At 42.8% G+C, this 59,180-nt stretch overlaps 1 protein-coding gene across 1 annotated transcript; it reads right to left on the reverse strand.

The window, feature by feature from the left end:
* Window positions 1-2,717: 2,717 nt before the first annotated feature.
* On the reverse strand, window positions 2,718-35,569 carry IGBP1 (immunoglobulin binding protein 1). Its single transcript, XM_047092526.1, has 6 exons — window positions 35,221-35,569; window positions 34,544-34,837; window positions 25,957-26,152; window positions 18,563-18,642; window positions 17,776-17,888; window positions 2,718-3,211 (listed from the first exon to the last, which is right to left on the reverse strand). Exons 1-6 carry the CDS (start codon window positions 35,409-35,411, stop codon window positions 3,066-3,068), a joined length of 1,020 nt encoding a protein of 339 aa, XP_046948482.1. The 5' UTR covers window positions 35,412-35,569; the 3' UTR covers window positions 2,718-3,065.
* Window positions 35,570-59,180: the final 23,611 nt, after the last annotated feature.

Consider the following 59,180-nt stretch of genomic DNA (forward strand, 5'->3'; position numbering starts at 1 on the left):
CTCCCTCTCTCTCTCTGCCCCTCCCCCGCACCTGCTCTCTCTCAAAAAATAAACATTAAAAAAAATAAAAACAAATGTTTGCTTCCCAAATTCTTGGGGAACTTAATCTGTGCTCTCCCAGTTTCAGGAGCTTATGTTGTGAGGGTGAGGTCAGTCCTTTATTAAACAGTATACAAATGGGGCACCTGGGTGGGTGGTTCAGGTCGTCAGTCGGTTAAGCGTTTGACTCTTGATTTCAGCTCAGGTCTTGATCTCGTGGTTTGTGAGTTCAAGTGCCACATCAGGCTCTATGCTGGCAGTTCCAGCCTGCTTGGGATTCTCTCTCTCTGCCCCTCCCCTGCCTTAACTCTCAAAATAAATAAACTTTAAAAAACATATTTAAAAAACAGTATACAAATATATTATTGGTAGTCTTCTGTCTGCTCCCACTAAACACAAACCTATTTCTCGTCTGACAGCCCTCCACTTACCACTCCATAAATAAGAGGGACGTGAGTCTCCTGTTCAAACCCTTCTCCTAAGTTAGATGGCAGAAGCTAGAATAGGAAGGCCGAGTCATCTCCCTCTTGAAAGAAAACCTAAGTGTACCTAAGCCACATAGAACAAAAGTATGTTTTCTATACAGATCATGTCTCGACACATGGCTGCTTTTTTTTCCTGTATTAACCCAAGAGCTGAGGACTTCCACAACAGAAAGTAGGTACCCTTCCATGTCATCTGAGCCATTGTCCTTCCTCCACACCCACTTACTGACATGGCTGCAGGCACCTCACCAACAGCACAGTGACTGCCATGGCACATTTACCATGGCAGACTGTGCCAGCACAGCATCGCACAGCACAGACAAGGAGAGCCCAAATGGTCTTTTTCTTTCAAGTCTTTATTTAAATTCCAGTTAACACACAGTGTAATATTAGTTCCAGGAGAATTTAGTGATTCATCAATTACATATAACACCCAGTGCTCATCGCAACAAGTGCCCTCCTTAATACCCATCACCCATCTAGCCCAAACCCCACCTGCCTCCCTCCATCAACCCTTGGTGTGTTCTCTTAACTGTAGTTAAGCATCTGTTTTATGGTTTGCCTCCCCCCCCCACCGCCCATGCTTGTTTCATTTCTTAAATTCCACATATGAGTGAAATCATATGGCATTTGTCTTTAACTGGCTTATTTCACTTAGCATAATAGTCTCTAACTCTATCCATGTCATTGCAAATGGCAAGCTTTTTTTCTTGTGGCTAAGTAATGTTCCATTATACTACATCTTCTTTATCCATTCATCATTCGACGGAAATTTGGGGTCTTTCTATAATTTTGCTATTATTGGTAATGCTTCTATAAATGCTGGGGTACATGTATCCCTTTTTTAAATTTTTATTTAGTTTTTAATTTACATCCAAGTTAGTTAGCATATAGTGCAATAATGGTTCAAAGAGTAGATTCCAGTGTTTCATCCCCTATGTATAACACCCAGTCTCATCCCAACAAGTGTCTTCCTTAATGCCCCTTACCCACTAAATGGTCTTCTTGATGAGGTTCTGGAGTGGTGGGGGTTCAGAGCTGATGGCCAAGAAAGAATTCTCCAGAAGTCTTTGGTGCAAAAATGTGATTTTATTAAAGCACTGGGACAGGGCCCGTGAGCAGAAAAAGCTGCACTGGGGTTGTGAAGAGTGACTGGCTGTATACAATGGAGTTGGGGAGGTAAAGGCAAAAGGAGGCCTCCAGAAGGACTTTGATCTGCTAAAGAAGACTCCTTAGAGGCCCTGCTGTTGTCAAGCTAAGGTTGTTTTTCCTCTAGTAAGGCATTAATGTTAGGACAGTAGGGGGTTCTTGGAGACATGTTACACTCTGTATTTGCCTCAAGTATTTGTCAATGGGCAGCAGGTGATAAAGAAATTTAATTTTACCTGCCATTTCCTTGCCTTGTTTCCCCACATCACTACGGAGGGGAAGGCGATATTACGGGATCCAGGAAATTGAGTGTAGAAGTTTCTGGAGATTAGGCTATTTGTAAGATTGCCTTTTTCTTGTAATTTACTAAGGTATTTGTAAACTGATGGAGATTCATGTCCTGCATGACTGTGATCTCTATCAGTTAACCATTTGTTTCCTTTCCTCTCCTTTGTTCTTGGGCAGCCAGGAGTGACTGAGGAATATCACACATATCCCACCTGGGGGGGGGTGCGGTATGCTAGCTTGTACTTTGCCCTCAGTTTGCGTTATGCTCCCTCATCATTAAGACAGCCCACTTAAGAGCTGGGCTACAGCCTGAGCTGCTCTTTACCCTAAGGGTTCCGGCAAATAGTTCCAGGAGAGTAAAGGCCCCGGCGCCAGCCGTGTACACAAGGATGACTCTCACAGCACCTTATCTGCTTCCCTCATTTCTACCAGTCAAGGCAAGGAAGACTAGGTAGACAGGACTGTTATGGTCCATTCATTTACAGCTCTAATAATTCCTGAACACAGTGCTGTGTCTCAGGCAGGGAAAGTCCCAGCTTTCACACCTGCCCCTTGTCAAGCCATGTTGGGTTATTTCACAGTGCTACGGTAGGAAGGAGAAAGCAAGTGCCAGCTCATCTGGGTGGTTTTGATGCTGGGAAAGTCACTGCCCACGTCAAAGATGACCAGGATCCCCTTCAGAAGCCCGGGGACCCACAGTTGACTCTCTCCCCCTCAAAAAAAAAAAAAAACAAAAAAAAAAACCTGATACCTCAATTTCTGCACAGGCTCCTGTAATAGAAGGGACTTTATTATTTTTTTAAAGATAATTCATACAGCCATTGATTATACAGAGCAATTTCTCAGTACTTTTGTCTTTCTACTTAAGAAATTGGAAATACACCATGATGAGGATGATAATGCCAAAACAAGATTGCTGGCTCATCACCTAAAGTACAAATACATACTTAAATTGGCTGACACTTTATTGAACACAAAGCAAGATTAAGCATCTTTTCCTTCATTGAACACAGCTGAAGCAGGAGTCCAGGGAGAGGAAGACAGCACGGCTTTCCTTGTTGCAGAAGGTGTGAGCCCCTGTAGTCCCGTGTTGTTGTGGGAAGACTAACCCATGTTCTGTCGGTTGCCATACCCTCTGGGATGGGTGTCCTTCCAGTCATCCCACTCCCGAGCTCTGTGGAGTGTGTGTTCATCATCTTCTTCCTCCTTTTGTTCCTGATCTTCATGTTCCTGAGCAGTTCTTTTGAGCTCTGCCAGAGTGGAAAAATGGGAAAGCAGGGGTGAGGAACTGAGGGAATGTCAGGAGCCTCGGCTCCACTCTGAACACAGCTGCCCAAAATGAGAACAAGGACTAGTACCTAGCTGCCTACCCCAGGGCCAGCAGAGTCTCGGAGGATACTTCTATTACTTAATCAGTGACATGTTAAATGATAGATAAGAAACGATGCACTGAGTGGTTTTCACAAGAAGGCAAAAACATAACAGTTGAATTCTCAAAATCAGTTCTATATTGGGAAAGAATTCTTGCTGAAAAGGCCAAACACCACCCCTTACACACACACACACACACACACACACACACACAAACACACACTCCAAAAACACCAACTGCCCAACAGAACCCCAGCAAGCCAAAAACACTAAAGTAAAAAATATTTATGATTTACTGATTTATGGTATGTCTGGAAGGAGGGACTGCAGGTGACTTTTTCTCCTCCATCCAGTTTATTACAGTTCTACAGTTCTGTGTGTGTGCGTGTGTGTGTGCGTGTGTGTGTGCGTGTGTGTGTCAAGTTGTAAATCACAGGGCAGTTGAACCTACCAGAAACGAGTATCTGTGCTATTTGACACTTGTTTCGAACAGGGTCTGAAATCCAAAAGGCACACCCAAAAGAAATTAAACCAACTGCTACATCTCTCTTTTGCATTAATTGTGTTTTCTCTTTGCGAGGTAAAGGAGCGTTTCTTGGCTACCCTGACTTTGCCCATGAGAAAGATGCTCATTACTATGATAACAAATGAAATACATGGGAATCTAATCTCTTCCAATCTGATCTATGTTTTTTTTTAACACTTTTTATTGTAAAATAAAAGATACTGGAAATCACACAAAAATATATATAACTTTAACTTTTTATAGGGAGGCTATACCTTTGTAGCCTCCACTTGGGCCAAGAAATAGAGCTTCTGGGGGCACCTGGGTGGCTCAGTCGATTAAGCATCCGACTTCAGCTCAGGTCATGATCTCACAGTTCGTGAGTTGAAGCCCCGCACTGGGCTCTGTGCTGACAGCTCAGAGCCTGGAGCCTGCTTCAGATTCTGTCTCCCTCTCTCTCTGCCCCTCCCCTGCTCATGCTCTCTCTCTCTCAAAAATAAAAACATTTAAAAAAGAAAAGAAATAGAGCTTCTGTACTTATCCCAAAAGCTTCTTCAGGAGCATCTTCCAAATAGGAATGCCCCCTTTCTCCTCCCAAAAGGTAACCACTAAACCAACTTTTATAGTAATAACTTCCTGGAGTTTATTATAGCTTTACTACCCAAGTGTGCATCCCTAGACAACAGAGTTGTCCACTTGTACATTTTTGTGCTCAATGATCTTTAGTACAGAGTTGTGAAACTATCAGCGAGAAGTGATTTCCTTTACCTCAAAAAGATCCCTTGTGCCCACGTTCTGTTGATTCCCTTTCCTTCCCTCCCCATAGCCCCTGGCCGCCAGCAATCTACTTTCTGTCTCTATAGATGTGCCTATTTTGGAAATTTCACATAAACGGAATCAAACACTATACGGTGTTTGTGTCTGCCTTCTTTCGCTTAAGCGTAATGTTTTTAAGGTTAGTCTTACTCATTTAAACATGTTTTCCGATCAGGGCACCTGGGTGGCTCAGTTAGTTAAGCATCCAACTTTGGCTTGGGTCATGATCTCACAGCTCGTGAGTTCGAGCCCCTCGTCGGGTTCTGTGTTGACAGCTCAGAGCCTGGAGGCTGCTTTGGATTCTGTGTCTCCCTCTCTCTCTGCTCCTCTCCCACTCACACTCTTTCTTTCAAGAATAAAAAATAAAAACATTAAAAAAATATGCAGTCAAAAAAATAAAAATGTTTTGTGATCTTCTTAATCTACAGGCACCAATTCCATCCTTTTCTTTCCTTACAAGTTATCTATTGAAGAAACTGGGGCATCTGACTTGTATAGTTTCCCCAAATCTGGATTTTGCTGTGTACTTGTGCTGCAGTCCAACAGGGTCTTCTGTATTTCTGCACATTGGCAAGTGGATACAGAGGCTTGATCAGACTCAGGGTTGAGCCCTTCCACATGACTCCAGCTGGTGCTGTATTCCCTCATCAGGTGGCACATAACATCTATATCTCATGTGTGGTGATGTTAGCAATTGACACTTGATGCCTGGACTCACTGACTTTCTGGAGGTTTCAAAAAGTTGATATTCCTCATTTTAACATTTCTTTTTTATTAACTAGAATGCTTTTATGAAGACAGGCTTCCCCTCATCTCCTATGTAGTTACTCAAGAAAAAAAGACAATGTAAATGCTTCTTTCACTTTGTTTACCACTTGCGAAGGTAATCAATTGGTTCCTTATCATCTTCTGAAATTGAACAATTTCTACTTTAAAATATAATTATGACTCATGGATTTAAATATATATATATATTAAGTAGGCTTCATGCCCAGTGCAGAGCCCAATGTGGGGTCTGAACTCACGACCCTGAGATCATGACCTGAGCTGAGATCAAGAGTTGAATGCTTAACCGACTGAGCCACCCAGGCGCCCCAACATATTTGATGGGTTTTAACCCACTGCAATGATTTCTTACAAAATAAGTAAATAAGCTTTTAATAGAATAGTTTTATATTTACAGAAAAATTTAGAAGATAGTATGGAATTCCTATACATCTGTACCCAATTTCCCCTATGATTAGCATCTTACACTACTTTTTCCCTGAGGTTTTATCTAGTGTCCTTTTTTGGCCCCAGGATCCCATCCAGAGCGCCACATTACATTTAGTCCTCTGTCTCTTTAGTCTCATCTTGGCTGTGACAATTTCTCAGATATTCCTTGTTTTTGAGGACCTGAGCAGTTTTGGTGAGTGCTGATCAGATATTTTGCAGAATGTCCCTCAATTTAGGGGTACCTGATGTTTTTCTCCTAATTAGACTGAGGTTATGGGTTTTGGAAGAGAATATCATAAAGGCTGAAGCACCCTTCTCATCACATCAAATCTAGGCTACACAACCATCAACATGACTTCTCACTGTTGATATTAATTAACCTGGATCATCTGAATAAGACAGCATTTGTAAGGTTCCTAACTGTGAAGTCTCTCAGTCCCCTTCCACACTGTAGTCTTTGGAAGTCACTAAACAGCCCATACTTAAAGGGGAGAGGGAGTTGTGCTCCATGTCTTTGAGACAGGAGTATATACACAGATTATGTAGCACTTTCCTGTCTCTTCTCTATTTATTTATGTCATCATTTATTTCTATTGCTATAGACTTAAGGATATTTATATATTTTTTTGGTAATCCAATACTGTTATTTTCCCGCTCAAATTCTTCCAGTTTTGGCCAGCAAGCTGGCCCTTGTGTCCATTAACATACTTTAACATACTTAAATTGTTTTGTTTTTTGAGTCCTTCTTCATTTTCTAGTACTAAAAGATTCTTCAGGGTCATCTTGTTTATTCTCTGCCTCAGCCTAGAAGCAGCCATTTCTCTAATGGGCTCTGGTTTTAAAAATTTTTTTTTAACGTTTATTTATTTTTGAGAGACAGAGCATGAACAGGGGAGGGGCAGAGAGAGAGGGAGACACAGAATCTGAAATAGGCTCCAGGCTCTGAACTGTCAGCACAGAGCCCGACGCGGGGCTCGAACTCACTGACTGTGAGATCATGACCTGAGCCGAAGTCGGACGCCTAACTGACTGAGCCACCCAGGCGCCCCGGGCTCCAGTTTTTTAAAATTAGAGAATGATATTAGAAACCCAAATTTGTGCCCTGGATGTGCTTGTTGCTACTGACAATTACCCTTTTTGAAGCCAAACTGTCTCTGGCTAGTGGAAACTTTCAAATTGGCTTCTGAGTCCTTTTGATAGGAGCCTAGTTGTCTTTCAAAATGTCTTCCCTGTCTTTTTTTTAAGGATGTATGTATGTATGTATGTATGCATGCATGTGTGTATGTATTTAGAGGCAGTAGGGAGAAAAGGCAGAGAGGGAGAGAGAGAAATTCCCAAGCAGGCTCCCCACCATCGGCACAGAGCCTGAACTCACGAACTGTGAGATCGCAACTGGAGCCGAAATTAAGAGTCAGATACTTAACCGACTGAGCCACCCAGGCGCCCCTCTTCCCTATCTTTCTAACAAGATGTTTCCAGCTCATCTTGTACATTTCCTGCCCCAGACTTGGAATTAGCTATTTCTCTAAGACATCATGGTTTCTTTTAATGGGAATGGTATTTCAAGACCACAAGCTGTATGCATGTATTTACTTATAAATAAAATTTCTCATGAGCTCCTATTCAGCACTTTATTTCTAACTTAAACTTTTTTGAATTTCATCTGTGTTCTTCCACACTAAAAGTCTTACTTTTCAAAGACAGAAGATGATAGAATTAGACTATCTCATAATTACTCACATTATTTCACACACAGTCTTAGAATAACACTAACGTTGTCACCAATGTAATTGCTGAGAACAGTTCATTATTTTTTGCATATGCTTTCCCCAATTCTCCATTTAAAAAAATAGTTGTACTGTACCTACATTATCTGAGCACTGAACATATAAACATTACATACTCTACTGTCTCCCTGTTAACCCCTATTTAGTCTTGGTTCTACAAGTAACTAGTGCTCACCACCAGTACTTAGTTGAGGTCTTTCTCATCATTTTGGCTATCTGAAGCTCATTCTCTAGTAAATTCCTTAGGAAGGGATCCTGGGAACAGTAAGTATTTCCTGAGCTCCTCTATGTTGATAAATGTCTGTACCCTTTATACCTAACAGTTTTACCTGATATAGTGTCCTTGGCTCATATTCTTCCCCTTGAGTATGTTAAACATGTTACTCCATTTTATTCTGGCATAAAAGCGCTGGTGTCACAAGAGTTTAAAATCACAGGCTATTTTTGCTGAAATGTCTAAGGCATTTTTTCCTCTTCTTTAAAGTCTAGTAATTTTATTATAACATGTCTTCTTGTCAGTCTCAGGTACACGGTGTGCTTTATCAAATTGTATTTTTTTTTTTTACCACCAGGAAAGTTTCCTTAACATTAGTTTTTGGCATTTATTCTTTCTCCTTGCTTTGGTTTTCTTCTGTAGATAATCCTATTACTCATAAGCCAGGTCTTCTCTGCTATCTTTAACACTGGCCACTTTCCCCCAACCCCCAGTCCTGTTTATCTTTCTTTTTTACGTAAAACATTTTCTTTTTTACCTTAGTAAGGCATTTTCTGGTTTGTTCACCCATTCTTGCTTGTTTCCGGTCTAGCTTTTACTTCTGAAATAATTCTTACGTCTCCCAAGTTGTCACCGCATTTCTGTGTTTTATGAATCCTGATTTGTATGGTTCTCCTATGTCTTATACAGTTTTCCTAATGCCTTCCAACTAATTTTCAAACAGTATATATTTTTTAGCAGTAAAAATATATTAAATGTTTAAAAACAGCATATATTTTAGATTTGTTGTTTTTTTGAGTCTGTCTTTCTGGAATGCTTTTGATCCCCCCCCCACCTTTATAATAATTTTGTGTGGGATCTGACCTTGATAATTTTGTGTTCAAATTTTTTACAGCTTTATTGAGATAGATTTCACATACCATAAACCTCAGCCATTTAAAGTGTACAGTTCAGTGGTTTGAGGATATTTAGAGCTGTGCAACCATCACCACCATCTGTTGTTCATTCTTACGTGTAATAAGCTTTCCTGAACTTTCAGAAAGTATGGTTCAGGGTAGCTTTTCTCACTTCACGGAGGCTCCCTTTCTGCTATTTGTATGTACGTTAAAGAGATAAGACGACTCTTGCTTCATTGGAGTTCTTGGCTCCAGTCCTCTCTCCCACTTTCATCTTACCCTTCTCTTTCCTTTTTAAAATAATTTTTTTTAATGCTTATTTTTGAGAGACAGAGTGTGAGTGGGGGAGGGGAGGGCAGGCAGACAGAGACACAGACACACACACACACACACACACACACACACACACACACACAGAATCTGAAGCAGGCTCCAGGCCCTGAGCTATCAGCACAGAGCCCGACACAGGGCTCAAACTCACAAGCCGTGAGATCATGACCTGAGCTGAAGTTGGATGCTTAACCGACTGAGCCACCCAGGTGCCCCTCTCTTTCCTTCTTTATGGTCCCTGTTCTACTCAGTTTCAATGTTACTGTCAGCAATTTCTCCTTAGTGTGGGACCTTGTCTTGGAAGCAAGATCTGCTGGGTCATTTTCAAGAGTTCATGGAAGATTAGACTTCTCCATATCTTTTGGACCCTCTGGTCCTTTGTATTTACCCAGTTTTTGTTGGAGTGAAAAACCCCTCCCATTTCAACTGCTGTCCTTAAACTGGACTGCCACATGCTTAGTGAGTACTTGTTTGCTGTTTGGGGATTCTGCTGTTTGTCAGCTCTTTCAGATGATCTGTCAATGCTTCCTGCTTTCTCCTACACAGATGCCAATCACATGCTCATCTTGTGGTTATGAGTGACTTGCCCTTACTGTTTTTCTTGTGAAGTTCATGGGGATGTGCTGTCGCCTGGTTTATTGAAAATGTTGCTCATGAGGTTTTTTTGGTGTGAAATTATTGAAACATACATGTACACATAGACACAAACATAGCATTGCCCAAAAAATTTTCACATCTGAACACATCCATGTAATCGGTACTCAGATTAGATGCAAACACTAACTCCACAGAAGTCCCCCTTAGGTCCAATTCCACTCATGATCCCCCACTAAGGGTAAACATTATGCTGGCCTTTGACCAGCAGATACAAGTTTCACCTGCCTGTGTACTTTACATGAATGGAATCCTATAGTATATCCTGTTTTGTGTCCGGCTTGTCTCACTCATAATTACATTTGCAAAATTCTGCCATATTTGCCACTGATACCTCAAAAACTAGAGTTAGTTTAACTTTTGCTAAACAATATTTTGTTATGTGAACACACCAGAATTTCTTTATCCATTCTATTATGTAAAGGCATTTGAGAAGTATCCAGCTTGGGGTATCACAAATAATGCTGCTATGAACATTCTTGCATAAGCCTTTTGTGGACATACAGTCTCATTACTCTCAGGTATGTACCTATGAGCAAAACCGCCAGGCCATGAGGGTACACATACGGGCGACCTTTGTGCATCACCACCACCACCTCTAGATTCTCCACGTCTTTATTTTTTCTTTTCTTCTATTTACTTTGGGTTTATTTTGTTCTTGTTTTTCCCAATTTCTTAATGTAGAACCATAAGTGATTAATTTTATCTTTCTCTTTTTCCTAACATAAGCACTAAAAGTCCTACATTTCCCAGTCAGCACTGCTTTAGTCGTATGCCACAAATTGTAATGTATTTTCATTGTTACTCAGTTAAAAATATTTTCTCACTTTCTTTGTGATTTCTTTTTTGACCCATGAGTTATGTAGAGGCATGCTTTTCAATTTAAAAATATTTGGAGGGGTAGGGGCACCTGGGTGGTCTCAGTCAGCTGAGCTTCTGACTTCGGCTCAGGTCATGATCTCAGTTTGTGAGTTCGAGCTCCACTTTGGGCTCTGTGCTGACAGCTCAGAGCCTGGAGCCTGCATCACATTCTGTGTCTCCCTCTCTCTCTGCCTCTCCCCCACTCATGCTCTGTTTCTCTCTCTCTCAAAAATAAACATTAAAAAAAATTAAAAAAAAGTATTTGGAGGGGCGCCAGGGTGACTCAGTCGGTTAAGCATCCAACTTCAGCTCAGATCATGATCTCACACACAGTTTGTGAGTTTGAGCCCCGTGTTGGGCTCTGTGCTGACAGCTCAGAGCCTGGAACCTACTTTGGATTCTGTGTCTCCCTGTCTCTCTCTGCCCCTCCCCTGCTCATGCTGTCTGTCTGTCTGTCTCTCTCTCAAAAATGAATAAATATTAAAAAAAAATATTTGGAGGGTGCCTGGGTGGCTCAGTCCGTTAAGTGTCTGACTTGGGCTCGGGTCATGATCTCGTGGTTTGTGGGTTTGAGCCCCACACCAGGCTCTCTGCTGTCAGCACAGAGTCCACTTTGGATCCTCTGTCCTCCCTCTCTGCCCCTCCCATATCATGTTCACTTTCTCAAAAATAAGCATTAAAAAAAAAACCCTATATTCTTGGGAATGCAAATTGGTGCAGCCACTCTGGAAAACAGTATGGAGGTTCCTCAAAAAATTAAAAACAGAACTACCCCACGACCCAGCAATTGCACTACTAGGTATTTATCCAAGGGATACAGGTGTGTGGATTCAAAGGGGCACATGCACCCCGATGTTTATAGCAGTGCTATTGACAATAGCCAAAATATGGAATGAGCCCAAATGTCCATCGATGGATGAATGGATAAAGATGTGGTATATATAATATAATATAATGGAATACTACTCAGCAATCAAAAAGAATGAAATCTTGCCATTTGCAACTACGTGGATGGAACTAGAGAGTATTATACTAAGTGAAATTAGTCATAGAAAGACAAATATATGACTTCACTCATATGAGGAATTTAAGATACAAAACAGATGAACATAAGGGAAGCAAAAATAATATAAAAACATTACTTTTTGCTTATATATATACAAATATATATAAGATATATATAAGATCTTAAGATATATATACACATTAAATATAGATTTATATTTTATAATTTATATATATTAAATATAAAGAAACAGAGAGTTGCTGAAGGAGTTGTGGGAGGGGGGATGGGCTAAATGGGTAAGGGGCATTAAGGAATCCACTCCTGAAATCATTGTTGCACTATATGCTAACTAACTTGGATGTAAATTAAGAAAAAAAAAACAACTATAGTCTAAAAATATTTGAAGACTTCCTAGGTATATTGTTATTGATAATTCCATTGTGTCAGAGAACATATTTAGTGTGATTTCAATCCTTAAAACATATTGAGACTTATTTGATGGCCCAGAATATCATCTCTTGGTGAATGTACCATGTGCATTTGAAAAATGGTGTATTTTGCAATTGTTGGATTTATTGTTCTGTAAATATAAAACAGGTTAAGGTGGCTGCTAGTGTTGTCCAGATCATCTACATCCTTACTGATTTTCTGTCTAGTAATTCTTTCAATTAGTTACAGAGAAGTATTAAAATCTCCAACTGTGAGTGTAGATTTGTCTATTTCTCCATTTTGGTCTGACAGGTTTTAATTCTTGTAATTTAAAGCCTGTTATTAGACATGAAGATGTTTATTACTGCTAGATCTTCCTGATAAATTTCGCCTTTTATTGGTATGAAATGTTCTTGTTTACATCCAGTAACACCTTTTGTCTTGAAGTCTACTTTATCTGACTTTACTGTAGCTACTACAGCTTTCTTATGCTTACTGTCAGCATGGTATATTCTTTTTCATCTTTTCACTTTTAACCAATCTGTGCCTTTACATTTAAAATGCATCTCTTGAGGTGCCTGGGTGGCTCAGTTGGTTGATTGTCTGACTCTTGATTTTGGCTCAGGTCATGATCTGATGATCTGTGATCTTACGAACTGTGAGACCAAGCCCTGTGTCGGGCTCTGTGCTGACAGTGCAGAGCCTGCTTGGGATTCTCTCTCTCCCTCTCTCTTTACCCCTCCCCCACATGTGCTCACTCTTGCTCTCTCAAAATAAATAAACATTTAATAAAATCAAATGCATCTCTTGTAGACAGCATGTGGCTGAATCTGAAATCAATTTCTGATTTCTAATTTGGAGGTTTATTCCATTTAAAGTAAGAATAATTACTGATATTACTGGAATGGGATCTATTATTCTGCTATTGGTTTTCTGTTCACCGCATCTATTTTTCTTGTTTGTTTCTCTATTTGTTCTTTTTTGCTTTCTTCTCTTTTAATTTCTCCACTGACTTTATAGCTTTGTCTATCTGCATTATTTTTAAAAACAAACAATACACAGTGTTGCCATATACTTCCTGCCCCCACAGAGGCATAGCTTCCCCCACTATCAGCATCTTGCACCAGAGTAAAATACTTGTTACAATCAGCAAATCTACACAGACACATCAGTATCATCCAAAGTCCATAATTTATGTTAGAGTTCATTCTTGGTGTTGTACCTTCTGTGGGTTTGGAAAAATGTATACAATGACATGTATCCACTAGTATACATGCAATAGTTTCACTGCCCTAAAAATCCTCTGTGCTCCACCTGTTCATCCTTCCTCCTCTAACTCCTAGCAACCACTGATCCTTTTACTGTCTCTCCAGTTTTGCCTTTTCCAGAAAGTCATGTAGTTGGAATTGGATTAGCATGTAGCCTTTTCAGACCAGCTTCTTTCACTTAGTAATATGTTATTTAAGGTTTTTCCAAGTCTTTCTATGGCTTGATAAGCTCATTTTTTTTTTGTAGCAATGAATACTATTCTATTGTCTGGATGTACCACACTTTATCCTTTGAAGCTACTGAGGACATCTTGGTTGCTTCCAAGTTTGGCAATTATGAATAAAGCTGCCATAACCACTTGTGTGCAGGGTTTTATGTAGACCTAAATTTTCAACTCATTTGGGTAAATACCAAGGAGCAGGATTGCTGGATTGTCTGGTAAGAGCATGTTTAAGTTTTGTAAGAAATGGTCTTCCCAGGTGGCTGTACCACTTGGCATCCTCATCAGTAGTGAATAAGTCCCCGTTGTTCCATACCCATGTCAGCTTTTGGTGTTGTCAGTGTTTTGGATTTTGGCCATTCTTCTAGGGGTGTAGTGGTATCACTGTTGTTTTAATTTGCAATGCCCTAATGACATATGATGTTGAGCTTTTCATATACTTATTTGTCCTCTGTAGATCTTCTCTGGTGAGGTGTCTATTCAGGTCTTCTGCCTATTTTTTAATTGGGTATTTGTTTCCTTATTGTTGAGTTTTAAGAATTCTTTGTATGTTTTGGAGAAGAGTCTTTTATCAGATTTGTCTTTTGCAAATATTTTCTGCCAGTCTGTGTCTTGTCTTCTCATTCTCTTGATCCATTATTTTTTAAGTGGTTGCTCTAGGTAATACAATATTCCTTCCTAACTTCCCAGTGTACTTGGAGTTAATACCGAACCATGTCAGAGACAGCCTCAAAGATGGACTCTATCTGTCTCAGCCTTCTGGTATTCACGCTTTTCTGTAGTCCCCTCCCATACTATGTGACCCACAGAATATGGCAGAAGTCATGGTATGTCACTTGCAATGTTTGGTTATATAAGATACTGAGGCTTCTGTCCTGGTCATTCTCACTCAGATCATTTGCTTTGGGGAAAGGAAGCTCTTAGTTGTGAGCAACCTCAGAGACCCACAAGGGGAGGCCTCCTGCCAATAGCCACATGAATGATGAGTCCATGAGTGGGAAGCAGATCCTTCAGCCTCAGTCAAGCTTTCAGAAGACTGTATAGCTTACGTGTCAGCTGACACCCTGACTGCAACCTCAAGAGATCCTAAGTCAGAGTCACCCAGTAAAGTTGATCCTGGATTCTTCACCCTCAGAAAATATGTGAGACAATAAATGTTTATTATTTTAAGTTGCTACATTTTGCAGTAAACTGTTACACAGCAATAGATAATATGTACCACTTCACATAAAACAGAAGAATCTCACAAAACAAGATCCCATTTACTCTGTTCTTTTTGCTATAGCCATCATATGTATTCCATCTACATACATTATAATCCCCACAGGACGCTATTATAATTTTTGCCTTAAGGAAGCCTTTTTTCAAAAAGCCCTTTCAAAAAGTTGGGAGGGAGATAGTCCTTTGTATTTACCCACATAATTACCATTTCTGCTGCACCTTATTCCTTGAATATCCAAGTTTCCATCTGGTATCATTCCCTTTAGCCTAAAGAACTTCCTTCAGAATTTCTCATAATGCCAGTTTCCTGGTGAAGAATTCCTTCAGCCTTATCTGAAAATGCCTTAATTATGCCTTCATTTTGATGTATATTTTCACTGGGTATAAAATTCTGGAGTGACAGGTCTTCCTCTTCCCCCAAAACTTTACAGATGTTGCTCCACTGTCTCTGGCTCCCATTGCTTCTAATGGGAAGTCAGAAACAACTCCTATTGTTGTTCTTCTAAATGTAATGTGTACTTTATCCCTGGCTGCTTTCAAGATTTTCTCTTTTCCTTTGGTTTTCAGCCGTTTGACAATGATGTGCCTATGTGTGGCTTTCTTTGTATTTAACTTGCTTGGGGCTTGATACAATTTCTGAATCTGTAAATTTGTGTTTCATTGATTTAGGGAACATTTCAGCCATCATTTCTTCAAAAAATTTTTTTCCTGGCCCCTTCTCTGTCTCTCTCCTTTCCTAATGGTATTTCAACTGTACATATTGTGGACCTTTTAACCTTGTTCCACAGGTCACAGAGGCTCTGTTCACCTTTTTTTTTCCAATTTGTTGTTTGTCAGACTAATTGGAATTAATCTATTGTCAAATTCACTGACACTTTCTTCTGTCACTGCCAATTTGCTATTATTAAGCTTATCCAATGTTTGTAAACTTCAGATACTGTATTTTTCAGTTTCAGAATTTGTGTATAGTTCGCACTTCTCCACTGAGAGTTCTTTCCTTTCTTTTCTTTTTTTTTGAGCATGAAAATAAAATCTTTATTTTTAGTTATTACTCACCAATAACAGAAAGTTAGGTTCACAGTTTTAGCTCCTGACACAAAGTGAACTAGGAGGCAAATCTACATCCATTGCATACAACTAAATGGACCAACTTTTTAAAGTTCAGGCTATCTTGAAAGCTTGCAACACACCAGATATCACTGTATTCTCTAGGGACAGAATGTCAGCAATGGCTGACACAAAGTAGAACTTGTGAAGTGTTTTTGATTGGAGGTGTTTCTATATGTTGCTAAAAATTGAGAGGTTTATCAACATGTTACATGTCCAGGAACAAGTTAGGATACTTGAAAATCCAACCACAATGATTTAGGAGCATGTATGTTGTAATCTCAAGAGGGTTCAAGAGTCCATACGGGCTACATTAATACTTGTCTCTGGGTAGCAGGTACTGTTTGTAAATACAAAGTTAGTGGATAATAGATATTATCTACTAAGACTTCTTATCTTCTCACTTATTACAAGCATATTTTCCCCTGTCCTTGAACATGTAAATAAGCTGCTTTAAAGTCCCTGTCTGCTAATTTCAGCATCTGTGTCATCTGGGGTTTGTCTCCACTGATTGCTTTTCCTCTTGAGCAGAAGTCCCATTTTCCTGTTTCTCTCTACGTGTAATAGTTTGGAATTAAATCCCAGACTTTGTGAATGGTATGTTGTAGAGATTCTGAGTTCTGTTTCATTTTAGCAGGCACTTCATTTGTCTAGAACCAAAATTCCAAATTCTATTTCCTCTGCACTGGGCAGGAGCTGAATCCTCCATTGTTACTTTAGCCTTATCTAGAGCGCTTGGAATCTATCCTGGGCACACATAGCTTAGGTGTCAGCCTGAGATTTGGGCAAGGTTTATACAGAGAATCAGGGCTCCTCCTCTGAGGTTCTCTCCTTTATGAGATATCATCTCATTTTTCAGTTGCTATGGTCACCTTGAAGTCATTTCTCTCATTCCTCAACCAGTAAGGCTGTAAGTTTCTATCCAAGTTTCACCTACCCCCACATTACAGTAACTGCAGACTGCCAGTGGGTGAGAAGATGTAAGAAACAGGAAACCCTTTCAAATGACTTCTCTTCTCTTCTCTTCTCTTCTCTTCTCTTCTCTTCTCTTCTCTTCTCTGTGCTATAGTGGAAATAGCACTGGAACTGGGGGTTTTAAGACCTGAATTCAAATCCTAGCCTGGCCACTTTCTAGCTATGTTGCGTTTGGGTACGTCAGTTCTCAGACACCATTTCCTCATCCTAAAACGGGGATAAGGATGTTTGCTTCATAGCGTTGTTAAGAGGATCAAATGATATAAGAAACAGGCTCAGAGGGGCTAGGTGATGTCCTATCTATTAAGTAGCAGGAGTAATTGGTTACCCCAGGTTTGTCCACACTTTTTCTAATATACCATGTTGCTTCCATCTTTATAGGGACACCCGTCTCCACCTCTCCCTTCCAAAGATGACTCCAAGTATGTACTGTGATCTAATTACTGAGTTGGACACCAAGAATACAGTAAGTCAAAGTCCCTGTCTTCAAGAAATTCCAAGTACCATTCCCTTCTTCTAAGTGTTGACTACTCTCCAGTCTATGTCTGCTTTTGGTCACTCTCTAGTTCCTTTAGGTAGAGGTTTTATTTTCTTCAGTTTGTAATTATTATCTGTGGGAGGGATTGGCCTGATACAACCTACACTGCCATTACCAGAGGTGCAAATGCAGTCCATGGATTTTTGGTTTTGCTATCTAGATGCTCAGTCTGTTTTTATGCCACAACATCTGGAAAGATTCCAGAATCATACAGCTGCTCCCTACATCTTTCCCAAATCATCTGCTATTTATCTTAATAATAAATAACATAAAATATTGCCTAGAATCTCTGTTCAGATTCCTTATGCTCCTAAAGGGCAATAATACTTGGTCTGAATTTAACTGCTAGGGAGTAAGGGACCAATAATAGTATAACTGCTTTCCTCCTACCCCTTCATACCTGGTGTTGTCACGGCTATGCCCTGATCTGGTAATGCTCCATATTTCCGATGCTGATCATACCAGTCATTCACTGTCATAGATGCCAGGCTTGGATAACCAGCTCCAAATACTCTGCAAGAATCACACCACATTTAGAAAACTAAACACGCACAGCACTACTAAAAAGCCTCTTCTCTTTAGTGACAAAGGCTGCGTTTATTTCATCCTGGCTCCCCTGCCCAGCTATCTTCTGAGGAGCTATGTAAACTGGAGGATATGTAACAAGAAGCATCCAGGAAGGGGCATTATAGTCAAGAGCTTTCACGGGAAGATAAATAGCTCAGGATCATCACTCAGAAAGCAATCTCAGAGGCCAGTGTCCCACAAAGCAGATGCTTTGTATTTATAGTTGGTGGGTCTGAACAGTACACAGAGGAAAGGAGACTTTCCTGCCACCCAATGGAAGAGTGTCTTCTTTCAAGAACTCAGAATTAAATCCGAAACAGGCCAATATGTCCTTTTGAAAATTGTAGCTGAAGGCATTGGGAAACAATTGAAGTGTACAATTCTCCACCAGATTCCTTTCCTCTGTTTTATTTTTGTTAGTTTTCTTTTGAGCCTACTTTTAAGCTTGAGTTTGAGTGATATGTCTGATGAAGACAGACATATAGAAAATATTAGAGGTAACATCACATTGATGAAAGAACAGCCACCACAGATGAGGACATGGCCTTTTAACATGCACTGTAACTGAACCATAAAAGCAGGGTGCCTACAAAGGCAACCCACTTTTTAGTACTACCTACTTGGCTTGGGTCATGTTCCGAGTGAGAATGAAGGGTTTCATTGGAGGCCTGTCCTGACGAGGTGAGTAAGAAGTTGGTACCTGGAAAGGAAATTCATTATCAGAAACACATTTGCCATTCTGCTTACCCCATGATACAGGCTCTTAAGGCTTCAGGTGCCTGAAAAGCCGTGGATTCAAACGTTGCCCACTCCCTATTTATCAGTCTGTAAGATACAACAGCAGAATACTAATGGTGGAGGCTGTTTAGCTCCCCTGAGTACCTTGCTGAAAAGGGAGGAAAAGAAAGTTCTCCCAGAAATCATCTCGCCAAAAGTAAAAAATCATTTGTCTTTAAAATATTCCCCTCTAGGGCGGCCCGCTGGCCAAACAGAGCCCCCGAGTCTGGCTTGCAAAAGCGGAGGGGCCGGACAGAGTGTGTTCTGACAGCAAGCGGGACTTAACATCTGGAAGGTTATAAGCTAACAGCTCTGCTCGGAAAACGGGAGGTCTGGAGGACAACGGGAGGGAGAGTTGTTGAGCCCAGACGACAGAGCGCAGCTTGGCGGGGGAAAAAAGGCTCTTGCCAGCGCCATCTCCCTCGCCCATCCCCCAGCCAAAATCCCAAAGGGAACTGGTTCCTGCCAGGGAACTTGCTTGCACCGCACAAACACCCAATGCTGTGCTTCTGCGGATCCATGCCTCCAGCGGCAGGTCTCACTCCCTCCCAGTGCCGCAGGGCCCCTCCCAAAGCGGATCACCGAAGGAAAAGGGAGCTGAGCCTGCCCCTCCCACCCCTGTGCAACTTGCCAATCCACCACAGCTAATACGCCAGATCCCCAGCACCACAAGCCTGGCAGTGTGCAAGTAGCCCAGACGGGCCACACCACCCCACAGTGAATCCCGCTCCTAGGAGAGGGGAAGAGAAGGTACACATCAGTCTGTGTGCATAGCACAGGGGAAGTGCCCTGAAGTTCCGCACCACTCCAGGGACTATCCAAAATGACGAAACAGAAGAATTCCCCTCAGAAAAACGTCCAGAAAGTAACAACAGCTAACGAACTGATCAAAATCGATTTAAACAATATAACAGAAAGTGAATTTAGAATAATAGTCAAAAATTAATCGCTGGGCTTGAAAACAGTATAAAGGACAGCAGAGAATCTATTGCTACAGAGATGAAGGGACTAAGGAACAGCCAGGAGGAGCTTAAAAAAATGCTATTAATGAACTGCAAAATAAAATGGAGACAACCACAGCTCGGATTGAAGAGGCAGAGGAGAGAATAGGTGAACTGGAAGATAAAATGATGGAAAAAGAGGAAGCTGAGAAAAAGAGAGATAAAAAAATCCAGGAGTATGAGGGGAAAATTAGAGAACTAAGTGATGCACTAAAGAGAAATAATCTACGCATAATTGGTATTCCAGAGAAGGAAGAGAGAGGGAAGGAAGAGAGAGGGAAAGGTGCTGAAGGTGTACTTGAAGAAATCATAGCTGAGAACTTCCCGGATCTGGGGAAGGAAAAAGGCATTGAAATCCAAGAGGCACAGAGAACTCCCTTCAGACGTAACTTGAATCGATCTTCTGCACGAAATATCACAGTGACACTGGCAAAATACAAGGATAAAGAGAAAATTCTGAAAGCAGCTAGAGATAAACGTGCTCTAACATATAAAGGGAGACCTATAAGACTCGTGACCGATCTCTCTTCTGAAACTTGGCATGCCAGAAAGGAATGGCAGGAGATCTTCAATGTGATGAACAGAAAAAATATGCGGCCGAGAATCCTTTATCCAGCAAGTCTGTCATTTAGAATAGAAGGAGAGATAAAGGTCTTCCCAAACAAACACAAACTGAAGGAATTCGTCACCACTAAACCAGCCCTACAAGAGATCCTAAGGGGGACCCTGTGAGACAAAGTACCAGAGACATCGCTACAAGCATGAAACCTACAGATACCACAATGACTCTAAACCCATATCTTTCTATAATAACACTGAATGCAAATGGACTAAATGCGCCAACCAAAAGACATAGGGTATCAGAATGGATAAAAAAACAAGACCCACCTATTTGCTGTCTACAAGAGACTCATTTTAGACCTGAGGACACCTTCAGATTGAGAGTGAGGGGATGGAGAACTATTTATCATGCCACTGGAAGTCAAAAGAAAGCTGGAGTAGCCATACTTATATCAGACAAACTGGACTTTAAATTAAAGGCTGTAACAAGAGATGAAGAAGGGCATTATATAATAATCACAGGGTCTATCCATCAGGAAGAGCTAACAATTACAAATGTCTATGTGCCGAATACAGGAGCCCCCAAATTGTTGAATATAAAACAATTATTCACAAACATAAGCAACCTTATTGATAAGAATGTGGCAATTGCAGGGGACTTTAACACTCCACTTACAAAAATGGATAGATCATCTAGACACACGGTCAATAAAGAAACAAGGGCCCTGAATGAGACATTGGATCAGATGGACTTGACAGATCTATTTAGAACTCTGCATCCCAAAGCAACAGAATATACTTTCTTCTCGAGTGCACATGGAACATTCTCCAAGATAGATCACATACTGGGTCACAAAACAGCCCTTCATAAGTATACAAGAACTGAAATCATACCATGCATACTTTCAGACCACAATGCTATGAAGCTTGAAATCAACCACAGGAAAAAGTCTGGAAAACCTCCAAAAGCATGGAGGTTAAAGAACACCCTATTAAAGAATGAGTGCGTCAACCAGGCAATTAGAGAAGAAATTAAAAAATATATGGAAACAAATGAAAATGAAAATACAACAATCCAAATGCTTTGGGAGGCAGTGAAGGCAGTCCTGAGAGGAAAATACATTGCAATCCAGGCCTATCTCAAGAAACAAGAAAAATCCCAAATACAAAATCTAACAGCACACCTAAAGGAAATAGAAGCAGAACAGCAAAGACACCCCAAACCCAGCAGAAGAAGAGAAATAATAAAGATCAGAGCAGAAATAAACAGTATAGAATCTAAAAAAAAACTGTAGAGCAGATCAATGAAACCAAGAGTTGGTTTTTTGAAAAAATAAACAAAATTGATAAACCTCTAGCCAGGCTTCTCAAAAAGAAAAGGGAGATGACCCAAATAGATAAAATCATGAACAAAAATGGAATTATTACAACCAATCCCTCAGAGATACAAACAATTATCAGGGAATACTATGAAAAATTATATGCCAACAAACTGGACAACCTGGAAGAAATGGACAGATTCCTAAACACCCACACACTTCCAAAACTCAATCAGGAGGAAACAGAAAGCTTGAACAGAACCATAACCAGCGAAGAAATTGAATCAGTTATCAAAAATCTCCCAACAAATAAGAGTCCAGGACCAGATGGCTTCCCCGGGGAGTTCTACCAGACGTTTAAAGCAGAGATAATACCTATCCTTCTCAAGCTATTCCAAAAAATAGAAAGGGAAGGAAAACTTCCAGACTCATTCTATGAAGCCAGTATTACTTTGATTCCTAAACCAGACAGAGACCCAGTAAAAAAAGAGAACTACAGGCCAATATCCCTGATGAATATGGATGTACAAATTCTCAATAAGACACTAGCAAATCGAATTGAACAGCATATAAAAAGAATGATTCACCATGATCAAGTGGGATTCATTCCTGGGATGCAGGGCTGGTTCAACACTCGCAAATCAATCAATGTGATACATCACATTAATAAAAGAAAAGATAAGAACCATATGATCCTGTCAATAGATGCAGAAAAGGCCTTTGACAAAGTTCAGCAACCTTTCTTAATAAAAACCCTCGAGAAAGTCGGGATAGAAGGAACATACTTAAAGATCATAAAAGCCATTTATGAAAAGCCCACAGCTCATATCATCCTCAATGGGCAAAAACTGAGAGCTTTTTCCCTGAGATCAGGAACACGACAGGGATGTCCACTCTCACCGCTGTTGTTTCACATAGTGTTGGAAGTTCTAGCATCAGCAATCAGACAACAAAAGGAAATCAAAGGCATCAAAATTGGCAAAGATGAAGTTAAGCTTTCACTTTTTGCAGATGACATGATATTATACATGGAAAATCCGATAGACTCCACCAGAAGTCTGCTAGAAATGATACATGAATTCAGCAAAGTTGCAGGATACAGAATCAATGTACAGAAATCAGTTGGATTCTTATACACTAACAATGAAGCAACAGAAAGACAAATAAACTGATCCCATTCACAATTGCACCAAGAAGCATAAAATACCTACGAATAAATCTAACCAAAGATGTAACAGATCTGTATGCTGAAAAGTATAGAAAGCTGATGAAGGAAATTGAAGAAGATATAAAGAAATGGAAAAACATTCCCTGCTCATGGATTGGAAGAATAAATATTGTCAAAATGTCAATACTACCCAAAGCTATCTACACATTCAATGCAATCCCAATCAAAATTGCACCAGCATTCTTCTCAAAACTAGAACAAGCAATCCTAAAATTCATATGGAACCACAAAAGGCCCCGAATAGCCAAAGTAATTTTGAAGAAGAAGACCAAAGCGGGAGGCATCACAATCCCAGACTTTAGCCTCTACTACAAAGCTGTCATCATCAAGACAGCATGGGATTGGCACAAAAAGAGACATAGACCAATGGAATAGATTAGAAACCCCAGAACTAGACCCACAAACGTATGGCCAACTAATCTTTGACAAAGCAGGAAAGAACATCCAATGGAAAAAAGACAGCCTCTTTAACAAATGGTGCTGGGAGAACTGGACAGCAACATGCAGAAGGTTGAAACTAGACCACTTTCTCACACCATTTACAAAAATAAACTCAAAATGGATAAAGGACCTGAAGGTGAGACAGGAAACCATCAAAACCCTAGAGGAGAAAGCAGGAAAAGACCTCAGCCGTAGCAATCTCTTACTTGACCCATCCCCAAAGGCAAGGGAATTAAAAGCAAAAATGAACTACTGGACCTTATGAAGATAAAAAGCTTCTGCACAGCAAAGGAAACAACCAACAAAACTAAAAGGCAACCAACGGAGTGGGAAAAGATATTTGCAGATGACATATCAGACAAAGGGCTAGTATCCAAAATCTATAAAGAGCTCACCAAACTCCACACCCAGAAAACAATAAGCCAGTGAAGAAATGGGCAGAAAACATGAATAGACACTTCTCCAAAGAAGACATCCAGATGGCCAACAGGCACATGAAAAGATGCTCAATGTCGCTCCTCATCAGGGAAATACAAATCAAAACCACACTCAGATATCACCTCACGCCAGTCAGAGTGGCCAAAATGAACAAATCAGGAGACTATAGATGCTGGAGAGGATGTGGAGAAACAGGAACCCTCTTGTACTGTTGGTGAGAATGCAAATTGGTGCAGCCACTCTGGAAAACAGTGTGGACGTTCCTCAAAAAATTAAAAATAGACCTACCCTATGACCCAGCAATAGTACTGCTAGGAATTTACCCAAGGGATACAGGAGTACTGATGCATAGGGGCACTTGTACCCCAATGTTCATAGCAGCACTGTCAACAATAGCCAAATGATGGAAAGAGCCTAAATGTCCATCAACTGATGAATGGATAAAGAAATTGTGGTTTATATACACAATGGAATACTACGTGGCAATGAGAAAAAATGAAATATGGCCTTTTGTAGCAACGTGGATGGAACTGGAGAGTGTAATGCTAAGTGAAATAAGCCATACAGAGAAAGACAGATACCATATGGTTTCACTCTTATGTGGATCCTGAGAAACTGAACAGAAACCCATGGGGGAGGGGAAGGAAAAAAAAGAGATTAGAGTGGAATAGAGCCAAAGCATAAGAGACTCTTAAAAACTGAGAACTGAGGGTTGATGGGGGGTGGGAGGGAGGGGAGGGTGGGTGATGGGTATTGAGGAGGGTACCTTTTGGGATGAGCACTGGGTGTTGTATGGAAACCAATTTGACAATAAACTTCATATATTGAAAAAAAAGGAAAGAAACTGAAAAAAAAATAAAATGATTTGCATTATTAAAAAAAATTTAAAAAAATATTCCCCTCTAAAGAAGGAGATTCCAAAGGCTTTTTCCATGTTCCAGATAAATCCCTCAAGCTGATTTTGAAGTCCCTTTCCTCAGCCTGGCCTTCAGTGCTAAAGTTGAATGATTAAGACCCTTTCCAATGTAACTATGCAATTAACTGTCAAGAACTTCCAGGTTTTTAGAAGACGGTGTTCCTAAATGCAAGGGGGGAAGACTGTGTTAGTAACTTTCATACAGTGTCGTATAACAATGTTTCAGGGAACCTCAGCTGTACCGAGAATACTGAAACAAAAAGTATGGTCAGAGAAAAGGTGTTCACTTGGGTTTACGTCCATCACTTCCAGAGCTGATCCCAACACCAAATAAGGGAGTGTTTAACAACAACAACAACAACAACAACAACAACAACAACAACAACAACAAAGAAGGGGGCAGGAGAGGATCCAGAAGAGTCCAGCCTCAAAATGCTTAAAAACCATTCATCTAGAGATGCTCAAGGGGCCTCCTGGCCTTAGAATATTGCTTATTCTTTGATTGTTTAACATGAGGAACTAGGCTGATGTTACCTGGAGGCATAAGCTCCTGGGCTAATAATTAGCACAAATCCAATTTGGAAGAGGTTTCTCTGAGGACCGAAATAAATGCTTGCAACTAGCTGATAAATTCAACTCAATCCATGCTTGTATCTTGAACCTAAAAGTAAGTGGCAGAGGAGCCTAATCTTTTGAAGCAGCAGCTCCAAAACACGGTGATGATCTTCAAAGTTGGCCAAAGCTGCCTTACATCAGGTTTTATCAGTACACCCAGTATTTTGTGCATGGAAATGTCCTTCTGTGTCTCCTACTTGGGAGATCTAAGGGTGTAAGAGAGCATCATTGTCTAAGGTTAAATTTGGATTCCTCCCCAAACCTAAATATATTCCTGATCTTTCCTTTGATCTTCTTCCTACACTTTTCTTTCTCTCCTCCAGTGCCACTTTCCTTCTCAGTTCCCATCCCATACCTCTTCCAATTTGTTTATTACAGTCAAACACATATTTTAAAGGCCCACCTCCCTGTGCATTCCTTAGGCAGTCATGATCTCTCATGGCCAAAACCAATTTTTACTTTAAAGAAGTCTCCCTACCTGTGGCATGTCACAAAATTACAAATGGCTAGAAGTGTTTTACAGGTTAGAAATCCCTGGGAAACAACACTGTAAGCTAGAGAGAAGGCTACGCCTAGTGAATCTTCAGCCTTCTCCACTAATCTTAAGAAGAACAATGATTTTATGGAGACTTAAAAGGATTTTAATTCGATTACTCTCCTGTAGAACGTCCAAATCTCTAACAGCTTTTTGAGCTATATGAGCAGTGACCAGGCTTACCTGTTTTGAGGAGTCTTTTTCTCTCAGGATCTTCATCTCCTGGTCAATGCTCTCAATCTCTTCTAAGCTGATACCAATCCACCTTTGAAGGTGAAGGAGGTAATATTCACGAACACGCTCATCATCTGCTTGACCACTTTCCACAGCAGATTTCAGTGCGGACAACCTATGCTCCACCTCCTTCTTCTGCTTGTATCTGTTGCACAGAAAAGCATTACCCATGAACTCAAAAATAGAGCGCTATTCCATCAAAGGAGGCCACAATAAGAGTTTACCTTTGCTGATGACCAGGCAGTGAGTATGCCGGTTTCCCCTTTGGCAAAAATACAGATTCTATACCACCAAAAATACAGATTCCATACTCACCACCAAGGCAGTTCCCTCAAGACTGCAAGGCAAGGAATGGATGAATAGGGGCTCAGAAATACATTCTAAAGCTGGAAAATTACAGATATAACCTGATCTGAGCAACTCCTCCCATCATCTTCCAGGTGGAAGCTCAAGGCTTACTAGGTTAGATACTTAGTATCAAACAATGTCCACTTGGGAAGTACCACTTCAAGGAGTCACAGATTGCAAAACAGTCCCAGCTCTTCTGGCTCATCCTTTTGCTAAGGGAATCATATGGTTTGAACCAAGGAAATACTCTATTATATTTTTCTCAAGTACAAGGTGCTACACTAAGTGCTTTTATTTACACTATCACATTTTTTAAAAGGTAAGCTTTATGCTTAACATGGAGCTTAAACTCACCATCTGACCCAGCCAGGTGCCTAATATAAAGACTCACAACCATCCTGCTTGCCTTTTTCAGGATACATTCTACATGTCATCTATCATTCATCTGAAAAATATTTACTGAGTACCTATTGTGTGACAGGCACTCTTCTCAGTGCTGGATATACAGCAGTGTATACAACAAAGTCCTTGCTCTCCTGAAGCTTTCGTTCTAGTGGAAGCAGACAAAAAGAGATGATGAGTCAGGTTGTGATAAGTGCCATGAAGCAGCAGCAAAAAGCAAGGTAAGGTGAACAGAATGATGGCATAGAAGTAGAACTGCTATTATATAGAAGGTGATCAGGAAGAGGTGACATCTGAGCAAAGACTTCAGTAAGGAAGCAAGCCATGCCAATATCCAAAAAAGTATTCTAAGGTGGAAAAGCAATACGAAGGTCCTGGAGTGGGAGAGAGCCTGACTTGACATGTTTGCAAAACAGATAGGAGGCCGGTGTGGCTGGCGTGAAGAAGAATGACAGTAAATGAGGTAAGAGAGATAGCCAGGACCACAATTTGTAGAACCCTGTGTGCTCCAAGACCCCAAATATTAAACACCAGGATATTTTGAGATAGGAAAGCCACTGGAGGCTTTTGAAGAGAACACATGACATGAATAGAGTGACATGAAAATTTTTTTTATAAGGGCCAGTCTGGCTGCTGTACTGAGTATAGAATGTGGGGCGGGAGGTGGGAGGCAAGGATGGAAGCAGGGACATCAATTAAGAGGAGATTGCCACAATCTAAATGAGACAGTGACTTGAAACAGGGAGGTGGAGAGATGTGGATGTATTTAAAATAGAAAACAGATTTATTGGATGTAAGGGCTTGAGAGAGAAAAGTCAAGGAAAAGAATCTGGAGTTCTTAACCTGAGGTCCATGGATAGAGTTTGAGGGGAGGAGGTCCTTGAATTCCCTGAAATTTAATATAGAATTCTACCTTTTTATTTTTAAAATTTTTTGGCCTGGGAGAGATCTGTAGTTCTTATCAGATTATCAACAAGGTCCATGACCCATGTAAAGTCAAGAACCACTGCTCTGGAGACATTCTTTATTATACAAACTTTTAGGATCTTCTGATCCTTTTACCCAACAAATGGGGCAGTTTATATGTTACAAATAACTGTCACAGCATCGTCATTGGCAGCTTCTGAGCAAAACAGCACAAAGGTCAATTCCTAGTTCATGAATGCTATTACAGACATTGCTTGAGAACATTTCATTCTGGTTCCAATCCTACCCCCACCCTCTTTCCTGGATGTACCTACACCAGGAAAAAACATACCAGGGCCTTAGAATGTATACAATCCAGGGTAAATTCTGGGTCAGTTTACTGGTCCTCTGAGTAACGTTCTTGTGCTTCCTCTCCCATTATCTGAATGCAGTGTAACCGTGCTCTCCAGCTGCTTCTTCACTTCCTCACTCCTATGATTTCACTCCTTGTCATCTTTGAAACTTCTAGCTCTTCCACTCCTGCTTTTTTGGCCAGCGTTTTTAAAACCTTTTTGTCTTAGTAAAAGAACCCTTTCTTCTTCCTCTCCTTCTCCTTCTTCTTTAAAGTAGGCTTCACACCCAGCGCGGAGCCCAATGTGGGGCTTGAACTCACGACCCTGAGATCAAGACCTGAGCTGAGATCAAGAGTCGGACCCTTAACCGACTGAGCCACCTAGGCACTCCAAGAACCCTTTCTTCTTGTGAGAGTTTATTTGGAACTCCGTAAGTAATAAACAGATAAAAATCCACCCTAGTTAAAATAGAGGAGGGCTCCCAACATCCCCCCTTACCCAGGCACTGTGGTGGAATCTTACAGCTCCAAGGGACAGATTGAAAATCACCATCCTAGACCTTCACCACTGTTCTAGATTTCCCATGGTGAGCCATTACATGGAAACACTCCCTACCATCCTAGGATCCCCAATGCCTGTCACCCTTCTGACTCTGGACAACTTTCCCCATTCCCTTTTTCTGGTCTCAGGCTGTTGCAGAGAGCTCATGAATTACAGATTTGTGTCAAATGAGTCAACAACAAATTCAAATGATCAAACTTTGGCCAAGCGGTCACTCTTGCTCATCTCTTTTTGTTCATCTTTTGTGGATTCCGTGCCACCATCACACGTGCCAGATGGCCAGACAATGGCCATCAATCTCCTTCTTTCCCTTAAAATCTCTGTAGTTTCACCTTTCCTCCTTCCCTCGTCTTTAAGGAGCTAATGCTGTTTTTACCAGGGCGATGTCTTTACCATTCCACTTTTGCTATCAAACCTGTCACTACCCACATTTTCCCAGGACTCACGCTATCAATCATCCTGGCATCAGCAGTTACAATTTTTCACTCTACTGGTGCCTTTCCCCCATCCTAGAAACACCTTCCTTCAATCCATAGTCTATCCTTTCAAATGACCATTCTTCTCTTTCTGTGCCTTGCTGGAATGAGCACGAGAACTGGGAATTTGAAGATCTGCGTTCAAATCCTAGCCCGAACACTTATGAGGTAACTCTGGACAAACAAATTCTCATATCCCATTTCCTTATCTCTAAAATAGAGATAATAAGCTACATTTCCTGGGGTTGTTAACAGAATCAAATGTAACAATACACATGAAAGTACTTCATAAGCAGCAACAGGATACAAATATTGTTAGAGGATGGGAAAATGGAGGCCAGGAGGGGCTAGATGATGCCCCACTTATTAAGTGGAGGAAATCAGATTGGTCACTCCAAGTCCAGGCTTTATGTGCAATACCGTATTGCTTCAATTTGTCTTATGACTACCGTGTAACTGTTCCTCCCACAGAAATTTCATGTACTTACTATAATCCTCTTGTTGTCTTGGGCTCTAGGGATACAGTGATACAATTATGATACTAAAGATACAATTAGTCAAGGTCTCTGACCTTTAGGAGTTCGCAGTTTACAGAAAGACAGACAGTTACACTGTGATAAGTAACAAAAACTAAATGTTACAGTATTTAGGAGGGGAGCTTGGCAGGGAGAAGCTTCAAAGAGTACTTAACATTTGCTCTCTCTCTTTCTCAGGCTTCTAAAAGCACTTCTATCTATACTTTGCTGAGTGTCTTACTTCTGATTGCTCTTTCCCGCCTCTTTCTGCTCCCTTAATTTGCCCCAAGGTTTTATCCTTGGCATTTTTTCCCTCTCTGAACGTTTTTCCTTGGTAAACTATCTGTACCCACCAAAAGCTCCTAAAGTTTTAGCACTAGCCACCAAACAGTCTCCTCCCAGTTTTAGTTACATTGCCCTCTGTCTATGGACATGGCTACCCAGCTGGCACTTCGGAATCTAACTTCAGTGAATCTAACACTAGACCCATCCATTACTTACCTAGCTTCTACTTCTCTATTTCTGTCACAAGAATGGAGGTGCAGATAATCAAACCAGACTCATACTTACTGTCAAAGTTGAGAATCAGTAGAGAGGATATGTGAAGAAACAGGTTTTGAGAGAGAGGATATACCATTTAGGTGTTTTATGTAGGATGGCCTCAGTAGGTAAAGAGGGAAGACTTACAGAAAATAAACAAGGATCTCAACAATGTGTTTTCTAATCACACAAATGTTTCCTGCAAAACTAATGTCTTTGATAGCTGTCACTTCATTTTTATCTCTTCTTCCCAGCTGAAATACTATTATAACATGTCAATTTGTCTTTCTGCCTCTCACTTTCAGGATTCTATACACACATTACTTCCTTGTGCAGACCTCCGATCACAGTACTTTTAGCTTCTGCCTAACTGGACCATTCTGCATTCCCTGTACATACCTCAAGCGCCTTGGGCTTCTGCTCATGTTGTTCCCCCTGCTTGTCAACAATAAATATTTCTTGAGCACCTCCTCTTTGCCAGGCCCTGTGCTAGGCATACCACAGTGAATAAGAGAGAAATAGCTTCTGCCCTCAAGGAGTACACATTCTAGAGTAGAGGAGAAAGACAAAGCCCAGGACGACAGAAAAGTGAGGAGCATGTCATGCAAGGAGAACACATACAAAGACTGTAGTAGGAAGGAACTGGGTTTGTGCAAAGAACTGAAAGAAAAGGCAACTGGGGCTGGAACCTAGCGGAGAGGGTAAGCCTGAAGAGAAGCAGGTGCCAGACTGTGCAGGGTCTCATAGTTAGTGGTTTGGCTATTTCAGGTGAAGTGCTATTGGCCTACACTAAGGTATGATAGTGGAGACCCAGAGAAACAGAAGAACAGAAGATTCGTTTTGTAGCTAGAACTGGCAGGCCTGGCTGGTGGATGGGATGTAGAGATTCAGAAGGGAGGAAGTGAAGCTAACTCCTAAGTGAATGGTGGTGCACTCAATGAGATGAAGACCTGGGTGTGGGGGCACATTGGGAGTTAAAAAACCAAGGGTTCAACTTAGGCCATGTTAAATCTTAGATATCTGTGAGTCTGAAGGTCAGGAAAGGTCTGGGTTCATGACATAAATGTGGGAGCCATTAGCATAAAGATAACGTTGTTATCTTGTCTGGTAGACATTTTTAAAAAATGTTCAAAGACCAAGCTTTCCAGCCAAAGAAATGCAAGTAAAAACAATGAGATACCTTTTTTGGTTTTCCCAACTGGATTTTCTAAGTGTTAACGTGCAAGCCCAGTGTGGTGGGGCATATTCTAAAACTTTGTTATTGTGGAAAGCAATGTTGCTACCATCAAGTCTTAAAATATTCAAACCCTTTGATCTAGTCACTGGTCCTTCTAGAAATCTATCCTAATGAAACAGTGACAGATGCAGTTAAAGATGTCTGTTCATACCACTACTTACAAGAGCAAAACCAAAAGAAACAAACGAGCCCCCCCAATCTATACATAGTCTAAATATTTGACAATAAAAGATTAGTTTAAATAATTGTGGCACAACTATAGGATGGAATATTATGTAACCATTAAATATCATGGTTTCAACGTTTATTTATTTTTGGGACAGAGAGAGACAGAGCATGAACGGGGGAGGGGCAGAGAGAGAGGGAGACACAGAATCGGAAACAGGCTCCAGGCTCCAAGCCATCGGCCCAGAGCCTGACGCGGGGCTCGAACTCACGGACCGCGAGATCGTGACCTGGCTGAAGTCGGATGCTTAACCGACTGCGCCACCCAGGCGCCCCTAAATATCATGGTTTCAAAAGACACAGGGAAATGCTCACAATATGATGTTAGGCTTGAAGAGGATAAAAAACTATATATACAGTATTATTCCACATTTATTAACTAAAGTAACTATATATCTGGAAGCAAATACATCAGGAAGTTAACAAAGATCATCTTTGAGTGCCAGGATTAAGGCCTTTTTTTTTTAATTTAAAAAATATTGGTTTTCCAATTTTCTACAATCAGTATTATTTCTTTTACATTCAGGAAAATCTGTAATTTCCATTTTGACCATAATTCAAGGCTCTTCTCAAGTGCATTGCATCCTGAAACTTCATCCTCATCCCTCCAACCAGATGTGCTCACTCCTTGGTCTTTCTCTACAACACTGTATCTCTATGGCATTTATAGTCCTTTTTGGGGTAAAGTATAATTATTTGGATACCAAACTCACTGCTTAAACTACCTGTTACGTGCCAATGAGCTGCCCCCACCTTCTTACAAAAGACATGATGCTGAATTCCACTTCTTATCAGTTTATCCCATTTCCTCAAAAATTATTCACTGTCACTAACCCTGAACTATATATACCACCTGAAATTATATTATTATTTACTAGCTTATTGTCTGTCTCCTCCACCAAAATAAAAGCTTCATGAGGCCATTGACTTCATCTGGTTCTCCATTACCTAGAACAGTTCCTGGTGCACAAGAAAGGCTCAATACATATTGGCCAAGTGAATGAATCAATTTTCACCTCTCCAGACCAGGCCTCTCCTCTGAGCTACATACTACCAGATACCTCTATCTGGAGGACTCCTAAACACCTTAAATGGCTCAATACCAAATTTTTACACTTCCCTATCCCCTGATTTGTTCTTCCTCCTCTATTCCCCATCTTAATGAGTTCCACAAGCCATCTACCTATCACACAAACGTGGACATCTTCCTTGTGTTGCTTCCATCTACCCCACCTCTCAGAACTAACTGATCACCAAGTTTTCTGCCGATTCAACCCTTCTAAATAAATCTATCCCATCTCTTCTGCCACTGCTGTAGTGAGGCCTCATTACTTGTGACCTAACTGGATCTAATATTCTCCCTCACACTGCTTCCTAACTGCTACCAGTGTATGCTAGTTAAAATGCAAATATGATCGTGCTACTCTTTAAAGAAAAAAACCCAAAACTTCCAGTGAATCCCAGTCAGCAACTGAAGTTTAGGTTCTTTAGCATGGCCTACTGGTAAGTGACATTTATAGACTAGTGACTATGTGCCAGATACTGTGCTAGCTGTTTTATGTGCTCTTATTTATGTTTCTTAATCCTATAAAACAGGTACAATTATTATTTTTACATGATTTCACATGAGGAACCCTGAGGCTCAGACAGGTTATATAAGTTACCCAAAGTCCAATGGCTTACAGGTAAAGCTGGGTCTCAAACCCCACTCTGACTCCACAACCTGTACTCAGCTACTAAGATATAACAGTAGCTGACTTTGAGTATTTACTGTATCAGACACTGTGCTAAGCGCTTTTTGTGTATTTCTCTTTTCATCTTCAAAACTACTTTATGAAGAAAGACCTATTGTTATCCAATTTTACAGCTGGGGAAATTAAGGCACAAGTGATTAAGCAACTTACCCCAAGCCAGAGTGATTAAATGGTGGAACTGAGACTAAAACCCCTCCCCACGTTCTTAGCAGTAGGGCTGTTCCTTCACCTTCCTCACACCCCAAGTCTCCTTGGTCTGGACCCCACAACATTCTTCAGCATCGCTCCTTCCCCTTTTCCCTCACCCCTTTCATGTTCTAGCATCATCTGATTGCTTACAGTAGTTCCCCACATACATTCCAAGCCCAGCACTGTGCTCTTTCATGCCTCTGTAGCTTTACTAACACTATTTCCTCTGCTGGATAATACCCTCCTTTCCTCTTCCTCTAGATGATACTCCTATCCATCCTTAAACAACTCATCACAGGAGTCACCTCCTCCTGGGAGACTTCTGTCTCTCCTGCTCCTTTTTTGGTTAGGTGCCCTTCCTGTCTGTTCTCACAGTACCTGTGCATTTCTCCATCACATCCTTTTATATTGCTACTCTGTTTCTATGCCTCTTTTCCTCACCATACTGTATACTCCTCCAAGGTGGAGACCACCCATATTCCTACAAACACACTCAGTTTGTACCCCCAGTGCCTAGCATAGATCCTGGACACTGTGAGCACTCATCAAATGTTTTTTTACACTAAAATGAGAGTAAGCAACTTCAAGGTCACATGATGAAGCTGTGCAGGACTAACATTAGCTCAGGATGTTACACACCTGAGCCATTACTCAGAACAGAACTTCTCACTCAGTGGACCATAAATGGATTATAGCTACAAGACACTGTGCCCTTCAGAGATATCTACCCCATTGTACCATATGAATATTGCTGTGCTGTGCTGTGGGATATGATCGGGAGATGCTATGCTAAAGAATGTTCTGCTGTTGGCAACCACAGGGTAGCAGAGGTCCGACAGGTATGACCATCTCAACAAAGGCAGAAGCTTCTTGAAAAACTCAGGAGAACTTCCTCTCACCAGGCCTAATGCTCAACAGGAACCAAAAGAGTGACAGACACCACTGTTCCCCTCCCTCCCAAAAACATGCACACACACCCCCACAATAGCACTGCCATTGGGCAGTCCTCAAATTATAGCTATTGACCCACCTCTTTATTTTAGCCTGTCTTTGAGATGCCATTGCAACGAGGCTAGGATAGGCCATGGAGGAACTAGCAGTATTATTATCAGGTGAGTTGTTCTTGGTTTTGGGCAGCTCAAACTCTGCCACATGATAGTATTGGCACTGAGTTAAGTAGTTTAAAAAGTGTTCTCGAGCCCACTGCAAATGATCTAGACGCTTGCTGGGGTTGACTTGTTTCATGGCGAGCGCTCCTTGAAATGCTGGCACCAGCAGGTACTTCAGGTCGGTGGAAGCAATCTCTTCCAAATCTTCATTTCGGCTGGAAAGAGCAAAGAGGAGGCTGTGAAGCCTAGATGGGCAATCACACTGTAGCCCCTTGCTGCCTGGGGGAGGGGAGGGCGGTGGGTGCGCGAAGGGAGAAGGCCCGAGGAACAGTGGCCGGTTTTCTTGAATGAAGGTGGCTGACGGCTCATACCCAATGCCTTTGCAAAGAGTCGACACTAGGGAGCAGAGTCGCGGGATATCAACTATCTCGAAGCCAGGTGGAGAACGTAAACAAGGTACACAAGATCGCAGCGGGAGGTGGGAATGAAAGGTTCCTAGTCCTTTTTAAAAGGGTCTCCTCTACCCAGACTCAATGACTCCACCCTTGGTAACCATTATTACCTCCGTTCTTAGCCATTATTACCCTGTCCCTCATACCTGAACAAGTCGAGCTGTGCTAACATTTCAACAGCCTTCTTAAGGAGGTCTAGTCCCTTGAACACCTTATCTTGGATTATCCGGGAACCGGTGGGCTCAGTCGCTACTTCCACTTCGTCCAGAAGCTGCTTGCTGGTTTCAAACAGCTCGGGAAGCCGCGGTGGCAGTAACTCGTCTTCTGCTGTTGCCATCTTGGTGGGAGGAAGGTACGCGGAAAACCTCACTTCCGGGGTCAAAGGCAATCTTGGAAAAGGAGAACTCGGCGAGTGTGAACGAGACCGGAAAGAGTGCCGTATTGGTCCAGTCGCTCCGTCATTACCAAAGTGTCAAAGAACTTCCGGAAGCCACTGGTTGCAGACACTAGCCACCGGTTCCATAGGCTTATTTTTGCAGGCTGCTGCCTATCACAAGTAGTAGGGATCTGCTAAAAACAAGCAAACAGGCACATCCCTGGGTGTTGTTTTACGGTTTGCTCCTCGTGGCCGACGCCTAGCCGGGATGTTCCGTGGGCTCTGAGCTTAGCCCCGGCCGGACGAACTGCGGGGGCAGGCCAGGCGCACGCCTCACCTCACGAGGCGCTCCCTTTGTTGAGGGGCCGGGGCAGACAGGGGCTCCAGGCGCCCCCTCGCTCCCTAGGTTTGGTCGTCTGTGCGCTTGAGTGCGAAGTGCAAAGGGCGCCCCCCTGCGGCTTCCATGCATCCAGCCTCGGGAGCCCCAGCCTTCTCCCAGCCAATTCTGGGGCCCGCCCTCTTCCCATTCACGTCACCCTCCTACACACACACGCACGCACGCACGCACACTCTACACCCCTCCCCCGCACCCCTGCGACCTATGGGGGGGGGGCTCCTACACGCACCCACCCCTCCCTCACACACCCCTGGTAACCTGCAACTCTAGTCACTCCACAGTTTCCTTTCAAAAGTTACTTATTTTGTGAAACCTTCTTTTATACCCCCCCCAAGCCACTGAAAATTTTCACTTTCTGTGAATCTGTCAAGACACCAACGACAATGGATTACAGCTAGCGATTTACAACTCTATTTCCCTTACAAGAATGAGTCCGATTAAGTTTCACACCCTTCCAGCTAACCTAGTGCTCAGTGTCCTAAGAATAGAAAAAAAAAGTGGTCGGTTTGGAAAGCAACCCAATCATGCAGAACTGCGGTGTTCAATAGGGTAGCCTCTAGCTACATGGGGCTACTGAGCCCGCGGATGTGGCTATTTTGAAACGAAATGTGCTGTAGGCGTAAAATACACAACCAATTTCAAAAACTTACTACGAAAAAGGAATATAAGATATCTCGATTTTCACACTGATATGTTAAAGTGCTAATATTTTGTATATGTTTGGGTTAAAGATAGGGTTACAATTAATTTCACTTGTGTCTTTTCACTTTTTTAACGTGCCCACTAGAAAACTTAAAATTACATATCGGGATCACATTATATTTCTACTGGACAGCAATGATGTAAAAACAGAATTCCAGGTCTTTGAAAGAAGGGATGTCATTGCTTTGAATGAATCAATATACTGATTGCCTTCGGACACACCACAAGTTGCCCTAGGGGATTTAAGTTAAGCAGAATGCACACTGCCTAACCTGGAAAATAAGTTCTTCAACTAAATATATTTTAAACTAACTTTGGTTGAGAAGAAAAAAATTCATGTGAAAACAACTAGAGGGCAACATAGGACAGTACAGAACTAGGGGATATGCTGTATTGCACAGGCTGTTGGAAAACTAAGAAATGACAAGTCATTCTACGCTAAGAGTACTTCAGAAAGCTTCTTAGACAGGATATGCAGTCTGAGAATTTCAAAGCTGGAAGGGGACCTCAAACAGCAGAGGAAAAAACTGAGACCAGAAAGAAGTGACTTGCCCAACCAGTTGTGACAAAGCCAGTGTCTTCTATGTTCACTTGTTTTTAACCTGTATCTATCTTAGATAGATGGACAGGCGCTTTTAAGTGGGACTCCATGAAGCCCCAAGCTAAAACAGTGCTTTGCAGGAGGGAAAGGGGTGTGGGGCGCACTAAGTGTAGGTTGGAAAGGCTTCCCAGGTGATTCTAAGAAACCTCCCCTGACAACCCCCCAGCTTTAGAAGCTGAGGAAGAAAGGTGGCTCTGGAAAATTACTTATTTGATTTGTCTGGCACCTCTAATTACTCTAGTAAACTGAACTTTCAGGGTCAGTGACTACAGGAATACAAAGAAGATACAAAGAAGATAGTACTTGTGGAGGAGACTTGGAAACTCGGTAATTGTGGGACTACAGATAATGTGTTTCTGTGCATTTGCTTGGATTAAGACACAGCTTTGCTGTTGCCTCAGAGAAAAAAAAAGTATGCAGAAATTGAATTTGCTCCTCAACTTTGTAAGCCCTTTTTCTATGGCTTTCAAAATAATAGTCTTTATGGGAGTTGCCAATTGCATTCAGAGTGCATATTCAAATTGTTGTGCTAAGTAGTGCACTGCATCCTATTCTGAGGTGATCCCCAGATTAAAAAGTGGTTAGAAAAAAAAGCAACAATAAAAATGAGTTGTTTACTGTGTTTCTGTGTGTAAACACTATCACATTAAAACATCCTAGTGATTTTAATTTTAAGTCCTAGTTTAAGGGAACAAGAAGGGCCCTTGGAAATCATGGAAATAAACTTTTTGAAATAGCAGAACTGGCTTTCCAAACCAGGTTTTAGGCAGGCCTATAACTTCTTTTTCTTTAAAAACATTTTTTTTAATGTTTATTTCTGAGAGAGAGAGAGAGACAGAGTGTGAGTGGGGAGGATCAGAGAGAGAGAGGGAGACACAGACAGACTCCAGGCTCTGAGCTGTCAGCACAGAGCCCGACATGGGGCTCAAACCCACAAACTGTGAGATTATGACCTTAGCCGAAGTCAGACACTCAACCGACTGAGCCACCCAGGCGTCCCAGGCCTATAATTTCTAAAAGGGCTGCTGTGTTTGAATGGATACACGGAGGCCTGCCAACTCAGCCTCTGGCCCACCTTTCCTTCAACCTGCTCAGTGGCACCAAAGGCACCAAGGTACCTCTGTGGGATTCGAGGACTCTAACACAGTAGAAAGGACGCTAATCTAGCACAGCCACCTCATTTAGCAGATAACGAAACAGACCGAGAGGTTTGGTGATTTGTCCAAGGTCACAGAGCTGAGACAACTGACTAAGCAACAGTATACAGAGCGAGTTGGGATGAGGAGAAACTAGAGTCCAGGAGAATAGTAGAAAGCATTTTAAGTAATCTATATATGACTGCAGAAATGAGATGACTTTTCAAGTATTTTCTGATGTGACTCCCTGATAGACATGACAGATATTCATTTGTCATGTTTGACTCTTTTTAAAAAAATTTTTTGATGTTTATTTATTTTTGAGAGAGAGAGACAGAGCATGAGTGGGTCGGGGCAGAGTGAGGGAGATACAGAATCCGAAGCAGGCTCCAAGGTCGGAGCTGTCAGCACAGAGCCCAATGCAGAGCTTGAACTCACCAACCCACAAACCGTGAGATCATGACCCGAGCTGAAGTTGGATGCTCAACCGACTATGCCATCCAGGTACCCCTGTCATGTTTGATTCTTAACACAAATTTGTCAACTTAGTAAACCAGTTGTGTGATTCAAGAGAAATGTTAAAGCAGAACTTTTCCTGCCTATCTGAATTGGTGTGCTTGGCAGCTTAGACCTTCTCCAGTCTGCTTTAGAGGATCAACTGCTGTTTTGTCCTGAGTGAGTAACATTCTACTGATAATTGTACCTGTAATGCCAGCAACAGCACTAGATGAGATCTCCTTGTGTAGGGGGCAAAGCCAAGAGCAGGCTGTAACTGGCCAAAATTTATTTGTGGAATAATTACTTTCTCATTCTTAGTGTTTAAACTATCTTCAGCAAGTTTTTTTTAAGTAATCTCTATGTCCAACGTGGGGCTTGACCTTATGACCCCAAGGTCAAGAGTCACATGCCCTACCAACTGAGCCAGCCAGACGCCCCTTCACCAATTGTTTTTGAGATTAGAATTTGTCTGACTAATGGCAAGAAGCTTACTGAGCCATGAAAGGAAAAACTCCAAAACAGCAAAGACTGCATTAAATCAAAGATTTCAGTTCCTACTTCTATATCTAACTTTTAGGAATGTGGTTCTGCAGTTAAAAATACTCTGGACACTCAGATTTGTGTTCCACCTCCTCTGCTACTGAGTAACTGTATGACTTTGCAGAAGCCCCTTCCATCCTTCTTTCTACATTCTTTGTGTGCTACCACAATGTTAGGCACTGGGAATTCAAAGAGCGAGGAAACAGGGTTTGAGCCCTTAAGGGGCCCATAGTTCAATGGAAGAGACTTGTAAACAAATAACCAAATAGTGATTGGGTAAGAATGGAGGGAATAACTTTGGCCCTGGGGGGGGGCATTCCCATATAGGTCAAACTCTATACCTGACTTACAAGATCCTTTCTGATCTAATGCTGACATCTTTTTCATTCTCTTCCTCCATGGACCCTAAGTTCTACCTTTAGCAAACTCCTTGTTCTCCAACACCTATCGTGCTACCTTAGGCCTTCATGCACTGATAGGGGCTGTGCCTTCTGCCTGGAATGTCCTTCTCTCCCTTGTCTGCCTGGCAAATTTCTATTCATTACTCATGACCTAACTCAAGAATCCCTTCTTTCAGGATGTATTTCCTGATCTTTCACCTGTAGGTGAGACACCCTCCTCTAAGCTCTTACAACACTTCACTCATCTCCCTATGATAGGTAGTACTGGGTAATGGTTTTCTCTATCCACAGCTGTCTTTCACTAGACTGAGAGCTCCTTGAGGCCAGGTAGAGTGTCTTATTAGTCTTTGTTTACCTCAGCATAGCACTTCACACCTGTTCAGCAGGGACTCAGTGTTAAAGGAAAAATGTTCCATAACAACAACACTTAACCTTCTCCAAGCACTCACTACTGCCAGGTGACCATGCAGAGTTCTTCACATGCATTTTCTCAACGGATTCTCACAACTTCCATTAAGAAGCTGATGTTACAACCTGGTTTTACAGAAGAGGAAACTGTGGCTCAGAGACGCTGAAGTAACTGGCCTAATGGTGTTGGCTTATACTGGGATTTGAACCCAACTCATTGAATTGAGATCCGATTTTAGAGCTCAAGCTCTTAACCACTATATTGTACTATAGAAAAGGGGGGGATTTACAGACCTAGTGAAGAACAATTTGCAGACCTAGGTCTGAACATGACATGACAGACCTAGGCCTGAACATGAGGACACGAACATGTAACAGACTTGTGTTAACAGTAAAAGGAAGTAAGATCAAATCAGTAGGCTGGTCCGCATTATGGAGAACATATAGTCAGCCAGGGGAGTGTAGATGTGGTATAAACAATAGGAAGGCATTTGGTTCAATTAAACATTTATTGAGGACCTATTACATGCCAGCCACTGTGCTAGCTACTAGGATATAAATTTGCATAGTCTTTGCTCTCGAGGCTCCAACAGCTAAGGTGAAGGAGAGAAAGACAACAAATGATTTCGGTGTAATGTGGTAAATGCCTTTATAGTGACATGTGGACGGCATGATGGAAACACCCAGGAAGGAAGCCTAGCCAGGGGGGTTCACAGAAGGACTCTCAAAGGAGATGATGCCGAAACTGAGTCTTGAATGGTGACAGCATGTGTAGGGGAGCTTGAACCATTCTGTTATTATTGGAACATACAGTCAGAGGCAACAGCACATAGGTGATTAATTTATTCACGATGTATTTACTGAATGCCTTCTATATGTAAGACACTGTTCTAGGCACTGGAATGAACAAGACAGACAAAACCCCTGTCCTCATGGATCACGAAAAGCAAGCAGGGGCTACTGCATGCTCATTTGTATAACCCTTAATTCTAAGAACTTAGATAAACAATGTCTTAACTGAGCTCCATAGTAGCTCTGAGAGACTACAGTAGATATACTTGTCCAGCCTTTCCCAAAGTATGGAGGCATACAGGTGATGTGACAGATGAATTTAGGTGGTACACAGAAGAACACTGAAAACATTTCAATAGGTCTAAGTGAACCCCTAGTAGCCCTCTAAGCACCAGAGATAGAAAGCTTCACTTCCCACGGTTCCCTAGGTGACTCCACTCCACCCCCATCTGTCGCCATGGAGATGAGAGGCTTCATTTCTCCAATTCCCCTCCTCCACCCCTAGGTAAGCCTCAGAAAGCCCCCTCCCCATCTTCATGGAAAGAACTCCACACTCCCCAACCTTTCTTCCAAATCGCATCCCCACTTCTCAAGCTGTCTCCATAGAAACTAAAAGCCTCTGAGAACAAACTGAGGGTTGATGGGGGCGGAGGGGAACGTGGGTGATGGGCATTGAGGAGGGCACCTGTTGGGATGAGCACTGGGTGTTGTATGGAAACCAATTTGACAATCAATTTCATTAAAAAAAAAAGAAAAGAAACTAAAAGCCTCATTCATCCCCCTTCCTCACTCATCTCCATGGTGACCCTCAGCCCTACCCCCAGGACAGTACCAGGATCAATCTCTACTAGAGGTCTAGAACTCAGAGAGGGCTGGAAGGAAGGTAAGGGTGACTCATTGCTGTGGCTTCAGTCTCTGTCTCTCCCAGCTTTGAAGGCATGGTGACCCCTCTTTCAAACAAAGGGGGTTAGGGAACTACAGTTTACAGAGTATCAGTTAATTAGGTGCCAGGCACTGGGCTAGGTACTTAAACTCATAACCAGCCATTTTACAGAGCTTAAGGAAGAGAAGCTCACAAAGATGAAGGCACTTGGCCTTGTTGCCCCCACCGAGCCCCTTATCATCCTCACTGAAACTGGGCACCAAGAGGATTTTACTTCCAACATTCTCCTTTGCTATATATGACCTTGGACAAGTAGCTTCCCATCTCCATGCCTCACTTTCCCCATCTGTAAAATAAGACTGTTGGACAAATTGTCATCTTGAATATCCCCCTTATTAATGTCAGGTCATAATAGTTCTGATTTTTTTCATTGATTTTTCAGGTATGAACACTGGAAAATCTTTTAAGGTGTTTTTGTTTTTTTTTAAACTGTCACAGTGGAGGTCTCCAAACTTTTTTGATCAAAACACTCCAAGTTTTTGTTTAGAGTCTCTCATGGTTTCTTCTAGGGCTTTTGGTTTTGTTTCAAAATTTCTATTTTGAAGTAATTCATAGGAAGCTGCAGGGTCCCAGTCTTGTGCATCCTTCACCCCACTTCTGCCAATGTTGGCATCTTGTATGACTGTATGACAGTATCACAACCAGTTGACTGACAGAGAGACATTCCACGGAGCTTATTCAGATTGCACCAGTTTTACATGAACTTATTTGGGTGTGTGTGTGGAGTTCTGTGCAGTTTTGTCACACGGGGAGGTCCATGCATCACAGCCCCAGTCAAGGTACAGTACTGCTCAGCATTCACAAGGAGTCTTCCTGTTGTCTTTTTTATAACAACATTCACCTACTTCCTTCCCCTCATCGCTAGTCCCTGGCAACCATGTATCTGTTTTCCTATCTATAATTTTGTTTCTTCAAGATTGTTACACGAATGGAATCATATTGTATGTATCCTTTTGGGATTGGCTTTTTTCACACAGCATAGTTCCCTGGAGATTCATGCAAGTTGTTGCCTGTATCAATAGTTCATCCTTTTCATTGCTGAGTAGTATTCCATGAATGTACCAGTTTGTTTAACCATTCACCTGATGAAGGACATCTTGGTGCTATCATAAACAAAGCTGATGGTTTTGTTTTTTATTTTGGTGTGTTGTGAACAAAAGATGTCTTTCACAGAGCAGAAGTTTTTACTTTTGATGAGGTCCAATTTATCAATTTTTCTTTTTGTGAATTATGCTTTTGGTGTCAAGCATAAAAAAGCATTAAAAAAAGCATAAAAATCCTTTCCCTAGCCCCAGGTCCCAAAGATGCTCTCCTAATTTTTTCTAAGAGTTTTACAATTTTATGTTTTACTTTTAGGTAATCTATTTTATATTTGAAGTCATCCATAACCGATCCATCGTGGGTTCTGTTTTGTATAAGGTGTGAGGTTTAGGTCAAAGATTATTTTTTTTTGCCTATGGCTGTCCGACTGCTCCAGCACCATCTGTTGGAAAGACTATCCTTCCTCTACTGAACTGCTTTTGTGCCTTTGTCAAAACTCACTTGGGCAGATTTGTGTGGGGCTATTTCTGGGTTCTCATTCCTGTTCCGGTCTATGTGTCTATCCTATCAGTATTGCAGAGGATAGGCTTTTGAGACAGAATGCCTAGTGCCACTTGCCAGCTTGGGTGACCCTGAGCAAGGTACTCTCCCATAGCTCCCCATGTCACTCAGTATAGAAAACAGGCCTTCAGAGCCCCACACGATCTAACCGCTGCCTACCTCTCTGTGCTTATTTCCTATTATCCCACCCCTTACTCACTCTGCTCCAGCCACACTGGCCTCCTGACTGTTCCTCAATCACATGTGCTCCTACCTTAGGGTCTTTCCTGGGCTGTTTCCTTATCATAGAATCCTCTTCCCACAGACATCTCCATGGCTAACTTTCTCACCTCCTTCAGTTATTTTCTCAAATTTTCCCTTCTCGGTGAGGCTGTATTTAAAATGGCAAAGCCTCTGCCGCTCCCCTTTCCCTGATTTTCCTCCATAGTATTCATCACCATCTAACACACTATGTCATCTACTTATTTTTTGTCTGTCTTCCACGGCAAGAATATGAGCTCAGTGACAGCAGGCATTTTTGTACTATTCACTGCTGTATTCCTAGTGCCTGGACTGTGCCTGGTATTAATACACCTTTGTTGAATGAAGACATGAGTGGAAAGATGGATGGATGAATGACTGAATGAATGCTGTGAACCAGGGCCCAGCTCACTTGAGCAGCCTCTCTGCCCTTTGGCTTGTGCCAAGACAGGACCCTAGCCCCATCTACTTGTCTCTCTAAGGCTGACCACCAGGTGGCAGTTGGAGCCTGAACTCTAGCTTCATTTGCTCCTCCCCACCCCTTCTCCTAGCCACCTGTCAGTCTTGCTCAGGACTGTTTGACCTTCTCTGTCTAGGCATGGCCAGGGGATACTGTGTGAGCTGTTGAACAGGGTCAGTACCTCAAGCTTTGCATCTTTTTCTCCTGGTTTCTTTCCTCACCCTGCTCTCTGTCTCAGATTCTGGCCATTAGGCTGCCCCAAGGTCACTTCTGTAGCCTCTAGGACATCAGGACACATGGACCTAAAGAATTTCATCTCTGCTTCTGCCCAGCCTCAGCAAGCCCCTCCCAGTATTATTATACACTTTGAAGGAATAAAGACTAGATACTTTAGTGCCAGGGTCAAGCCTTTTGAGTCAGCCTGCATTTGGATCTCCACTGTGCTATTTATTAACCCCATATCCTGGGTGATGTTGGGTAAGTGACCTAGATTCTTCAAGCCTTAGTTTTCTTAGCTGTAAAACGAGGATGATAATGGTACCAAACTCACAGGGTTATGTGAAGATTCAATGGGATAAATGTGTACATTGTTACCAGAGTGCCTGGTATAGAATAAAGCTCACGAGAAAAACAATTACGGGCTGGGGTGGAGATAAACGAGACCAGATGTGACAAGAACTGGCCAGGTAGTATGAGGAGGGTGCTACCTAGGTGACAAGGAGCCTGAAGCAGAGAAAAAAAAAGATAGAAGATCAAGGAAGGCTTCACGAGAGAAAACACGTTTCAGCTGCAGCTTATAGGAAAGTCAAACTGCCAGACAGTCAAGCTGGAAAGAGCATTACAAGGAGAAAGAATGGTATGTGCAAACAGAGAGAGGTATCAAAAAGTGTGGGCACATTCCAGTAACTGTAATTAGTTAAGTATGACTAAAATGCATGTTTCTTGTGGGAGAGTGACAAGAAATAAGGACAGATAAGCAGGGGCCAGATCACAAAGGGTGTCATGTGCCAGGTGAAGGAGGGGGCACTTGATCTGGTGGACAGTGGGGAGTCATCAAAGAGCTTAAAGCAAGGAAGTAGATGGTCGTAATTGCCGGCTTGGCGGTCCAGCTGCTGTGAAGGAGCCAAGAGACTAGAGGCAGGTGAGAGATGAGTTGGGCTTTGCCTAGAGAAGTATTAGAGATGGAGACCAAGGGATAAAGTCCAAGGACTGTTCTTCAGAAGAAGAAATCAGCAATCAAGTTTTTCTAAGAGCTTGCCTGAAAAGGGAAGGAGAGCTAGGGCCAGAGAAGGATGTCATAGAACAGTTGTTATGTTTTAATACATGTGAGACTTGAGGCTCTTCTACCCCCCACGGAGCTTGGCATAAATGAATTGAGTAAGTGGGTGGAAGGCACCCAGCACAACACCTACTAAGTGGTGCTATCCCAGATCCAACCTGGCCACCACCCTCAGACTTTCTTCTCATCTCTGAGCCAGAGTCCCATGATACAGCGGCTGAGAGGCTGGGCAATTTACTCAGAGCTTCAATTTCCCTTCCTCTGAAGGAATTTCCCTATGACAGCCCCATAGAGCTGACGAAAACATAGGCCAGTCAGGGAAGGGATCCCATGTTGCTCATTTCCTGGCACCTCGAGATGTTAGAAAAGCCTGGAAACTGTCCTCTATTTCCTTTTCACTTTCAAAGGCCTTCATCCCCATCCCCAAGTTCTCTGCCTTATGAGAATTGTTGGTTCTTGGTCTCTAAGGCCTCCTGCAGCTCTAACACTCAAGGACTGTACTGAGTGTAGGATTCCCCTGATTCATTCGTGGATAGAAACACATTTCCTGTTGCCATAGATAACAAGAGACTTTTGAACTAGAAAAAGATACACTTGTTTGTTCTTGTGGAAAAAGCACTTCCTGCCCTGGCATGGGCCTATTTAAAAGTACTCAAGGTCCATCCAGGTTCAGGTTTTGGAGGAAAACTGAAGGAGCCTAATGGCAAGGCCCAACCAGAACTCAGCCTGCTCCCGGCCTTGCTGTCTCTGAAGCTCATGGGTGGCAGCCCCAAGCTTGCTACCTTTCCCATGTTGGGGACCTTTGCCCTTCTGGTCCAGTCTGGGGTGAAAATATGTGAGTCTGTGGTGGATAGGACAGAGACAAATGAATATCTATGCTTACATACTCTGTGTTAAGAGCTTTATAGGTATCACTGAATTTTATCTCCACAGCAAGCCTATGAGAGAGGTATTTGTATCATTATTCTACAGATGAGCAAACTGAGGCTCAGGGAAATTACAGAATTTGCCTAAGATTATTAAGCTAGTTACTGGTAGAGTGAAGAGTTGAACCTCGTTTGTTTTTACCTCGAAACTCATTTTTACCCAGTAAGTTATATTTGTGGGGCAGGGTGGGCAATGGGGGTGAGCTGGAGGATGGGAAAAGAACCTCCCAGGATGACCCTTTTCCCAGGAGAAGGGGCTAGAAATAGGGTTCTCCTGTCCTGCGTGGATACCCCATCTCTAAGAAAGAGTAACTAGGAGTAGGCAGTATCTACCCAAGGAATCCAGAAATGGAGTCATTGTTGCCTCTCTCCTTTCTTCTCCAGCCCCAATGAACTCCTGGGGCAGCAGGTGAGCGGGCAGACTCAGGTTTGCTGTTCCCTTAAACAAGCCTCTTCCCCCTCTCTGAGCCTTTTGTTCCAGCTATAAAATGAGAGTGTTTTCAGGGAGACATGGTCTCTAAGGTCTCTTCCGGCTCTAACACTCAAGGACTATATTGATTGTATTGTACTGTAGGATCCCCTGATTCATTTGCAGATAGAAACAAATTTCCTGTTGCCATAGAGAACAAGGGCCTTTTGAACTAGAACAAGATACACTCAAGGAGGCAAGATAAAGTAATGTAAAGGGCATGGGCTTTGAGTCAGTGAGACTTGGGTTAAAATTCTGTACACTGGGCAGGTCACTTTGCTTCTCTGAGCATCTTTCATCATCTCTAAAGCAAGAACAACCACCCCTACTTCTTGGAGCAAGGTCATGTATGTGACAGTGCCACAGGAGGTACTCAAAAGTGAATGGGGTTCAGCTCTTGTTCCCTGACTCCACCTCACTGTCTAGCTCACAGGATACTCTTTTCTCTCCCCCACCCTGATGGCCAGGCTATATTTCCTGCCAGGGTCTTGGCTTCCAAACTTCTCTGGCAGGGCTCCCATGAACAACTTGTCCTCTCTCACAACCTTCTAAAAGCCCTAGCAGTGAAGATGGTGCAACTGAGGCCAGACCAACACTTGGCACTTCAGGGAAACTAGCTGAAGGTTCTGGCCTCAGAGGCCCTTCATGAGCTTCGTTGGTCCAGCCCCCTCATCCTGGCATCCAACCTCCGGGACCATCCAGCTAATGACAGAGCACTCCAGTCCTTGTGTCACCTTCAGGCTTTGGACCTCTCAGCTAACCGCTTCAACAGTGACATGACTGCTTACTAGGTGGCCAAACTCAGCTCATTCAAGAGCCTCAATGTCTTAGACAACCACATGCCTTGCCTGGCCTGGGGCACCTTGTCGGATCCCCTTTGCTGTTGGACATCCACCTGAGCAACAACTACATTCTGTGTTTCTGCTGGCTTGCTCCTGCTGTAGGAGCTCGACTTGGCCAGGAATTCTATTCACTGCACCTCTGCGTCCAAAACCTGTGGCAGCTCCACTTGAGCCCCAATGGCCTGCAGTTACCTGCAGCCGAGGAATGGGATGGGGCATACCAGTCTCAGGTATTAGACCTGAGTCATAACTGACTGAGTACCTTTCCGTTTCTCCCCATCCAATACCATCTCCTCTATCTTAATCTCTCTGACAGCTCCCTGGCCTTTCTAGAATTAAATCCCTTGTCCCCAGCTTAAGGAGGCTGCCAGTTGGTACCAAGAGATGACTAGGTGGAATCTCAGAGTGGCCATGACATAACATCCAATCTAAATGGCATCATCTTGACATATCCCACTTGGCCAAAGTAGGCAGAATTCCCAAGACCCTTTCTTGGTAAGCTTCCTGCCCTTCAGCACCTCAGCTTGGCCTGGAACTGTCTCCAGAATGTGACAACCCACTGCCTCATGGCATCCCCAGTTCTGAGGCCAGTCCCTATTTCTATACTGTCCTTCTGCCCTTGACATCTCTGGATATCCAGAGGAATATTAGTATTTGCTCAGTTAGTTCTTTGAGATTATGCCCAAGCTGGAGATTGTGGACTCAGGGGGCCAGAACCTGCACCTGTGTTGGAAGTATGGTTCCATGGGGGAAGAACCCTTCAAAAGGTACCCCCAGCCCTTCAGGACAGCTTTCCTAGTGAACCCTTAGGGCCTTCAAAGGAACAAGCCCACAGTCTTATGTTCAGGAGTCTGCTCCTGCCTCCCTTCATTCCATAGATCTCTCTGGCAATGCAGGGGTGACTTTAACCACAAACACCTTTCAGGGTCTGTAGTCCTCTTTAAGCCATGGAAAATTTTTCTGTAGCACAATGAAATGAAAAGCTCCCAGGCATGGCCCCCTTGCCTACAGGAGCTCAGACCCTTGGCTTCTCTGACTACAAACTGATTAGCCTTCCCAGGGGCCTTGGTTGCTCTTGCTTGGCCAGTCTGGATTTTCCCTACCATAGCCTGCAAGCCCTGAAAGGGGTGACCTTGAGGACTGTGCCTGGCTACCTCACGAGCTTGACCATTTCTCACAATCTTCTCCACTGCTGGATGCTTTGGTTAGCTGCCAATGTGAGTGTGCCACACTTAGAGTAGGTATCTTGGGTGCCAGGAAGTCTCTTGGGCCAGACTAATGGGTGACCACAGTTCACCCTGTATGAGGCATGAGAGTTTGTGGGCTTCGTGGACCTGGGTGGTGGTGACTGGCTTGTTAGTCACCTGCTGTGGTTTGATCATCCTGAGAAAGAGCCAATGTCTGTCAGCTCAAGGCCTGACTAGGAAACTGCGGGGGGGGGGGGAACTGGGGGGAATTCTTTTGCAAGGCATGGCCCCAAACCCTTTGGGAGCAGACAAATGAAGAGAATTAGGAAATATGTGATGGAGGATGAGCACAAGCAGGCCACAGATGCTCCCTATATATAGAGGTAGACACGTGGCAGCTACAGTGTGAATCCCCAGAGGACTTTAAAGAGGTCATGTTTGGGTCTTTAAGCCAGTATGTAGCCTCTGAGAACTATAAGAGACCTTTAGGCACATCTTCCCTTCCCTCCTACCTGAATGCTCATGCAGCCTCTGCTTTGACATCTCCCTCCCTTTCCAGGAAGCCTGTTCTAGCTATGGACAGTTCTGACTCCTAAGACAGGTTTTTTCCTTGTATGAAGTCCAGATCTGCTTCCACTCTTGGGTTCCAGCTCTGCCCTCTGGGGCCACATACAAATACATCTGTTCTCTCGGACTCTGATGGAAGTCTGAAGACAGAAGACCCATGTTCCCTTGAATCCTCTCTCCTCCAGGCTAGGCAGCCCTAGCTCTTTCAATCAATCCTTATGGTACTGAAGTGTCACCAAATGTAACCTGTGTGTCAGTTTCCTCATCTGTAAAATGGGGACTAAACCAGATAACACATGGAAAAAACTTAGACCAGTATGTGGCACATTTGTAAGCACTCAGTAAATGTGGGTTATTATCATTAAACTTGTATGTCTAGATTTGATCACTCTTTGAAGTCAAAAAGACTGTGCCTTATTAATCTCCATATGGCCAATGCTTTGTCCAGTGTCTGGCACACAGAGGCATTTAATTTTATGTTGGCTGTGAGACAGTGATGTGGTCTCTAGTCCTTGTTCCATTCTACTCGCTCTCCTTTGAACGTAGTTTGTAATACTTAATGTACGAAGCCTAGAACTGACCCCCATCTAGTCATTTCAGGGTCAAGTAAATCACAAGTGTAAAATCTCAGAATCCTAGAATCTCACATCGGGGACAGACCTTAAAATTCATTAATCTACTCCATGGAGTCCACCTTCATTCATCCCCCAGCTCCTCCATCTGATGCTACAGGCCCCAGCAAGTTGTCATCCATCTCACGGATATCCCAGTGTACCAGTTTCTGGGAGGACAATAGTTCCTTGGGGGGTTGGAGCCCTGTGACCTCAACACACACCAAAGGAAGAGTCAAGGTGCTTGGTTGAGCATCCTGACTGAAGCAGACATCTGTGCTCTGGGCCACTTCCTTTCCCTTCATTTCTAATTACCTTTTTAAATGTGTGTTTGCCAAAGGGACAAAATGGGTGTTTCTGTGTCTGGGCATGTGGAGTGAGCAGTGATGAGTGAGTGAAAGAGGAGTAGTGAGTGGGGGTGGCAGAGAGAGGGAGACAGAAGAGAGACAGACAGAAAGCCGCAAAGAGAAACAAAAAGAGACACATGTACACACACAGAAACAGAGAGAGCCAGAGAGGGGAAAGACATACACACACACACACACACACACACACACACAGAGAGAGAGAGAGAGAGAAAGAGCAAAGAAAGAAATGTAGACAGTGGAGAGGGAGACTGAGACACATATACAGTCAGAGACAAAAAGAGCAAACGAGTGAGAGGGAGAGAAAGGGAGAGAGAGACACTTAAGTCACCAAGGGCAAGTGAGCATGGGATTCAGGCTGTCTATGTGTGGAACCGGGAACCCTTTCCCACCAAAATGATGGCCCTGAAGCCTCTTGGGAAAAGATAATCAGGCTCCTAGATTTTCCAACCAGAAAAACTCCAAAGGCCAGACCCTATAACTAGCCACATTCTTGTCTCCCTCCTATCAGCTGCGTCCTGAATGCAGTTCCCTCAGGTCTTGGTCAATAGACTGGGCATCACAGGGAACAGTCAGAGAGTCCTTTCTCCAGCCACCCCAAGGCAAGAATACACATGCAGGCATCTCTGGTGATGCTGGCCTGCAAAAAGTACGCCAGTTTCCCAGACCAGAGTGAAACTGTGGCACTTAGACCCACCGACCAGACAAAAATATCCCTTGTGCCTGAAATCCGGGAGAGCTTGGACTCCCTGCCACATATTGTCCCTACAATCAAGTGGCTTGGCCTATGGCTCCCTGACCTTTCATTCTCAAAGGACCCATATTAAGCACCTGGACAGGAGTGGGGTGGGGATGAGCCCTGCATGAGAGGAATCCAAGGCCAGGCCTATGCTCACAAAGGGGTCCCAGAAAGAAAACAGCCAAAGCACTTTTCAGGCATAAAAGACATGTGATAAACTGAGTGAACGGGTAAGCGAGGCAGAATGAATAATCGACAAACACATCTACATTATGTACAAGAATAAGGATAAATGAATACCTGACAGCAGAGTGTGAACAGGCAGGGCAGAGCCAGCAAATTGGCCTCTCTTCTAACTAATCAGGAAAGGCTCTCTAGATAAGGTGGAATTTCAGATTGCTGAGCATGTCTGCCCTCTCTGTAATGTGATTAAAATTGGTTTAGAAATTTGTGCTATATTTCAAGTGAGTGCTGTACTTAAAATGTAATTGCATTTGGCCGCGTATTTGACATTCTTGAAATTAGAGCAGCTTGCATGCAATAAGGAAATTTGTCTAGAATGGAATTTGATTTTTAAGCCAACGCACAGAAGAGCAGTTGCAATCTGAGCCTTTGATGGATGGTTCCTTCAGGGCTGACTCTCTCTTTGCGCTTCCCGTTCATTCTGGGACTCTTCTCCGGCACTCAGCAGGAGGGAAGCTTCTTGACCTCTGACTACAGAAACCGCATTTCTGCTGGCAGTCAGAGTCTGAGTTATCGTGACTCCCTGATCTAGGCCTCTCTTACACATCTGCCAGCCTCAGACTGTATGCCAGGCTGAGGCAGTTAGTCTTTGTCACCCAGGATTTAAGACCTTGTTCTGGGATCTGAAACACCCAGATCTGGCGCTATGTTCATCCTGGTTTGTTCTTCTTTGTCAGAACCCAAGAGAGCTGCTGGGATTGCAGGCTAATTCTCTCTCTTCACTGTGGTGGAGGCTGAATGGCTGCTCAAGATTAAGAGAGAGGAGAGGAAAGGAGAGAAAAAAAGAGGTGTCACATTTCAGGGTGTCCCAAACCCTTTTCAGACTAGACTCTGGCTGGTCAGCTGTGCCCATGCCATTGGTGGTTATAGAAGAACAGCCTGCCTAGGTGATCCTAGAATCCTAAGGCTGAGAGGACTGCAGGGATCGTCTAGTCAGTCACCAAATATTTGAGCATGTACCATGTGCCAGGCACTGTGCCAGGTGCTGGGGTTATGGAGCTTTGTCCCTCAGGAGCTTCCAGTGCAGTGGGGATTACAGCCTTGATACACAAATGCACAATCATTTCATTATTTGCAGGTGTGTAAAGTGTTCAGGCAAAGTACATGTACTTGGCCTAGTTTACTAGTCTGGAAGACTTCCCTGCAGAATTAATAATTAAGGTCGAGGCTAGTAGGAGGAGAAGTTATCCAGGAGAAAGAAGGGTAGGGGATGGGAATTTGTAAGGGATCATCGTAGAAGGGAGTGAAGTTCAAAGTACTTCACAGACTGATTAGCTTCGCATAGAAAAACTGTCTTGCAAATAACTGCTTTTAGTTACAAGAAGACCAGACTGCAGTGAGCCTGGTGTAGAGACATGATCCCCTGCCTAAGCAAGCCCATGGCTCAGGAACATCAGCTACGTATCTGATGGACAGTACACTGTCAAGCTGGCAGGTAGGTGGAGAGCAGCTTTACCTAACCTTTTTCTAACCTTGTTTTTCTTTCCTAGGCATAGCACCTAGAAGCCTCCAAGCTGGCACCACTCCAGGGGATAAGGCTGGCCTTTGTGTATCTCAACTTACCCTAGTAAACATATTCTGCCAAGCCACGGGAAAGTAAGGAACACTTACTAAGCACGTGCTCTGTGTCAATTATCTTTACAAATACCTCATTAAATCCTCACAGTGCACTTAAGAGGTAAGTACCTCTTTGTTTTTGTGGCTAGGGAAACTGAGGCACAGAGTAGTGAAGTAACTTGCCCAAGGTCACAGGACTAGAAAGTGGGGATGTTGAGAGGCGCCCGAGTGGCTCAGTTGGTTGTCTGACTCCTGACTTTGGCTCAGGTCATGATCTCACCTGTTTGTGAGATTGAGTCCCATGTCGGGCTCTGTGCTGACAGTGCAGAGCCTGCTTCGGCTTCTCTCTCTCCCTCTCTCTGCCTCTCCCTTGTTCGCACTCTCTCTCTCTCTCTCTCTGAAAATAGATAAACATTTAAAAAAGAAAAGAAAGTGGGGGAGTTGGAACTCCAACCTGATGGGATTGATTCTCAGAGCAAGCTTTTCCTGCAGTTCGACAGGCCCTGCGACAGCTGTAATGTTCCTACCAAGCAGAAGTTTATCTGGGAGCAGAGCTCACTAGGTCCTGTTAGCTGTCCATCCTGGGGCCTAACTTCAAGCCCAGCTGGAGGTGCCATCACCATTCTCATCACACCTGTGAAGGACCAGCTGCCAGAGAACTTGGCTCCTCAAATTCTAATCAGGCTTGATCTAGCACAGAGGTGCAATCTGCCAGGGAGGGTGCCAAGACAAAGGCTTGTAAGGATATCATTTGATGTCTCTGGGGGGGTGGTGAGACTCCCTCCACGTGTCCAGAGCATAGTGTGAAAGGGATAATGCTCTGGAGACTTGCCAGCAGCTCCTCCTTCCCTCAGAGGAGACAGTGAGTTCTTGGAGTCCTTTCCACTCCTTGGGATCCTTGGTGTTTCCCACTCCTGGCTCATCTGGCTCTGTGCCCAGGTTGTGTGCAATGTTGGACTGCCCACTTTTAAAAGTTAGCACAATTTTGGGGGAGGTATTTGTGCTTTTATTATGAAAGAGGTTTGAGAAAATACAGCACAACATCCTATCTCTTCTGTAGAGTGAGCTGGGTTTTACTCTCTAATGCCAGTTCCCAAGGGTCCCAAGGGAGTTGAGGTAGGCTTTCCTATCAGTGATTATACCTGGGCTTTTTTCCCTACTGTCATTTTTCTTATTGGATGTGTTTCTTGTGGAAGAACAGTGCTTTCACTTAGCATTGTGACTTCTAGCACCTGACTCTGACAGTAAATAATGGACCCTGAAATAAAGGGCTTGTGCTTATTGAAGACTGACCCATACCCATGAACTGAGCCCAAGAACAGTGCTTCCCTGGCAGGTAAAATTCTTGTCTGGGGGAGAAAGATCACTTGGGAAAATAAATGCCAACTCAAAAAAGCCACCTGAGGAACAGAGAAGACATTGGGGCGTTGCTGAGTGGGAGGGGACAGTGGTACACTGGACTAAAAGCCATACTCTAAGATCTCTTCCAAAGAGATCACAAGCTTGTTTAAAGAAGAGTCAAAGTTGTCACAAAAATCAGAACAAAGGCAAATGTTCACAGTGATCCTTTGATCCAACTTGAGTGACAGCTTGAGAAACCATCTTTTCCCTTCTCAAATGAGTTTCTCTCCCCAAACCTAGACACAGAGTACTAGGCTTGGGACTGGATTTCTAGAATTAGAACACAGTCTCTTGGCAAAATATGTTTTCCCATCACCAAGTGTCCACATCATTACAACCACTCTCTTTTCATATTTCCCCCTTTTCTGGAGGGAGAACTAATGTGCAGGATTCTCCTGTGGCTCAGAGCCCTAACCTAATTCACTTCTTACCCCTCTGACCTGGGGTCTGTTCTGTAGTCTACTGGCCAAAATTGACCACAGCAAACCTTCTGTTTAACATGTGCGTACAGGGGAGGGGGGAGTTTGAAATAGAGATACCCATTGCTAATTGTGTTGAATGAAGATAAATGAGTCCTTTGTTTCAATGATAGAAATTTGAGGAAAGTTCCCAGGAAACCTTCACTTGGACAAATGACGGGGTATGTCTAGGTTCCAGGAGTCCAGAGGCACCTGAAGAGCAAATGGTTTATCCTTTTATTTTCTCAGAACCCCTAGGGCCTCTGCCAAATTGAGATCAAAATGAGGGGCTTCTCACAAAGAATTAAATACATATACACATTCACACAGTGTGGATGTAGACTCATAGAGCTCCCAGACTGGTGTCTGCTGGTGTCTACCCTCTGTATTTGCTGTTAGGTTGGGTCTCAATCTGAACAGCTCAGAATTCACTGTGTTAGTGGCTTCCCTCGCCCATTTATATTAATCCTGACAAGCATTTGAGTTTGCAACCCTTATTACAACTCTGCCATGGAACAATGTGATAACTGCAAACATAGCAACAACCCTGATATTTGTATAAGGATTTTGATCTGTGGACCAGCAGCATCAGTAGCACCTGGAAGCTTGTTTAAATGCAGAATCTCAGGCTCCTGAATCAGAATCTGCAGTTTAACAAGATCCTTAGGTGATTCAATTCACATTGAAGTTTGAGAAGCACTTGTTTAATAGACCATGGACAATGGCCATGGGAACCTGGGCAGAGTTCTTGGGCCTCTGGATTACTTGTTTCGTGTTTTGTCACCTCCCATCAGTGACTCTATATTCTAAATCCTAAAAGGCCTATGAGTTTGTTTCAGGGACAGCAAGAAAACAGAGAGCTAGAGAAATGTATCCGATGTTGTAGGCAGTCTGGAAAGGGAGGTGATGATAGCTAAAAGGGAGAGACACACATGGAGCCAATCAATTCCTGGGTCCTATGGGATACTTAGAGTGCTCCCCAACATCCACTCCCTAGTATATTAAATATGACCTGGCTACCAGATACTAAAGCAGGACTAAGAAAGCCAAGGGTTATAGAAATGAAACCAGGCTGCTGAAAACACACACAGGACAAGGGTTTTAGCCATAGAGTTCAACCAGCCACTTAACTGTTGTCTGCTATAAAGTTGTCACCCAATCACAGCTTGCACTCCTCCAGTGACGAGGAGCTCATTACCTCCCAAGGTATCTATTCTGATTCATGGTTGATCAGTTAGTTCTGTTAAAAAGTTAATTCCTTGTGTTGGGGTGAAATATGCTTCCCCATGGTTTCTATCCATTTATGGGTCCTAGTTCTGCCCCTCAGGCCCCCCACCCCACCCCATCTGCTCTTGCTGTCTTGTGACAGCCTTTCGGAGGTACAGAAACCACACTGCCTTCAGTCCTCTCTAAGCTAAACAGCCTCAGCTCTTTCAACTGTTTCTCATGGGACCTGAGTTCCAGCTCTCTCCCCAGCCAGTCTGTGCCAGGGGGGTGGGTGGGGAGGGAAGCAGGATTGAGTGCAAAAGGTGCATAAAGAGAGACAAGAGGCTAAGCAACAGCCTGAACCCACAGCTGGAGACAGAGCTCCAAGTACCTGACCAAGAGGCTCAGTGTAGAATCTAAGGGCAGGCCTCTCGACAGAAAAGTAATAAAGGACTTCCGTTCACGGGGAACATTTTTAGAATGTGGGCTTCCCATCAGAGGGAAAACAAGGCAGGTTTTAAGCAGTTAGCCCTTGATGCAGTACTGGTTCCTTGGGGAGGACAGAGCAGCAGTTTTATCTCCACCTCCCCACCACTCTCATCAACCCCACTTTGTTTTCCATCACAAACTTTGTAGGGGGTAGCTCTGGTGCACCTTGTCAGTGGCTATCTCTGCCAGCCAGGGAACCCAGTAAGTGGGTACAGCCCTCACTTTGCCATGTCCCGTTTGCCTTGTGAGCTCTTTTCTGGTCACAGGACTGTCTTTTCCACTCTCTGGGTGATTTTCACGAATCTGCTCAAACATTCCATTGCCTAACCTACTTTTCATAGGTTACACTGTCAGTGACCTTCGGCCCTCCAACTATGGTGAATAATAACCAGAGCAATACTAAGAGCTAATATTTATTGAGTATTGAGTGTTTATTATGTTTCAAGCACTTTACATGCATTAATTTATTTAATCGTCACAACAACGCAATGAAGGTACCATTAGCTCCATTTTCCAGATGAGGAAATTGAGGCACAGAGGGGTTAACTGACTTGCCAAAGGTAGCATGGGAAATAAATAGTAGTATTCAGACTCTAGCTCCAAAGCCCACATGCTTAGCCACTGTCACCTTTGAGACAAGTTTCCTCAGTGTATCCACAGACCACCTATGTCAGAATCACTTGGAGAGTTTATTTAAAACTTCCAATTCCTGAGGAAAACTACCCCTTCGTGCTCTATCTCACAGGTTGGACCCATCTTCCCTTGATCTTCTGAGGCCTGTGGGTCTCATAAACCAATATGTTTCTCACACTCAGGGGTCATCAGAACTGCCTTCAGAGTTTGTTAAAACACACACACACACACACACACACACACACACACACACACACACAGGCACTGGGGCTCTACCTCCAGAGTCTGATTCAGTAGGCCTGGGGTGGGATCCAGAAATGAGCATTTACCATCGTTTTAGCTGTCATAAACACTGAGTAATCCTCACTTCAAATTTTCTTCAGCTTTCTTTATCCACTCCTGGCCTCCCTATGGCTCAGCAAAGGTCCTTACCATCTCTTTTAGCTGATGTGGGATCTCTCAACTCTCCACTGCACAGACCTCTCCTTTCTTCAGCTCTTAGAAGGCACCTTTCCCTTGGACAAAAGTGTATGTATATGGGTTCTTGATCCACCCTCTGCTGGCCTCCTGGGTGAGAATCAAGCATTTTTGCTCTCTTTCCTGTTCTCTCTCGCTTCTCTCCTAAATTATAAATGCGCTCAACACTGCCTGCAACAACAAAAAACCCAAACATCCTTTCTGCGTGAATTACTGTTCTGTCTTTTCATTTAACATAAATTTCTTTTTTTTTATTTTTTAATGTTTATTTATTTTTGAGACAGAGAGAGACAGAGCATGAACGGGGGAGGGTCAGAGAGAGGGAGACACAGAATCTGAAACAGGCTCCAGGCTCTGAGCTGTCAGCACAGAGCCCGACGCGGGGCTCGAACTCGCTGACCGCGAAATAGTGACCTGAGCCGAAGTCGGCCGCTCAACCGACTGAGCCACCCAGGCGCCCCAGCCTTTAACATAAATTTCTTGAAAGAGTAGTTTATAACCTCCTTGGACAAGTTACTAAGCCACTCTCTACATCAGTTTCTTTATCTGTGAATGAGGATTATAATAGTACGTACCTCACAATTAGAGACGATTACGTTTATTAATATATGTAAAGTGCTTAGAGCACATGGTTAAGTGTTCATTGTAATCATTTGTCATATACATGGTAGCTATTATTTTATTATTATTTTTTTTTATTTTTATGTTTATTTTTGAAAGAGAGAGAGACAGACTGCAAACGGGAGGGGCAGAAAGAGAGGGAGACACAGAATCTAAAGCAGGCTCCAGGCTCTGAGCTGTCAGCACAGAGCCCACCGCGGGGCTCAAACACACGAACTGTGAGATCATGACCTGAGTGGAAGTTGGACACTTAACCACCTGAGCCACCCAGGCGCCCCTATTCTATTATTATTATCCACAATATCCATCAACCAAGTCTCAATCCTCCTCCTGAAATTCTGTGACCTTCAATTCTGTTTGACTTACCCCTCTTTTTTGTTTTTAATACTATTTATTGAAGAATGACACACATACAGAAAAGTGCCCATTTCATAAGGACACAACTCTATGAGTTTTTCCAAAAGAATATACCTGTTATGGGCTCAGATCAATAAATAGAGCAGTATCACTACCTGTACAAGCCACCTTTTATAAAAATTTACTTTTAAACCTGTTATGGTTTTTATGTAACACCTAAAAATTTAGAAGGACAATGAATTTTATGGTAAATTACCTATTTGCTTGTATGATCTTATTTTACAAATTACTTTGTAGCCTCATTTTTCTATTAAGTTCTGAAAACATAAAGCTATTTGTAGGAAAACATTGAATTAAAAAATTTTAAACTATTCATTATAATGATGCAGTGTCTTAAGGAAGATTTTCACTCAACAATTTTTTTAAATGTTTTATTTATTTTTGAGAGAAAGAGAGACATGGCATGAGCAGGGGGAGGGGGGCAAAGAGAGAGGGAGACACAGAATCTGAAGCAAGCTACAGGTTTTGAGCTATCAGTATAGGGCCCAATGTGAGGCTTGAACCCACAAACCACGGGATCATG

Source organism: Lynx rufus, unplaced genomic scaffold (assembly GCF_022079265.1).
Source record: "Lynx rufus isolate CCGP_SWC_20201006 ecotype Redwood Valley unplaced genomic scaffold, mLynRuf1.p SCAF_30, whole genome shotgun sequence".
Classification (NCBI taxonomy): domain Eukaryota; kingdom Metazoa; phylum Chordata; class Mammalia; order Carnivora; family Felidae; genus Lynx; species Lynx rufus.

What these genes read in the sequence shown, in the direction of transcription:
- IGBP1 (XM_047092526.1), bottom strand. Translation starts at nt 35,411, where the DNA reads ATGGCAACAGCAGAAGACGAGTTACTGCCACCGCGGCTTCCCGAGCTG. An exon ending in GCACAGCTCGACTTGTTCAG is followed by an intron (nt 34,838 to 35,220) that starts GTATGAGGGACA and finishes TGCTCTTTCCAG; the next exon opens with CCGAAATGAAGATTTGGAAG. An exon ending in CATAGCCGTGACAACACCAG is followed by an intron (nt 3,212 to 17,775) that starts GTATGAAGGGGT and finishes CCACTCTGGCAG; the next exon opens with AGCTCAAAAGAACTGCTCAG.